This window comes from Ipomoea nil, unplaced genomic scaffold (assembly GCF_001879475.1).
Source record: "Ipomoea nil cultivar Tokyo-kokei standard unplaced genomic scaffold, Asagao_1.1 scaffold2144, whole genome shotgun sequence".
Taxonomy (NCBI): domain Eukaryota; kingdom Viridiplantae; phylum Streptophyta; class Magnoliopsida; order Solanales; family Convolvulaceae; genus Ipomoea; species Ipomoea nil.
Genome location: NW_017618572.1, coordinates 5,205,559 through 5,277,647, shown reverse-complemented (window position 1 = coordinate 5,277,647; position 72,089 = coordinate 5,205,559). Strand labels below are relative to the sequence as shown.

General features: G+C 36.2%; 1 protein-coding gene across 3 annotated transcripts; it reads left to right on the top strand.

The window, feature by feature from the left end:
* The first annotated feature begins 18,187 nt into the window (after positions 1–18,187).
* Positions 18,188–31,025, top strand: LOC109148568 (serine carboxypeptidase-like 11). Of its 3 annotated transcripts, XM_019296300.1 has the most exons (14): positions 18,188–18,420; positions 18,819–18,964; positions 19,345–19,421; positions 19,515–19,637; positions 19,742–19,844; positions 20,575–20,612; positions 20,925–21,026; positions 24,887–24,922; positions 27,125–27,244; positions 27,653–27,721; positions 28,905–29,023; positions 30,328–30,441; positions 30,535–30,580; positions 30,665–31,025. In XM_019296300.1, exons 1-14 carry the CDS (start codon positions 18,245–18,247, stop codon positions 30,746–30,748), a joined length of 1,353 nt encoding a protein of 450 aa, XP_019151845.1. In that variant the 5' UTR covers positions 18,188–18,244; the 3' UTR covers positions 30,749–31,025. The 3 variants fall into 3 exon arrangements, with proteins under 3 accessions (XP_019151845.1, XP_019151846.1, XP_019151848.1); XM_019296301.1 differs by lacking the exon at positions 24,887–24,922 and having other exon boundaries at positions 30,665–30,841; XM_019296303.1 differs by lacking the exons at positions 30,328–30,441; positions 30,535–30,580.
* The last annotated feature ends 41,064 nt before the right edge of the window (positions 31,026–72,089 follow it).

Here is a 72,089-nt window from a genome sequence, read left to right as displayed (position 1 = left end):
CAATTTGGTTACGATCAAATTGTCTATACGGGCAGTTGGATGGGTTGAGAACCATACCAACTGTTAACCAGGCCGGTTGCGATCGGTCAGGTATATACATCTTATATAGGGTTGCGTTCCACTGTTTGGTTGCGATCAAACGTTGTACATGAGCTGCGGTTCATTTTCCTGGCTGTGGTCAGTGATTCACTTCTTGGGCTACAGCCCACGGGGCTCGTGTGCGGATGGTCCACCGACTGAACGCGCCTGCGGTGTGTACGGCCACCAGCCTGAGGAAGACCATAGCCCGCCGAATGAGTGATCAGGCGGTGTGTAGAGCTATGGTTGGCTACAATCCACCGAGTGAAGGGCCAGCGGTGTGTAGGGTCGTAGTCTCCGAGGATCTTCGCCCACCGACTGAGTCCCTCAGCGGTGTGTAAGGCTTGATCTACTACGATCCACCGACTGTGATCGTCAACGGTGTGTAGGGTCGTAGTCCCCAAAAGAGGATCACAGTCCACCGATTAAGCGCGTCAGCGGTGTGTAGGGCTATGATCCGCCGTCGAACTATCGGCGGTCTATACGGTTGGTTGTGATCAACCCCTTCATGCTGCGGAATGAGGTAGGGTGCTGCGGGACCGTGTTAGTGCTATATGCACTAACCCTCATGTTCGGGGCATGCGATTGGTCCCGTGGCGCCACCAAAGTGTGCTTGTGTGACTTGAATGATGATGTGAAAGAGTTGAAAGTGAACTGCGACCTTAATTATATGCTCTTATTGATACTATCTCTATATGACTGATTACCCCTGTTTAATGTTCTTAACCCTATCTGTTGAGTCTATCCCTGATTTTAAAGCTAGAGTCTCCTAAGTATATATCTTCCTGCTTCAAAATGATTTTTGTATATATATATATATATATATATATATATATATATATATATATATCTACCTATATTATATTTCAACGCGTTGGAGTGGGTTACCAGCATCATTCCCTGAACAGATATATTTGGCTTTCAGGCACAGATGAGTAGACCCCGGAGCGCGCTTGAGATCCGAAGTGTAGATTAGTTAGTTTTCCTTTCTGCCTGCGTGCCATGATTATGTATTGACATTGCTTTGAGGATATTTAGTTAGGTTAGCTTGTGCATCTGAGTTCTCCAGTTCAGATGTGGCATAGCACCCCGCACTCTTATGTTTAGTTTTGGGATTTAATGAGAATTTACCTTTATTATATAAGTTTTAAAAGTTTCAAAATTTTCGGGGTGTTACAATATATATATATATATATATATATATATATATATATATATATATATATATATATATATATATATATATATATATATATATATATATATATATATATATATATATAACAGCCGATGGTTCTCAACCCATCCAACTGCCTGTATAGCCGACCCATCGCAACCGGCAGGGTTAACATCCGATGGTTCTCAACCCATCCAACTGCCTATATAGCCAATTGATCGCAACCAATTGGGGTATCATGCACAAATAACACATAGCCAAACACATGCAACCTACATTAACACATGAGGAGGGGGGAATCATTGTGGACCACTTATCCTAATATAACTTATGCGTGGTCAACCACATTAAACTACTCGAGACACGCCTAAGGGGTCATGCACCTTCCTCCTAGGCCAACGGGGTACCAATTCGACTAGCATGCAATATACAAGACCCTTTTATCCTAAGAACGGAACCCGATACATCAAACTAGACTCACATACGACAAACGCGGTACAATGGGACACAACGGGACACGGGGAAACATTAAATGGGGAACAACACCACAGTCCACATCGGAATTTCGGCGGGGAGAGGGCCACCCGCCAGCGGCGAGCCACGAGGCAGCGGGGGCCCGGCGGGCAGTCGCCTGCCCGCCAGCGGCCCGCTGCCAGGCGATGTTTGGGCAGCGGGTAGGTGGCGGGTACCGCTGCCCCCCACCTACCCCCCACTGACTCCTATGTAATAACTCGGTCCCGGGATCGCTCGTGGAACCGAAATCATATCCAGACACATTTAAACACAATAATGACACCACGCAATCATATAATGGATTAAAACCAAGAATCACATTAAATACATCCTAACACGACTCCTAAACATGTCAAGACTCAACACCCGAACATGCAAAATCCCACCCAAACATACCAAGAATAACACAATACGAAATCCACGTTTTAACCCTAGGGCTCTAGTCATAATTAAAACACAAGATCATTTATATAATTTATCTTAGAATCAAAAACATCAAGATTATCACATAAGCATCAAGATCAACACATAAACATCAAGATCATCTCATAAACATCAAGATTATCTCATAATCATCATATCAATCTCAGGAAAAGCCTTATCAAGACGCAAGCACAGAATCACATATCAAAGGAGCCAATGAAGGAGATTATAGCAAGGAAAATAGATTTTGTTGAGACATGGGTTACCTCTTAGCCTTAATTAGAATCCTTGGCTACTAAGGTTCTTTCTATAAGATCTCCCTATCGTGATTTATCCTACATTTGGTGGTAGGGGAATTCTTGTGTGGTGGAATTTATTGTGGTGTGATTTCAAGGTGCCTCCTAGGTCCTTATATGTATTTAAGAGTCCTAACTAAGGTCTGAAAGGTATGGATTCGCTTATTCTATTCCTTATAGGACTAGGGATTTGGTTTAGGGATAAGGGTCCATGATCCATGGTGGACCCTTCTCAATTAATTAAGGGAATTCAATTCTCTTTTAATGGGAAGCAATTAAATAATTAGTCTGTGTTAGAGGCCGTAACACGGGGTGTTACAAAATGGGTAAAACTAGAATTTAACTAAAAGTCTGGCATCTAAATTAAATTACTGGAACGTAAGGGGGAAAAATATCACCCCAAATAGTCTACAACATCAAACGTCATAAGTTTAGATTCGTAACATCATCATTAGTAAAACTTAGAGTTTAGACAACTCAAACTAAGCGACTAATCTAACTCGATCTTCTCTCACTGTTGGGCCCACCTGAAAGGGATTTTGCAAGTAACACACAGACAAACAGGAAAAACCCGTTAGCACGAAGTTAAGTATAACCACACTCAACTCTGTAAAGCATTCTAGCATGTACATGGAAAACATTTGATATCATTGTATCAATAAACTAATCTCAAAGTATATCTAGATTATCACATACTTTCTAGATGCTTGCACCCAATAATATCAGTTGGCATGCTTATATATGTGTAAGACTGATCACGTATATTCAACAACATGTAGACTTTTCAAATAGCCTATCAAGCAATACATGCTTACAGATCGGATCATATTTACAGATTAGGTAGGTAACAAGTGTTCACATGCAATTACACTCTTATCACATAGCTTATTAAGTAGATCTTCTACTCCATCACGGTAATCAAACTCAAGGATTATCTCCAGTTAGTTTTCTCATTAAACAATCTTTTACGATATTCTATTCGCATACAATCATGTATAACATTATGATCATGCTTCTCACGCAACCTAATGCAACAATATAGTCATACTCTTATGCAATATAGTGCAACAATATACTCATGTTCTTATGCAATCTCGTGCAACAATATACTCATATTCTTATGCAATCTAGTGCAACAGTATAACATACACTCATATATAAAATAGAGTACTTTCTATGGAGGTTTCTTTATTACTTTCTCGAGTCTCTCTTGACTCTCTTTCTTTCTATCGAGTCTATATTGACTCTCTTTCTTGAGTCTCTATTGACTCTCTTTCTTTCTCTTATACTCGTAAACGGCTTAGGGTTTCACAAAAGTGTGACTTACCCCATCGGGAATGGCATAATTCCGACCCAATATCTCCTACCGTCTACGGAACCAATCTTGTGGTTCAAACTCTTTGGAATCAGGTATCGAACTATTAGTGTGCACACCCCTAACCAGGATTCCAAGCCCGGCAGGAAGTTTCCAACCTCATAACGTGGGAATACACCGCGTTACATATACTGGGACTGCAATGTCCATAATTATCTCCCGAGAGGAACATAGTCCAAACGGTATCCTCCAAAACCTCACCGATATAAATATTACATAAATATATCTCTCATGCATCAATATCATGCATGCAACAATTATAGTACTTCTCAATGCATCAAAGAATGATATACCACATGCTCATGGTTTTTTTAAGTATTCTTGGACTCACGTTGGTCCCTTATGCATTTTCGAAATATGACTCATGTGAAATGTCAAATGATCTATAACATGCTTCCAAATCATGTATAAACTAACATGAAGTATTCAAGGATATATCATCATGCTTGGTTTGCAAAAATAGCAATTTCTATACATTTCACTCAACAAGTATGCTTCTATTCTCATGGATCAAATAATACAATTTAATCATGCTTTCATAATAAATCCTATTCACAAAGGATCATGCTTCTTTACTCAATAAGAATATTATTTGATCACAGAATCAACAATTTCTCAAACACAGAGAATTAGGCAATATATGCACTGTGTAACATTTCTTCATAAAATCCTTCTTAACATACTTGTTTTTAATCCAAATTCAACCAAATCAAAGCCAAAACGTGCGTCAAGACGATCCCAAAGAGCCGAGCCACAAGGGCCTGTAACACTCGGTCAGAAATGACACGTAGCTAAGCCACAAGGGCCCGGCCACTGCACAAAACCTTCACAGTTCCGCCCCATGAGTCCCGTTAAAGTGTCGGGACTAGGCAACGGCCCTCTCCAAGGGCCGTAGTCCCGTGGTGGAACGGCTCTAGCCGGCGGCCCTTCTAATGGGTCGCGGCTAGGGCCGCCACTCTGATCTGGTGCACACTGTGTTGTGCATCAGATAGACTTCTACCTGCAAAAACTTGTCCAAACACTTCCAAAACAATTCCAACAATTCACAAACACATCCTAGATCACTTCCAAACATAAACACATTAAAAACTTATAATTTCTACTCATTTCTACTCAATACTCGGCTTCATAGAGCCAAAACTAGAGAGGAATCCATGGGGTTATACCTCTTGTAGACCTCTTCTTCTTGCTTGGTTTTCACCTCCACTCCACTCAAGGATCTCTACTTCTTTCACCACCTAAACATCTCAAACAACCACACAAGGCCTAAGTCTAAAACCTTAAGAAGAGATGTTATGCAGAGAAAATGAGAGAAGGAGGAAATGAATGGAGAAGAAGCTTACTACTATGGTGTTGGCAGCCAAGGAAGAGATCAGGAGGAAATGAGGCCAACACCATTCTATTTATAAGGGTTCAAAACCCTAGGTTTATACACAATGATTGGTTGAGGGCAAGGAGGTAATTCTACTAGCTAAAAAGATGAATCAGGATAATATTTTGGATGCTTTGTGGTCCATCTTGCAACATGAACCATGGGCTAAAAGTGATATTTCTTTATTACTTTGGGGTGGAAAGTGAATTTTCCCAAAAGTTAAATGGATGAACACTTGTTCAAAATTCCCTTTTTAATTCCCCCGGTCTCACTCGGGTAAAATTCTCGATTTAAATCTTGGTACACAAAGTACTCGAAACTTTAAAATTTTCGAATGAAATTCATTTCTTTGGTGTCGAATTAACTTTAAAATGGAACAAAAATTATTTTGTTCAAACACTGATTGCTCGCAAAAATTTTTAATGGAGTGAAAAACTACTTTGGGGTTTCTTAACACTGGATTTATAAAATGAAATTTTGGGTTGTTACAGCGTGCCATCGACGAAGCCGAGCAGTCCTTGGCCTCGTAGGAAGGGTATTACCTGTGTACGCCAATACAAATAGTTGCGATGCGTGAGTTTGAGTGACACAAAATGGTGTGCACTCGTCAAGGTGTTGTAACCGGTGTTTGGGGAGGAGATGGTGGTGGCGGTGAGGTTGAGCTCGGAACTATTCGACATTGTCGACGGGAAGGGAGAGAGAGAAGGGATGGGAGGATTGTGACTGGCTAACTGATACCAGATGAGAGTGGAAACGATGATTCATTCAGTAACAGAATCAGGAATACAATAATACTATCAGGAGAGAGAGCTAACTAATAGGCTAAAGACTAGGACATTATTCTATGTTACATAATATACACAAGATAATATAATAATAATACCATAGTCTAATATGATCAATGATTCAAATATAACCGCACAACCGCACGGGAAGCTATGCCCGCACATGAACCCTTCCCTCTATATATATATATATATATATATATATATATATATATATACATAGAAGAGCGCTCATATGTGGTCATGTCCTTAGGTGTGGTCGTGTGGTCGTATCTGTGTCGTTGAATGAGTTTAATCTAACGGCAGTGGTAATTCTGAGAATTTTGGCGCATTTTGGCAAGTGGGGGTGTTATGGTAATTACAGTAGCCCTTTATAGCAGCCGGGTTCCAGAATACACCAACAGTGTTGACAACATACACCAATAGTGTAATAAAACACACCACAGTGAAACACACCAATGGTGTATTCCCGTGTTATGGTAATTACTGTGGCCATTTATAGCGGCCGGGTTCCAGAATACACCAATAGTGTTGACAACATGCACCAATAGTGTAATAAAAACACACAACAATGTGATTTTCTCTATTCCGGTGTTTTATGACGAGTTTACCCTTGTAGTTCGCTGAGTAGGAGAATGTACGCGAAAATTTTGGAAAAATCTTGATTAATATGATTCATTAGATGTAACACCCCCCAAAAAGCAAGACCTAAAAACAAGTCTTAACACATGCAGATTAACAACAAAACACTAGCACAGCGTAAGATAGAAAGATAACTGGATAAAAGGAATCCAAAACGGGGTGTTATGCCACGTATACCACACTTGGCATACGCTACGGCGACAATCTGCAGTGTATCACTATCCCAAAAATAACAAACTAGAACAATCTAAAGACATTGGCACACAGGCCTCAACAACACTGTCTAAAGATACCGGTGCTAAGCTATCGGCTCTAGACATCGCGCTCGACTACGCATCACCTGAAAGATACAAAGATAAACATTGGGGCGACGCCCGGTCAGCGAGAGATGCTGGTAACCCACCAATACCGTTAAGTATCATAAATAGGTAGATATATAATATGAAAACCATTTTCTAAACGGAATACATATATATAAGTCAAAAGCCAAGATCAAAAGACAACACAAGACTCACCACTCACAAGGATAACACCGGGAACACGTCCCAACCACAAAGGTTAACCACACACAAGGATAAAGACTCACCCAACGGCAACACATGCCAAAACACCACAAGCCTCCGTGACTACACACGTCACGAGAGAAGATCACACAACAACGGCTTCACAAGCCCTCGTGACATCACCCATCACGAGTTGATATGCCTTCCTTATGCCCTGTTCCAACCTTATGGCTACCCCCAACCTTGTACCTTCAAAGCCAACCATTACCTCCAGAAAACCCCTGTACAGCCAAGTCCAACCTTATTCTGCCGGGACCGTCGTCCCCCACCTATAACCACCAACGAAAACCCACCAATTCACGGCAACACATGCCCGGATAACACAATGTTATCCCCCACACACGTGGACTCAGCCACAACTCCATAATCACGTCACGGCCACCACGAGGACCGCTGCAATACCTTGGTGACTAGCGTCCCATACCACTAATCGTGCAATCCAGGTAGAGCCACACACGCAACACCACTCACACGAAAGTCAAGCAACGAATTACAACGAAGGTATGAAACATACTCAATCAAGAGACGGGTCACCACCCAACGACAACAACGACGCTAGCATTAAGAAAATAACTAGCAAGCTTAATAACGGGGAAACTCAAGATAGTTCCGAGGAACACACAAGACACCACACGGTTCAACGAAACACAATGTTGAACACTTAGCACGATACACAACACCAAAGATCCTACATGGATACCTACCATAAAGCTCTAGACCTACGAAACATCAAGAAGACGCTCAAATAGTTCCACAAAAGAACATCGGGAGGCCAAAAGATCAAAGACCGAGACAAACAAATCACGGGGAACAAATCCCATCTCAACACCATCGTGTTCCCCGCGGGTGGACCCACGAGTAGTGCCCCACCCGTGGTCCTGCCCGCGGGTACAACACCCACAAGGCAACACGTTCCCGCGGGTAGGCCGGCGGGAGGTGCCCCGCCCGCCATTCCGCCCGCGGGTACGCCCCTGTACCACAACAAATCCCTTCGGGGATTTTCTCCTCCAAACACAAATTTAAGTCCAAAACACACCAAATCTCACCAAACACAACAAAGTGACTTGAACCAAGGAAAATGCCAAGCAATGGCACAAAGGAATCCTAAACACAAGCTCTAGATATGCAATATCACAAGATAAATGCATAAACTCTCACATTTCATAGCAAAACATAAATAGAAGCCAAGAAATCATATATAGGTAAGCAAAAATAGGTTTTGTAGAGCATGGGTTACCTCTTGAAGACCAAAAGACTCTTCCTACACCACAACAAGCTCTCCACCAAGCTCACTAGCCAAACCCACTTCAAGATCAAACCAAAAGATCATAAAGATCCAACCTTTAAGAAAAGACAACTAAGATGGAACCAAAAAGACTAGAAAAGCTTAGATCTTACCCTTCTAGATGCCAAAATAGAGGAAAGATTGAATCTTGGGAGCAAAACTTGGAATCTTGACAAAGGCTTCTTTTGGCTTGAAGAACAAGCTACTCTTCTATTCTAGAGAGAAGGTAGAGATATTTTCTAGGAAATGTAAGGGATGAAAAATGAAGAAGTCTTCTAGGTTTAGGTTACAAAACTAGCTCTTGGTGAAAAGACAAGGCTACCCTTACTAACTCTTAGAAAGTGTAAGGAACAAGGGAACTCCTCTCAAAGCACAAGGTACAACACCACTTAAAGATTGACTAGTCAAATACTAGTCCTTGAGTATCAAAAATCAGGATTTTAGGAATCAATTCCTCAAAAGAAATAGAATTAATTACTCAATTAATTAATGATTTGGAGTGTGGATTTTTGGGATGTCACATCCTCTCCCCCTTCAAAGAAGTTTCGTCCCCGAAACTTGGGTACAACGAATTAAGAACGAAAGGTAACAAGGAAACAAAATTGTGACAAGATGTCCAAGAATATCCCTTTTGGTCAAAAACTCCAAAAGTTCTCACAAGGTTCCAAGGCGAAGAAAAAGACATTACGAATTCAAGGTTTGGCAAGAGGTCAACAAACGGATAGATTGGGCATCAAGAACTCTACCCTCAACACAACAACCAACTTCTAGACAACAACTAAGAACTCAACTACTAACTCAAACACCAACTAACAGACTAGCTAAACAACAAGGCAACAAACAAAACAAGCAAGCACACAAAAACCAAACACCAAGCTACAACAGCTAAGAAACAACAAGGAAGAAGCGAACGGGGTTACCACAACACCACTAGAACTCTTCACTCTCCGACTCTTCAGCCTCTTCAGACTCTTCCTCTTCGGCTTCAACTCTGTGACTAGAACTAGCTTCAAACCGATCCAGCCTCTGATGCACTGCGGCAAACTGCGACCTCACAAACGCAAAAACTTCGGTGATCAAACTGTTCTGCTGACGAAGCAAAGAAACAACGTCTTGCCCTCTCTTGGTGCGAACTTCTTTCCTTCTCTGGCTTTCCTCACTGTCTGATTCACTTACTTCAGCTTCAGCGGTCTCCGGTGCTCCTTCTTCTTCTTCCTGATCTATTTCCTCCTCAACTTCTTCGTCACCACCCAAACTCTGGACTGCAAGGCTCAACTTCCTGGCATGGATCTCAAGCTCATCAGCTAACTCTGCTCTATCAATAGGTGCTTTCCTAGCAACCTCTTCAAGCGTGATGTACTCACCACTATCCAACTGAAAAAGATTACAACTCCGGAGATTGGCGGTATCCAACACCATCTTTCCCACAGCCTTCGAGGGACAACCATCCACACTAACACCTTTCTTAACCAAAATCCAACTTAGCACCATGCCATACGGCAAACTCTTCCGGTTGTGATCCTGGCAAAACACCATGTGTTGCATCATCAAAGCAGGCAGATTGAACTTAACCATATTCTTCAAACAGAAAGCAAAGGTACACTCCAACTTACCCAACAAACTGCTCTTGTTGTTATTAGGCAACAAACAATCTGACACCAACATAACCAAGATCCTTTGTTCCGCAGACAACCACTTCCTTTCCGGCCTCGAAGCTTGAGTGAAACCACTCGTACGGCCGAACAGATAGCTCAAATAGTCACGGTACCCCATGGTATCCGTACTAAACCAAGAATGGCCACTGTACTGAGCCACTCCGGTAGCAGACAAACTCAACAACTGGGCTAACCTCTTCTCGGACAACACAACCTTCACACCTCTCACCTTAGAGGTGATCTCAAGCCTTTCACCTTCCTTCGTCACAACCATGTGATGGTAAAACTCCTTCACCAAACTTGGGTAAGTCTCGGCCCTTGTGGCGAGAAAACCATCTAGCAAACCTTGAAACTTAAGCAAATCCAACAAGGAACTTGAAAAAGATTCCGGGTCAAAAGCTTTACCTTCAAGCACAAGGTAGTGGGCATCCACCCATTCCGCTTTTCTTGCCAAACTTGACCTTCTAGGCATGGTGAAAGATGATCCAAAGCTCAACAAACAAAGCCCACAACTCCTTCTTCTTCTACCACACTCTCACGGCTCTCTCTCTCTCGCTGCTCTCTCTCTCTCTCTCTCTCTCTCTCTCTCTCGCTGCACTCTCTCTCGCTCGCTGCTCTCTCTCTCTCTCGGCTGCCCTCGGCGACGCGGCACACAGCAGGTCGGCGGCGGCGGCGGGACGGCGAACTCCGACGATGGCGAGGCGGTGGTGCGACGGGCAGGTGGTGCTGGACGACAGGATGGGGTGGGGTGTCGGGTAGCTCACGGGTAGGGAGAAAGAAAAAGATGAAGAGAATTTTGGCGAAAGAAATTAGGGATTTGGGTGAGATTGGGGAAAAAGATGATTAAATTTGGGGATTTTGAACAAAGTGGAATTTAAGGTTTAGAAAGAATTAAAATTGGTTAGGTTTCAAGAAAGATAATTGGCTCAAGTGGTTTAGAGGTTGGGTAGAAAAGAAATAGGTTAAGGTTTGAAACTCAAAGGTTATAAAGAAACATTAGGCTCAACTTGTAAGCTACACAAGGAAAGATTTTGGTAGGGATTGGCTATTTTTTCCAAATCAAAGAATACTTGGAAAATTTAGGGAAAAGCACAAGGAATTGTTGTAAGAACAACCAAGTACAAAGGTGGAAGAATTGGGCTAAGCACAAGATAACTCAAGGATAGATGGCTACCACAAACAAGATGCCAACTAAAGAAAACACTTAGCAAGAAAAGAGAAACTAGCAAGGAAAGCATGCCAAGGATTGCCAAACAAAGACAACTACGAAACACATGATAACACCCAAGGCAACAAAGAACACAAAGACAACTACGAAACACAAGATAGCACCCAAGGCAACAAAGAACACAACGCTCTCGGGGACACAAGGATAGGCTCAAAAACAAGGGTCACCTGCTAACTCCTCCTCCACCAGACCCTCCGACTCCGCCTGCGAACGCGCCATCACAAAAACTTTCCCCGGCGGCCTAGCTCCAACAGCTCCGCGACTCGAACTCCCTCCTGGTGCTCCTCCGACTCCCGGGGGTGGCGGCAACACTCTCTGGCCGGCAAGCTGAGGACACTCCGCAACTCTATGACCAACAACCCCACAGCGAAAACACTTAAACGCCTGACCATAACAAACTTGGCCCGGATGCACCTTCCCACACTTGCGATAACTAACCGACTTAGCTTGAACCGGAGGCTCCATCCTAACTGGTCCTTGAGAAGAAGATGACACAACTCTAGCCGGAAAACTCGGTCGGGGCTTCTTGAAAGCAAAAGAACCACCACTCTCAACTCTCTTCCTAGCCAATTCAAGCGAACTCTTCTGAAGCTGCTGAACACGAAACAGATCCGCGGCACACAGATACGCATCCTTGAGAGAACTAGGCCTACTCACCGTCAACGTTTTTCGTGCCTCATAATTCAGACCGGCAACGAAACGCTCAACCTTGGCAAGCTCTGTAGGCACCAACATCCTCGCGAAGCGCGCCAGCTCTAAAAACTTCTTGTGGTACTCCACCACAGATAGAGGTCCTTGCTGCAGATGAAGGAACTCATCAAACATGGCGGCTCGCACATGCGCTGGGTAGAACCTTTCGCGCATTCTACCCTTGAGCGCGGGTCCAATCAAACCCAGGCTCTTCAAGAAGGGTCGGACTCTCGTGAACCCACCACAGATCAGCTTCTTGGCAGAAGTAGAACGTTGCCAGTTCTACTCTCCTCTCTTCGGGACAACCCACCACGGTAAAAATCTTATCAAACACCCGTAACCACTCTTCAAGGACTACAGGGTCTTCTTCACCAGCAAAGGAAGGCGGCCGATGTCCGGACACTAAACGACCCACATCGCGGTGCCCAACCGGAGGCGGAGGCGGTGCAGCTTGATTGTTGTTCAACAGAGCTTCACTGAGAGACTGCATCGTCTGCGTCAACTGATGGAGATTCTGGGCGAGATGCTCGTTGGTCGGGGTCTCTGGGGAGCGGGCGCGAGGACGAGGAGGCATGGCACTTCTGCTACAACAACAAGGTTACCACAAAAAGCAAGCAAGCAAGACAGGAAACAACACACATCTCACCGCGCAACCTAGAGTCCTAAGTTTAATACTTAGCTTCTTAAGGTCGCTTAGAGGTCTCAAAACACACTTAAACACTTAGAAAGTCTAGACTCAACTCTTCCTAGGCTCTAAACCGAGGCTCAAAACCTAGGCTCTGATACCAACTGTAACACCCCCAAAAAGCAAGACCTAAAAACAAGTCTTAACACATGCATATTAACAACAAAACACTAGCACAGCGGAAGATAGAAAGATAACTGGATAAAAGGAATCCAAAACGGGCTGTTATGCGACGTATACCACACTTGGCATACGCTACGGCGACAATCTGCAAGTGTATCACTATCCCAAAAACAACAAACTAGAACAATCTAAAGACATTGGCACACAGGCCTCAACAACACTGTCTAAAGATACAGGTGCTAAGCTATCGGCTCTAAACATCGCGCTCGACTACGCATCACCTGAAAGATACAAAGATAAACATCGGGGCGACGCCCGGTCAGCGAGAGATGCTGGTAACCCACCAATACCGTTAAGTATCATAAATAGGTAGATATATAATATGAAAACCATTTTCGAAACAGAATACATATATATAAGTCAAAATCCAAGATCAAAAGACAACACAAGACTCACCATTCACAAGGATAACACCGGGAACACGTCCCAACCACAAAGGTTAACCACACACAAGGATAAAGACTCACCCAACGGCAACACATGCCAAAACACCACAAGACTCCGTGACTACACACGTCACGAGAGAAGATCACACAACAACGGCTTCACAAGCCCTCGTGACATCACCCATCACGAGTTGATATGCCTTCCTTATGCCCTGTTCCAACCTTATGGCTACCCCCAACCTTGTACCTTCAAAGCCAACCATTACCTCCAGAAAACCCCTATACAGCCAAGTCCAACCTTATTCCGCCGGGACCGTCGTCCCCCACCTATAACCACCAACGAATACCCACCAATTCACGGCAACACATGCCCGGATAACACAATGTTATCCCCCAAACACGTGGACTCAGCCACAACTCCATAATCACGTCACGGCCACCACGAGGACCGCTGCAATACCTTGATGACTAGCGTCCCATACCACTAATCGTGCAATCCAGGTAGAGTCACACACGCACCACCACTTACACGAAAGTCAAGCAACGGATTACAACGAAGGTATGAAACATACTCAATCAAGAGACGGGTCACCACCCAACGACAACAACGACGCTAGCATTAAGATAATAACTAGCAACCTCAACAACGGGGAAACTCAAGATAGTTCCGAGGAACACACAAGACACCACACGGTTCAACGAAACACAATGTTGAACACTTAGCACGATACACAACACCAAAGATCCTACATGGATACCTACCATAAAGCTCTAGACCTACGAAACATCAAGAAGACGCTCAAATAGTTCCACAAAAGAACATCGGGAGGCCAAAAGATCAAAGACCGAGACAAACAAATCACGGGGAACAAATCCCATCCCAACACCATCGTGTTCCCCGCGGGTGGACCCACGAGTAGTGCCCCACCCGTGGTCCCGCCCGCGGGTACAACACCCACAAGGCAACACGTTCCCGCGGGTAGGCCGGCGGGAGGTGCCCCGCCCGCCGTTCCGCCCGCGGGTACGCCCCTGTACCACAACAAATCCCTTCGAGGATTTTCTCCTCCAAACACAAATTTAAGTCCAAAACACACCAAATCTCACCAAACACAACAAAGTGACTTGAACCAAGGAAAATGCCAAGCAATGGCACAAAGGAATCCTAAACACAAGCTCTAGATATGCAATATCACAAGATAAATGCATAAACTCTCACATTTCATAGCAAAACACAAATAGAAGCCAAGAAATCATATATAGGTAAGAAAAAATAGGTTTTGTAGAGCATGGGTTACCTCTTGAAGACCAAAAGACTCTTCCTACACCACAACAAGCTCTCCACCAAGCTCACTAGCCAAACCCACTTCAAGATCAAACCAAAAGATCATAAAGATCCAACCTTTAAGAAAAAGAACTAAGATGGAACCAAAAAGACTAGACAAGCTTAGATCTTACCCTTCTAGATGCCAAAATAGAGGAAAGATTGAATCTTGGGAGCGAAACTTGGAATCTTGACAAAGGCTTCTTTTGGCTTGAAGAACAAGCTACTCTTCTATTCTAGAGAGAAGGTAGAGATATTTTCTAGGAAATGTAAGGGATGAAAAATGAAGAAGTCTTCTAGGTTTAGGTTACAAAACTAGCTCTTGGTGAAAAGACAAGGCTACCCTTACTAACTCTTAGAAAGTGTAAGGAACAAGGGAATTCCTCTCAAAGCACAAGGTAAAACACCACTTAATGATTGACTAGTCAAATACTAGTCCTTGAGTATAAAAAATCAGGATTTTAGGAATCAATTCCTCAAAAGAAATAGAATTAATTACTCAATTAATTCATGGTTTGGAGTGTGGATTTTTGGGGTGTCACATTAGATCTATCTAATCTAATGGCCTATAATTGACCACATATGACCACACCTAACAACATGGCCACATATGATCACCTATATATATATATATATATATATATATATATATATATATATATATATATATATATATATATATATATATATATATATATATATATATATATATATATATATATATATATATATATATATATATATATATATAATCACACTCATATGCAAATGCTTCGCCCAGGAGCGAAATAGGAATGCATTTTGTCCGTCCACGTGTCCAGATCTAATGGATGAGAAACACTGATTTTTTTTTTTTAAAATCCGGTGGCATTTTCGTAAATAATTAAACATCGAAGTGCAAGTAAAATGTATTACAAGTGCATGTAAAATGTATTATAGGTGCAAGTAAAAATTTACACTGAGCATCAATACTAAGTGCACCTATAGTTCTAAGTAGTTGCACCTATAGTTCTAAGTAGTTGCATATATAGTTATAAGTAGTTGCATCTAGGTGCATGAATGTTTACGGGTGGTTTTCAGGGGTATTACTACCCGCTGAACTCAGATCAATGAATGTTAACAAGGCAAAGTTACATGCACTTATATGTGAAAGTAGGTGCACCTATAGTTATATGAAGTTGCACCTATAGTTATAAATAGTTGCACCTATAGTTATAAGCACATCCAGGTGCATGAATATTTGCGGGAAGTGAATGCTAACAAGGCAAAATTACATGCACTTATAGGTGAAAGTAGGTGCACTTGTAAGTGATTTTACTTGCACTTCGATGTTCAATTATTTACGAAAATGTCACAGCATTTTTTTAAGATATTAGATCTGGACACGTGTCGCGCACTGATTCGTTCGCATATTCCTTCCTGGGCACTGATTCGTTCGCATATTCCTTCCTGGACACTTATTTGCACCTGAGTGCATCCCTATATATATATATATATATATATATATATATATATATATATATATATATATATATATATATATATAAAATTCCCCACCATAATCTGGAATCCATAGCGCTCTTCTGTTCTCAAAACCCATTTGATTTCACCCAGAGATACAAAAGGTTGGGAGTTTCTGATTCATAGAAAAAGGTTTTAATATGGAAAATAATCATTGTATTCTGAAGCTTAAAAAAAAGGATAAAGCATGGAAGCTAAAACTGAATCCAACGTTTCAATTTTCAAGAACAACAAAAAAAAGTCAAAAAGCTTGCAAAAATTATACACAGTAGATTCGATCCACCCAGAAAATTTACACAAAACATAATAGCAGAAAAGATCCAAAAACATCAATTCATCCCACGTTTGGTTGGAGCAGCAATGAGATGATATATATTCGATCTTAATTTATCCATTTTCAACCAACAGAACCATAGTTTCTGTGCTGTCAGGATTAACTAAGGTGAAGGAACACTAATCCCCAATCTTTATCTTCTTAGCTTCTCGGAAAGACTTCCATTCGTAGACCAGATGGACTCTATTCTCCGAGGATGCTATAGCCATTTTCTGAGGCGTCCCATTTTCACACCTCAGTTTTATCATCTTTTCATGCAATATTCCGGTTTACCGAGCAAACTCCATTGGAAAAATAAATAAACAATTTTTTTGTTATATATATATATATATATATATATATATATATATATATATATATATATATATATATATATATATATATATATATATATATTTATTTATTTATTTATTTATTTATTTATTTATTTATTTATTTATTTATTATATTTTTTAATAATTGAATAGGAACCTGTTAGCAACCTGTAAAAAAAAATCAATCTAACAAATTTATCTGGTAGATGGACCTATTTGACACTTAATTTAGTTCGTGGTGGAAATTGAGCACTTCGCAGTAATAGATGGACCTATTTGACACATCTGTCTATTTTTTAATAATTGAATAGGCAACCTGTAAAAAAAGTCAATCGAACCAATTTAGCTGGTAGATGGACCTATTTGACACTTAATTTAGTTCGGGGTGGAAATTGAGCACTTCGCAGTAATAGATGGACCTATTTGACACTTCTGCCTATATTTTATAAATTATATTTTATTAATCTCTATCTCTACATATATTAAAGAAAAATGAAGTAGGAAAAAAGGTTATTGTGTTCTAATTTATTGGTAAAGTTTTATATTTAATATATAATTTGTGTATATATTCATTTAAACCTCAATTATAATTAATTTGACTCCACATGAAATTAGATATAAAATAAACATAGTTCTTTCATAAATAATCTTTTTCAAATAAATAAATTTTTTGTGAAGATTTTCGACAAATATTGCATATTATTTTATTTACAAATTTTATTTAAATATGTTACTTATATAATTAAAGTAGTTATTTCAAATTCAAATTCAAATTCAAATAAAAATGCAAGTAACATTAAACTTTAACATAATTAAACTTTTAAAAATATTAAATATTACATTGTATAGTTATATTTACATTTTTAATAAAACTAATTTTGAATTGAAGAACTCAAGTACGTTTTTCTCTTTCCACAACCATTACTTTTTTATTAATTTAAAGGATGTCAAAATTTTAATTAGTAAATTTGTTAAATTAATAATAGTCCGTGCATCGCACGCGACAATTACTAATATATATATAACACCGTCAATTTCAATGAAAATATTTTGTTCACATATTTCAAGAAGAAAAGTTCTTATTATTATCGATAAATAGTACGGAGTATTATCTTAAGAAAATAGTATTATCGATAAATAGTACTATAGATAAATAGTACTATCTTATGATTGATGATGAATATTATAATTAAGGGGTAGTTTAAGTACTTCAATATAATAAATCATAGAGTCACGTGTAAGCTCGTAACTCTTGCAGAAGAAGCAAACTCGTCCGTAACTCCGTATTAATAAAAATTAGATTTTAGGTGCGAAGCCGCTGTCACTATATGTTTTTGTTTGTATAAAAGAGCAGCAACCTAACAGCGAGCAAAAATGTGCCTTTTCTTCTTCTGACAATTAAATTAAATTTGACGAAAATGTTGTTGGCAAATCTTTTGCGACGAAGATGCTCCGGTTCTCTTCCCTTGCTTCTAGGAACCGTCGTTGTTTTATGGTTTTGCTCTTCACATCATGTTGCAGCAACAGGCTCTAAGGTGGAGTATCTCCCAGGGGTTCGACCTGAAGGGCCTCTTCCATTTGAACTTGAAACCGGGTACAACTCTCCTCTTATCATATTTAAATACTTTGAAGAGTAGGGTTTATTTTATAATAATTACAAATTTGAAAGTTTAGTAATAGTAAGATCCTAATTTTTTATTTTTCTGAGATGGAAGGCGTGGATGTGTTCATGCTTTCAATTATCTGTGAATACACTGTCAAGCATTTCTATTTTTCAATGGACATCGTAATTATAGAAAATTATAGAAATGCCATCATATTTTTTCTTATTTTTCATTAATTTTTAACCTTTGATCATCTTAGATGGACAGATCAGATTTGTCCATAGTTCTTGCTTGGGTTATTCTCATTTGATATCTCAATTTTATATATATATATATATATATATATATATATATATATATATAATGAATTTAATGTACTTTGGTGTAGATATATCGGTGTTGGAGAATTAGAAGATATACAACTTTTTTACTATTTTGTAAAGTCTGAATCAAATCCCAGTATTGATCCTATTGTGCTTTGGATCACCGGTGGTCCCGGGTGCTCTTCTTTTGTTGCAATGACGGAAGAAATTGGTGAGCTTTAAATTTGTATTTTTTTTATTATTAATTATTAGAGGTTTTTTAATGCACAACTTTGATGTGTTAGAAAAATATTTTAAAATTATTTTTATTAGTAATTATTTTTATTTTTCTTTAATTGTTTCAACAGATTTGTTATGATTTATTTTCTAATATGACATTTTGTGCTTAACAGAACATTTAATTTAGTCTTTAGATATGTAAAGTTTATCCACTAATATTAAATTAAATACTATAAAAATTGAGTTATAACCAACTTGATTCAAGTATAATTATATAAACAATGCCTATAAATTGTTTCAAGGAATAATTGACACTAATACAAATATTGTGTCAATGAAAAAATTTCTAAATTAAATTAACCATATGCACAGGGCCATTGTTATTTGATCTACCAAAGAATAACTGGACTTTGCCTACATTGTCACTAAATCCTTATTCATGGACAAAGGTACTTTACATTGTGCTTTTATAGAACATTATTAATAAATGTTAAGGTCAATTTCAATTGGCTAATATATGAAATGCATAAAATTATTTCTAGGTTGCAAGCTTTATCTATCTAGATTATCCCGTGGGAGCAGGATTTTCGTATGCTAAAAGTTCAAAAAATTATACTGCGAATGATGTAGAAGCAAGTTATCATGCAGCTGAATTCATTCGCAAGGTAAACACTTTTCAATTTTCATTGTGATAGGCACACATGCACATATATATATATACATATTGTGAAAATTGCATTAGTTAACTAATACTTGGATTATTCTATAGTGGTTAGAAGATCATTTTCAATATCAATCAAACTCATTCTATGTTGGTGGAGACTCATATTCTGGTATTACCGTTCCAATGGTTGTTCAAGCAATATCATATGGTAAGTCATTAAGAAATATTCTATTGAAATTTATGTGATTCATTAAAAAAAAAATGATAATTAAACTTGTATCAAATATGAATCTGTAGTATTGAATTTATAGACTTACAGTAGTTACTCAATGAATATCTGCTAGTAACTTTATTAACCTAGAATAATTAATTAATTAATTAATAAGTTGTAGTGATTTTATGAACATATAGTAACACATGCATTACTGACTTCATGAACCTAGAATAGTGACTTATTGAACAAGTAGTATTCACTTAATGAACATACGATAGTAACTTAATTAACTTGTTGTAGTGAATTTATAAATATGTAATAATGAACCAGAAACAGTGACTTTATGAGCCTATATATTAATTTAATTTTTTTAAAGAAAAAATATGATCTCATTTTAAATATCTCAATTTGAGTTTTTAATGATATTTTTTATACAACAATTTTATTTGTATATAAAAAAATTTAAGTTTGAAAACAAATTTAATGCGAAGTTTGGAATTATGTGATATATTTTGACTATGACTTGGGTTAATATTGTTATATGAAAATTGGTTCATGATATAATAAGTACCCGTGAAAAAAAAAAAAAAATTTTTGAGTTTCAATATGTTCCAAACACTATCCATCATCAAATGTTTAAATATGATGAATCTTTATTACTAATTTAAATTTTTAGTCAATATAACATATGTACTTCAATAATTGCTCACTTGTTAATTTACAGGGATTGATGCAAGATTTAAGTCACACGTTAATCTTAAGGTTGGTAAAGATTTTAAGTATGAACATATATATATATATATATAGAGACGCGTTTTTACAAAGAATTTAAACTTTAATTTAAATTGCAACTATCAACATTATAAATTAAAGTGCATCTATTAACTGTACTTATGTGTATGAAAGGTGCACTTTTTGGTGTCGTTTGTTAAACTCTTGATACTATTAATTGCACGTTAAAATTTGAATTATTTCTTCCCAGATTCATTGTTTTGAGTAATTCCATGTTCTATCATATTAGAATGTTTTAATTTCATTGTAATCGTACATGTATATATGTAATACGTGCATTAGGGCTACGTCATTGGCAATGGAGTCACAACTCAACATGACAACTACAGCGATATTTTTCGAACGGCTCGCGGATTTAGTCTTATTTCAGATGAACAGTATATGGTAATTGTTCTTGATTGTTCTTCTTTCATGTATTAGGTTTGTAGAAATTTTACAATACTTAAAGCATATCATGCCTAATATTATACTCCGTAAATAACAAGGGGCAATAAGTTTTTTGTCAATAAGACGATACTTATTTAGATATAACTAGTTTTTCACATGCATTACGCGAATGTGATAATATCCAATAATTATTTTTAAATAAGTACTTCAAAGTATATCAATGTAAGATTATACAGGAAATGTTCATGCATAGGCAATTGAATGTTGATTTTTTTTTTTTAATTTAAATCAGTAATTCAAAGTATATGAATTCAAGATAATATAGGAGAGATTGATTATAATTGTCAATAAAATAAATGTTTGCAACTTTGTAATAACGATAGTCTAAACACCTACCCTAAAAATGATAGTCTAAATAAATACTACTTTTTGTTTTAATTTATTTAAGTCTTCTTAATTCTCTTTTGGGTAGCATTGTCATTGTTTTCATCTTTAGTAGTACTAGTTGTCTTCTTTTTTATTGAAGTTTTCATGCATTGATAAAATTTTGAAAATGATGTGTAAACTTGTTCAATTTGAGCCAATGAAATGTCAATATTATCAATTCTTTGGACAATGGTCCTACCGTTTAGAGTCTAGGTGTAGTTGTATTTCTAGGTCGCACAAGTCTGACAATGATGTAAGAACAAATTTGTCCAATCAAAAAATAATAGTACAATATTTGTAAAGTAATGTACAGTTGTATCATTATATTATAAAAATACATAAAAAAAATATTAATACATAATGACCTAAATCATTCCATTATTGCAAAAGCATAATTAAAATATTGAGTCTTGTTCTAAATAATCAAAAGAAGATTAATTAAAGGAAAAAAAAAAACTTAATCAAAATTTGTTTATTCAAATAAATAAGGATCAAATAGGTCATTGAACTGCACGCAATAATGCAATTAGGCTACTGAACCTAAAAAAAAAAAAACTACAACGGGATATCTAAACTAACTAGTTTCATGCAATTAGTCCCATTTGTAAGTTTTTAAGATTTCTAGCAAGTCATCCCTACTTTAAAATATTTTTTAAAATTTATTATGTAAAATAATTATTTTATAATTATTAAAAAAAAAAAAGACCCAGCCACGGTTGGCCGGAGATGAAGGGGTCCACTTCGTCTCCAGCTGTTTTTTTTTTCTTTAAAATTTTATTTTTTTATTTAAAATTATTAAAATAAAAGTTAAAAAAATTATTTTTAAATTCGGTAACCGACACAACAGGTAAACAGTCATTTTTTGTGAAATTGCATTCATTTGTGTTGTTCAGGGACCTAATTGTAGTTTTTTGAGTTTGGTGGCCTAATTGCATTTTGGTATGTAGTTTGATGCCTATTTGACCCTTATTCCTTTTTTAAAAATGCAAGAAAATTGATTTTCAACTTTGAATGCTATGGATTTAGTCAGTCTAATTATTTGACCAATGTTTATGTTAAATTATTCATAGTATATGTTTATTTTCAAAAAAAAAAAAAATTCATAGTATATGTTTAATAATTATGCCAATTCTGATTAGGATGAGGTTTGAACCTAATACCTTTATTATAGAAATTAATGAATACGTTAAGAATAATAAATAGTTAACAACATATATATTCTGTTACTAAAGTTTATATAAACGGAATATGGGGTTATTTAAGAGAAGAAAATAATATAACAGATGGTAAAAAAATATTAAAATCAAAATAATATGTACCATTCATTTCAAAAAACAATTAGACTAACATTTTGTTGTTCTCGTTAAAGGCCTAACTTTATTGATTCTTATTAGATTTGTAAATTTTTACTAATTGATTTTTGTACTCTCTACCCAATTTTTTGTGTCTTGGTTAATGAAGGTTTACTAGAGTTATTTACAATTCAAAATTTTAAAATATATACATATGCATACTACATTCGGAGTACTATTAAAAAGTTATATTTAAAAATAATAAGAAAATAATATGTAATCAAAGTTATATTCAAATTTTTAAAATATTAAGTTTGTCAAATCAATGTTTTTTAGTTATTTATATGTTTTAGTATTTCCTTATTATTTTTTTCCTGTCAAAAATAATAAGGAAATACTAAAACAAATAAATAACGAAAAACGTTGATTTGACAATTAATAATAAGTAAGATGGGTAAAATAGAACAAAGTGACTAATAGACACGTTTTTTTTTTTTTTTGTTTTTTTTTTTGTTTTTGGTATTGTAAATTTTTCTAACTTTATAAAAAAAAATTATAATGTCAAGCACATTGTGCTCAATTGGCATCTCTGTAGCTCTTTTTGGGCTACAATTGATAGAGAAAACATATTGAATAGATACTATACTGTAATAAAGTCGATAATACTCATAAAAAATTTAAAGAATGTGAACTATTTTATAATCTAACAAAAATAAAATAATTGAATTAATTTTGTTAAATTATAAAATAATGTATCTCATCTTATAGTTATTTATTTTTTTGCCATTGGATATCATTACAATTCAACATGAAAACAACTTCTAAGGTGTTTGGTTGAATACTTTTGTGCCATACTATTAGATTTATTCCTATTACAATGTTTCTTTTGCATGCTTCTGGTACTCCACTATTGTAATCACAAATGTTGCTCATCTTCTTCTCCCCTACTTTTGAAAAATAATAGAATTAAAATATAGAAAGAGAAAATAGAAAAAATATACATACACACACAGTGTGTGTATATATACAAACTTCAGGCAATTATTCTAGTTGAGGACCAAGCTGACACGCTAGGATGGGTTAACAAGTTAATAAGTTATCAAAAGGTAACCTGTCAACTTTGCTTACATGACATGCATTTTTTATAGAATCTTATTTAAAAAAAATTTTTTTTTTAAATTATTTTTAAAACTAATTAAAAAAATTCCAACTTAATGAAGAAAACTGGACTTCTCCGTTAAGCTTCTTCGTCTAAGCTACCATGGATGACTGCGAGGTAGCCATGATGGGCTTCTCCGTCTAGGATGGAGATACCCGCCAAGATTCTTCATCCTTGGCAAAAGCGTCTTTGGCAGCCAAGCTGCCGTGGACGATTTCCATGGCAGCTTAGATGCCATGTTTTTTTTTTTTTTTTTTTTTTTTTAAACTTATTTTTTTATAAATAAATATTAGTATTTTAATTTTTATAAAATATAATTTTTAAAAAATGTTAATCTAAGTGGCATCTTACGTGGCAGGTGACTTAGGAGTAATATGTTATTATAGATCAAATATGTTAATTGCACAAAGTTAACAAGTTTAAGGGTCGTCAAGCACCTTATGCTCTGATAGTACATATGTGGCTCTCCTTGAGGGAAGGTCACAGGATAATACCTCGGTGGTGGGGTATTGACTCTTTGGACTGCAATAGATAGAAAGAATATATAACAGATACTACCTTGTAATAGAGTCAATAGTATTCAAAAAAAAAAAAAAAAAAAGTTTAAAGATCTAATTAGAGATTTTTTTAGTTCAAGGGTTTAATTGCACTTTGGTATATAGTTGAGGAATTTTTTTTTACCCTTATCCCTTTTTTTTTTTTTTTTTTTATTCCAATTTCTATTTATTACCAAATATTTGATCTACTTTTTCTTAAATCCATAGCTATTGCTTTTTTTTTTTTGAAAGTAAATCCATAGCTATTGCTAATTATTTTATTTCTAATATTATTCAATTCTCATATCCCAACTAAACATGACCTAAATTTATAAACTGGATATGTTTTTTTTTTTTTTTTTTTTTTAAATTAAGTACAAGTGACTCTGTTATAAACTAGATATGTTAATTGGGTTCTAATGACTTAATGACATTCACGTGCAGAGAACGAAAGATTGTACGGGAGATTGCATAAATAGGGTAAGCAATCATTTAAATTATATTTTTATCGTGTATAAAATATATTAAAGATACACACACAAAAATAATAAAAATAATAATAATAATAATAATAATAATAATAATAATAATAATAATAATAATAATAATAATAATAATAATAATAATAATATTAACTGGAGTATAAAGTACAACCATTGCTGCACAATATACTTATATAATTTGAAAAACAAAACCATCAAATCTTAAATGAATAAGCATAAACCTTATATTATTTTATTTGTTTAAAAAGTACAAGTTAAAGGTTTTGATTGAGATAACATATTCAACTAATTTTAAGATATATATATATATATATATATATATATATATATATATATATATATATATATATATATAAAGTATAATACTATAATAACAAAATAAATTATCATTCATATACTTTTTTTTTTAATGCTACTAGCTCTATTACAATGTAGTATCTGTTCATATACTTTCTCAATCTACTGAAACACAAAGAACAAATACGAACTCATAACCTTCCAAATGAAAGTCCAACCCGGGTACCATTAGACCACATAGTCTTGGTGTTGGATTTATTTTATAATTAAAACTAATATTTTATTTTGATTATATATATATATATATATATATATATATATATATATATATATATATATATATTATTTGTTTATTTATACTTAAGGTATTATAGTACAATTGTACAATATAAGATTATTAGTATATTTACCAAATAATAATTGCCTAATAATTATTATGGTAATTAAGCTAAACATGAGTCGTTAAATTTATTTTTATAATAATTACAATTAATTTTTTTTTTTGAGTACTACAGACTCTATTATATTGTAGTATCTGTTTTCATTACATACCATCTGAGCACAAGGTGCTTTGCAATTACAATTAAATTATTTATCCTTTTTTCCTATATTTATTTTAGTAATAATATAATTACATAAAGCATATTACATATTGATTTTTTTAAGATAATTGTAGACAAGCGAGTCATATATTATTTAATTAATTGAGTGATAGTTTTACACCAATCTTATAATCAAATAAATGTATATTTTTAAATATTGGAATTATTTATAATTTCATCTCTAATTTTATTATCTAAATATATAATAAAAATTTATATTTGTGCATAGCACTGGTAAATATGGCATTTATTTGCTCAAATTCAAGCAAGAAAACATCGGAAAACATAATCGATCAAGTATCCAACCCATTTCATCAAAGACCCACACTATTTAATATTCATTGTTATAATTTATATAATTGTATCTCGATCCAATTTTTAAAATATTTAACAAATCCATTTCGTGCAACGCTTGTGCGAAAATATTAGTTTTATTAAAAATCTTTGACTAATTGTATTTTTATATTAAAAATATATATGCCTTGGGTTTTATAAATTAATTTTTTTCCCGTTTTTATCAATTGTAGTATATTTCAATATAAACATATTTTTAATATTTGACAAATAATCATATGCTTATTTTTGCAAACCACACATATATTTGCAAATACATATATATGGATCATGAATATACGTATATAACAAAGACTCAAAATGTAAAGTGATGCATTTTAAATCAATTGCACAATTATTTATTAAAGTTGCACATATATTATCGACACTTTCTCTAAGAGTATAATATTTTTACCATCCGCATTAAATTTAAATTTTCATATATATATATATATGTGTGTGTGTGTGTGTGTGTGTGTGTGTGTGTGTGTGTGTGTGTGTGTGTGTGTGTGTGTGTGTGTGTGTGTTTCAAATGCGAACCGTGTTTCCCGTATGACCAGTGCGAATTCACCATTAGGTTGCAAAACACACATATATAGATATGGTTCAAATTCAAACAGTGTTTGCCGTGTGACCGGTATGGATTCACCATCAGGTATACATAAATGCACAACAGAGTATTCAGAAATACACCACACATAATATTGCATTTCCAAACACTCTGTGATGCATTCATACATATCTAATGATGAGTGACCACAAAGATGCACAAGAAGCACTGTTTACACGGGAACTTGACCATATATATATATATATATATATATATATATATATATATATATATATATATATGTGTGTGTGTGTGTGTGTGTGTGTGTGTGTGTGTGTGTGTGTGTGTGTGTGTGTGTGTTCTTTTGTCTTAATGGGGCATGTCCAATAATGTGCAGTTGCGTTTACTGAATACCGGGCCACATTTTTATTGGCCTAATGTTATTGGAGAAGAAAATGATGCTAAAAGGTTTCGTGGATACAATATACATGCCTTTGATCGTCATTTAATATTTAAGGTAAGATCTTATTTATTTAAACTATTAATTTGTAACCCAATTTCTTTTGTATGAGATTGCCTCATCTGTAATAAATTTCAAAATATTTAATATGTTTTATAATTTTTAACAATAATAATATAGAACAAATCACATATATTTGGAGGAAAAAATTGATTTGTTTTTTTTTTTTTTTTTTTTTTTTTTTTTTTTTTAAATCCATAAACATCCAAAATCACTTTTCGTTCTAAATTAATTAAATCTCCACATATCTAATACTCGAAAAATATTGAGCTGCATTTTTTTTTTTTTTTTTGTAATTTCATAATTACTTTTAAAATTCAACCTCAACTTTTTTGTTCTTTCATCTTAATTTTTCCAAAGAATAAATTAATGTTCCTAATTGGGATATTAAATGCAACATATTAGGCTGCAGTAATTGCATCTCATTGGATGAATCATGATGATAACGTTCTAGAGGCCCTGCATGTTCGGAAGGTAATAATTTCCTTTTTCTTTTTCTTTAAATTTTCTTAATAAATGGAAAGTGTAATGACGGAAGGTTTCTCTCCACAAAATAATAATAATAATATTAATAATAAATAATAATAATAATAAATAAATAAATAAATAAAAGATTTTAAAATGTTGTTGATAAGGACTGATTTAATACCACTTACATAATGTTTAAAAAAAAATACCACTTGCACAATAATTTTAAAATTGCCAAGGACCTTGTGGACTGTGGTCCAATGGCACTAAGTTGCTCCTTTATATGAGAGATTGTAAGTTTGAGCCTCAGTGGAGGTGATATTGGCTTTTTGTGTTTCATTGTATACAAATATATTACAGATTTCTTCCTTTCAAACGGGTCACCCAATTTAAAAAATATATATTTTTAAAAAATAATTAAAATAAATAAAAAAAAAAAACCTCGTCTCCGGCCATGGAGACGAAGGTCGTCTCCAGCCGGAGACAAGGAAACCTTCTTCGTCTCTGGCCGGAGACGAAGAAGGCATCATCGTCTCCATGAGTCTCCATGGCTAGAGAGGAAGAGTCACATCTCCATGGCCAGAGACGAAGAGACTCTTCGTCTCCGGCCATGGAGACGAAGGTATCTTCCGTCTCCAGCCAGAGACGAAGAAGGGATCTTTGCCGGCGGGAGACGGAAGATACCTTCATCTCCATGGCCGGAGACGAAGTGTTTTTTTTTTTTTTTTATTCAAATTTTAGTTTATTTTAATTATTTTTTTTAAAAAAATTATTTTTTAAAAATATTTTAAATTGGGTCACTTGTTAGAAAGGGGAAAAATTTGTAAATTGGACAAATTGTTTGAAATTGGTTGGTTTAGGGACTTAATTGTAGCTTTTTTGAGTTTCGTGACCTAATTGCATTATTGTGTGATGTTCAATGACCTATTAATTTGACCCTTATTCCAAAAAAAAATATATTTTGTATGGAATGTTTTTAAGAAGTTAATTCGGACGTATAACCATATGAGACATATATATTTTTTATATTTTAATTTTAGAGTTAATTCCATTTTTTATCCTAAATTTATAGGTGTTAGTCCATTTTAATCTTCTTTTTTTTTTTTTTTCAAAACACATCCTTTGATCCTAGTATTATTGTAAAACAGACTATATATCCTTCAATTTTGGATTGTTTTGACATATATAGGGATGCGGTGAAAAATGGGCTAAATGCAGGATACCTTTGCGATATGAAAGAACTGTGAAAGACACTAGAGCATATCATGCAAATCTTAGCACAAAAGGTTACAGATCTCTTATATACAGGTTTGTAAAATATACAGTAATACAAGTGTAGTGAATATGATATAATGTTGTGAAGTGTGTTATTAATTCTTTCTAAATGAAAATATTTATTTACTAATTGTTTGAATAAAAATTGAGTTCATATCATATGAGGTCCTGCGAGTATAGTGATTTTGTCACATTTAGTCCTAAACTTTTAAATTGATCACTCATGGTCCTTCGACATTTAAATTGTTGCCATCCCAAGTTAACCACACAATGTCCTTCAACTTTCAAAATTTAACTAGCCGTGGCCCTTCTGAAAAGACCCTGAGTGGGTAAAATTTGATAATTGAAGGACCATGATGTTTAACTTGGACCACCGATGATAATAATTTGAAAGTCAAAGGACCACAAATAGTGAATTTAAAAGTGTAGGACTAAATATGGTAAAATCATTATATTCAAAGGACCCTAGATGGCTAGATGCTATTAACTCAATGATAATAATTTTATTTCACAAAAAAAAAAGAATGATAATAATTTTATAATGCCTTAGAGGCAGTTTAATTGCCTACTACTGTCAATCGAATGTGGTGTAATTGTATTTTTGTAAATAATTATTAGTTTGTTTACAAAATTGACCTCACTCGTTTCTATTTATAGTAGAATGCATGATACCTTTTTATATTATAGAATTTACTGTTGTTTAAATATGATGATGTAATTGGGCCGGCACCTTAAATATAATGTGGCTAGCACTTTACCTTTAATTGGATTGGTCCGGTACGAATGTTGATTAGTCTGAGTATAGTACGGGTTTAAAAGTGCCTCTTACAGTTAGAGTATGCTCAGGATACCTCGGCAAATTATTGTGTGGACCATGGTCCTCATAGTTGTGTGGACCATGAATACCAGGTACATTTTTAATATATTAAAAATACATTATTTGTATATTGAAGGTACATTATTTGATAGTATATATAAAATAATGTACTTTCAGTATTCAAATAATGTATTTTCAAAAAATATACTTTACATACACAAATAATATAATTTTAGTATATTAAAAATGTATTTTTTATTTATGAACCACACAGTTGTGTGGACCATATAGTCCATGTAATAATAATTGGGACACCTCATGTATTGACAAAACAAAAAAATTATGTAATTAATTAAGATATTATGGTTCAATTATTGTACTTACCATATAAAAATCTTAAGATCTCACAAGCACAACCAACATTTGCAAGGTATCTTCAAGATATCTACTACTAAGTATATGTTTTAATGATTATCTTTTTACTAATCTAAATAAATAATCATAGCTATTTCTATTTCAGTGGAAATGCTGATTTGTATGTGAATTCATTTTATGCTGAAACATGGACAAAATCATTGAATTATTCTGTCATTAATGATTGGCGACCTTGGAGGATGAACAATCGAATTGTTGGGTATGTTATAAAAGTCCCCAACAGCAGATTTATGATATATGAATTATAATTAAGAAAAGCTAATTAAAATGAAATCATTCAATTGTTATGTAGCTATACAAGGACCTTCTCCAACAACATGACATATGCCAAAATCTTGGTGATAATTTACTCCTAGTATATTGTTTATTAGCTCAAAATATATATCTATATATGTATAACTCTTAGTTGATATTTGTAACAGGGATCGGACCACATTGCTCCAACAATCACACCTGCGGAATGCTTCATCATGTTTAAGAGATGGATATCACATGAACAACTTTAATATTGTATGGCAAATGGTAAAATATACGTTAGAAGTATGTTTCCTTCGAAAACATATGGCTGTACTTGAGTTTTATTTGGATGGTTTATGATGAACGTCAACAAATACAAAATATTGTTATAATATTATTGTAATGAATAAATTACTGTGGAGAAGCACCTTGTGCTCAGATGGCATGTAGTGACTCTCTTATATGGGAGGTCATAAGATCGAGTCTCAGTGGAGGTGGTGTTGACTCTAAAAGTAGTGGTAGCTTTAAAAAAAAAAATTAATGCTACTGACTCTAGTACAATGTAGTATCTATTCATATACTTTCTCAACCTATTGAAACACAAAGAACCAATAACGCCTCCACTGAGGTTCGAACTCACAACTTTTCACAAAGAACCAATAACGCCTCCACTGAAGTTCGAACTCACAACTTTCCAAATGGCCGAAAGTCCAACCTGGATATCGTTATCATTATCACTATTATTTGGGTTTGGAACATGTGAAAAGAAAAAAAATTAATCTCCTTAGAAAAAATTGATTCTTTTTAGATGATATTATAATCTTTTTTAGACATCACTCAAAGTATAAATACCTCAAGAGGATTACTCAAGGTTGGAAATTTTAGCTAAAAGTCCAACCTGGATATCGTTATCATTATCACTATTATTTGGGTTTGGAACATGTGAAAAGAAAAAAAATTAATCTCCTTAGAAAAAATTGATTCTTTTTAGATGATATTATAATCTTTTTTAGACATCACTCAAAGTATAAATACCTCAAGAGGATTACTCAAGGTTGGAAATTTTAGCTAAAATGACAATTTTGAGAGCTTATTTTGTGGCACAAATATATGTGGGGTTTACATCTGATTTGGGTCAGGTCAAACTGGATTAAAGTTCTTCGTAGTGAGACAAAAGAATTGATATATTAGCACCGAAAGGCCGGTGGTGTTAATTAATATTAAGACTTTGGTGCTCATGCAGCACCTTTCACGAAAGGTGCAATTTTAGCACCTTTTGAACACTTGACTGTTTGGGTTTTCGGAAATCGTGGTTGTTCGTGGTGCAGTGACATTTCGAATTAATTCCGAAAGGTCCGTAAAGTTAATTTACCTTTCGAACGTACCGAGTTCTCAGACACTCAGGTATTTTGAAACAGGTTATTAATTGTCGGTACAAATTAATTGCACTTAATTTTGTAATCACAGATATTATTTTAATATTAAGTATAACCGTTTTAAATGATATATTCCGATTATTAATTTGAAATTATGAGCCACTTTAATGGTAGGATTTATAATCCCGTATATAAACCTTGTGTTTGGGCAGATTTTTGCAGTTAAGAAAATCAAAATTTTTTCTCCTAAAACGTGGTCTTCTTCCTCCAAATTCTCTACCCTTTCATTCCTAAAAATTACTTGTGTTCAACCCCGTTGTTCTAGTTCACCGAAGGTCTACACTTTGAGTTCTCAAACTACAGTATCGTTGATCCATTTTAACCTGGGAGACTGACGGTAGAACGCTCCTAACACCCTCGGGAGGTAGCGAATCGGTTTTAAGGAAATAGTGTTTCGTTTGACTTGGATCCCTATCTTTCTTCTCCTCTTCTTAGGTACGTGGGATTATATTTATAAATTTAAATCCTTTTGTTTATATATATATATATATATATATATATATATATATATATATATATATATATATATATATATAGAATTAAGTTTCAGTGCGGGTGCATGTTTCCCGTGCGGTTGTGCGGTGAGTAATGTGCGTGAGTTTTGTACTTAAGGTGCGTGAGGCTTGTGCTTAAGGTGCGTGAGTTTTGTACTTAAGGTGTGTGGGTGTATACTTAATGTGAGTAGTTGTTGAAACTTAAGGTGCATAAATTGTGTGTTTAAGGTGCGTGAGTTTTGTACTTAAGGTGTGTGAATCTTGTGCTTAAGGTGCGTGAGTCTTGTGCTTAAGGTGTGTGAGTTTGTGCTTAATGTGAGTAGTTGTTGAAACTTAAAATGCGTGTCAGCGTGTGTTTTTGTGCTTAAGGTGCGTGAGTTTTGTGCTTAAGGTGCGTGAGGGTTGTGCATAAGATGCGTGAGTTTTGTGCTTAAGGTGCGTGAGTTTGTGTTCTGAAGGTATTTTGTTTGTGTGCTTAATGTGCGTGTGTTGTGCACTTAAAGTGCGTCAGTTTAATGATTAATGTGAATCCAACAACACAACCGCACGGGAAGCCCCCTCCCGCACCCGATCCCTTCACACACACACACACACACACACACACACACACACACACACACACACACACACACACATATATATATATATATATATATAATCGCACTCAGGTGCGAATGCTTCGCCCAGGAGCGAAATAGGAATGGATTCTGTCCGTCCACGTGTCCAGATCTAATGGATAAAAAACATTGATTTTTTTTTTAAAAAAAGTGTGGTGGCATTTTCGTAAATAATTGATCATCGAAGTGCAAGTAAAATGTATTACAAGTGCATGTAAAATGTATTATAGGTGCAAGTAAAAATTTACACCGAATATCAATACTAAGTGCACCTATAGTTATAAGTAGTTGCACCTATAGTTCTAAGTAGTTGCACACATAGTTATAAGTAGTTGCACCTAGGTGCATGAATGTTTGCGGGTGGTTTTCAGGGGTATTACTACCCGCTAAACTCAAATCAATGAATGTTAACAAGGCAAAATCACATGCACTTATAGGTGAAAGTAGGTGCACCTATAGTTATAAGTAGTTGCATCTATAGTTATAAATAGTTGCACTTATAGCTATAAGCACACCCAAGTGCATGAATGTTTGCGGGAAGTGAATGCTAACAAGACAAAATTACATGCACTTATAGGTGAAACTGTGAAAGTAGGTGCACTTGTAAATGGTTTTACTTGCACTTCGATGTTCAATTATTTACAAAAAAGCCACCGCATTTTTTTAAGCTATTAAATCTGGACACGTGTCGCGCGCTGATTCGTTCGCATATTCCTTCCTGGGCACTTATTCGCACCTGAGTGCATCCCTATATATATATATATATATATATATATATATATATATATATAGGGTTGAGTTCACATGAGGACCACAATATATAGAGGACTCTGCGGACTGATTATGGGCACATAACAAATTAGTATCATGCGCACAATTTAATACACAATGACACACAAGAATACATGTAAACATCAGGTGTTTTTTATCCAAGCTCTCTTAATTAACAAACCTATGCACACAACATACAAACTGTGGCACACGACTACACCAGACCAGACACACGACATACAGACTAATGGCACACGACTAGACAAGTCAGTACAATCCTCTATAATGTAGTGGTTTCATTTGAACTCAACTCTCTCTCTCTCTCTCTCTATATATATATATATATATATATATATATATATATATATATATATATATATATATAGGCTTCGAATTCGATGCATCCCTATGATACATGAGTTCATGAGCTCTCATGATATCCATTGATTAATTTTCCTTGAATGGCTAAAATTATAAGAGATTTATAAATTAATTAAGGATATATAGAAAACAAAAGGATTAAATCGTAATTGTATTTATGTGTTTAATTATGGATATAATATTAATGGAATCTTAAGAATTAAATTAGGGATATTATGAATGGTAATTGAAACCATTGATTGTTAAAGCTATTTTGCAGTCACCTGTTAAAATTAGAAACACGTGGAGAAGACTGGTAGTGTTGATGAACGGGTGGGAGTAGAGGGCGAACCAAACAGCACACTTCAATAATGGCTTGTAGCATCACAGGTAGGTGCATATGCGTGTCTAGGCATGTGCGTATGCCGTTTTCCCCCCTCTCGTACTGTTGCTGTTGTGTAATCTTGGAGTGAATAAATGACGGTTAACGACTAAGTGGATCATTATATGGTAAACAAGAGCTGTTAATAAATACTAAAATGGTGCATATGCATCTCCGTGTACTGCTATGTGCGTAGCAGGTGACCAGTCGGTGCATATCGTTGTGGCTGAATAAAGGCATGTGTCGTCGGGTGCATTAGTGAATACAAGTTACTACATAGTACTTGTTGGGTTTTATTTATTTGATTTAGGTTAGTTTTGTGCTGGCACCCATGTTTGCACGACATGACAATTGTTTTGTATTTGAAATTATGCTTTGTGCGTAGTTGTGAATATGTGAATGCATTACACTGTAAGCAAGAGTTATTATCAAATAATAATATGGCGCGTATGCAACTCTGTGCACCGTTAGTGCGTAGTATGCGACTAGTCTGTGCATAACACTGAGGCTTATGCATGCATTTATCAGTTTGTGCATTAGGGGATCGAAGTGAGTGCATAGTGCAGGCGTTATTCTTCTGTTTTGGGTTAGTTTTCCCCTGGCACACATGTTCGCACGACCGTTAAAAAACCAGAGGGGGGAAAAAACCACAAATTGAAAGTGAAATATGGGAAACATATGTAACACGCAATGTTGACATGAAAATTCGTAAGCCAAACAAACATCCAGGAACACACCAACGATGCCACTAAAAACATTATCATTTGGCAAGCATTAAACAGCTTCATCGGTTTAACCAGATGCTTCGGAGAAACGCGAATCTTCAAAGGGGAGAACAATGCGTCATCAACTTCATTAGGCTCAACATCTAAGCCATCCAACACCGGGGCTGGCTGTGCGGGCTGAGGCGGACGTTCGGCAGCATCGGTCCATGGCAAACGTGCCACCACATCGACAGCAACAACCGGATCAACCGCAAAATCACCTGGGAATGGCAAAAGTAAATCACATAAACCAAAACAAAAAAAAATACCATTACATAAAAAATACAATTGCACGACAGCATAGAACTGATAGAAAAGGACATACGCACCAACCAAAGACCTATAGCGCACCCACTTAAATGCAAAAAAACAGGAAAAAACAATCGTGATGCACAAGCCCAAACCCCAAACCCAAACACAGAAACTGGACCATGTCCTCCAATGCTCCAGCTAACACGTCAGTCTTGGGTGCATAAATTTCACCAATAGTCTACAATGATTGGATACAAAACAGTTAAAACACACAAGAAGGAAAAAAGGAAAAACTGAATATAAGCACACATGAATTAGGGACGCACAAGCCCCCTGCCAAAAACAAATGAAAAACCCCCCCCTTACAATCTCCCCCACGCAGAAAATGGAATCAAAATGAGGCAGCCAAATAATTCCAAATATAATTTGCACATATCAGAAAAATGCACGTAATATAAAATACAACCCCCTATAAACAGCAGAATGCACACGCTGGATGCTTTATACGCACATACATTTGTTGTTTAGAAATTTTGCATCTCATGAATGTTAAGAAGATTGAGAGTAGCCAACTCATGATCAGTTAGAACCAGTAACATCGTCACTGTAAGCTACCACTAGAAACTAGTACAAACTACCAGATTAGTTATAGATTAAACAGTCCATTGCATGATTATTTCCAAAAGTAATACTGCAAATAAAATATAAAAACATTAAAATAAACGATGTTAAGCAACACAGGAACATGCACACGCTGGAACAGTTATATGCACAAAGGTGTGGTTAAAATAATTTCAAGGTTATTTTCAAAGTAACAATGAAAATTAAATTCCAATTACATCAAAATAAACATTGTACAGGTATATGCACACGCTGGTAAAGTAATACGCACAAACTGGTGCTAAAAAAAATTACACAACTTTCAACGATTAGGATGACTGATATCATCCAAATCATGGTCAGATTGAGGATAAAAAAGACTACTACACATTTATTTCCAAATGAATACAGAAATTAAATTGTAATTAAACTCAAATCAACACTGTTTAGGAATGACAGCAAAACGCACACAGTGGTATCCTGTACGCACATACAATAGATTTGTAAATGTAAAGCAATCTATCGGAATAAAGATGCTCGATATTAAACAATTCATGACAAACAAAATATCAATAGAAAGAGACCACACTTTAAATCTAACTTGCCGCGAACCACCCCGAACCCCTAAGATATAATAAATAAATTAAAAAGCACGCAACGACGGAATTCCAGACGCGCACCAACCAAAATGAAAACCCCCGTTAAAAAAACTAGTGCCAATTAGCTTGTACATTACACTCTAACCTGCACAAAGGAACATACTGCTACGCACAAACCTATTCCACCGATTACGTAAGCCCAAAAAACCCAAAAAACAACAGAAATAAACACACAGACAACCAATACAAGTGGTGGAACACACATACGTACAAAACCGAAATAAAACCAACAGTAACAAACCCGACCACACCTTACCCCTAACATGCACAGAGTAACAACTACAACATAACAACCACCCCACCCAAAACCAGTAGCCCACCACCCCATCACGAAAAAATAAAAACACAAAACCATAATGCAGATTACAACTCCAGACACTATCACACTAAACTATTGGACCCATATGCATTTACCCCACCAAAAAATCCAAAACCCAGACCCCATTCTGGGTTGGAAAAAAAAAGGGAAGACACAAAGTGGTTGACATTATCTGAAAAAACCATACACAATACAACAAAAAAACAACATTAATCGAAATATAAATAACATGAAAAGTAAACATGTTACCACTGCAAACAACAAAAACGCGCACAAGCCAATTACCCACACATTTGAAGCCTCGTACCCCTAGCAAAAAAAAATTGAGCAAATACTAAAACAAAAATACACATTGCATGAAATAAAAACAAAAAACACCAACCATCTAGCTACAGTACACAAAAATAAAACCCCACACCCGCCTCCAAGCTCGAAGCATATATAATCCCCAAATACACCAACCACATAACCCCCACGCCAACGCCCCCCACCATGAACAAACAAACAAAAAAAAAAAAAAAAAAAAGAACCCGGCTAACATTTTCACAGTCATAAACGAAGCACCATCGAACCACTCCCCATTAATACCCCAACCGATTAGAAAAAAAAAAAAAAAAAAAACCGTAACCCTAACCCTAAACCCAGAATTCGACCAGCGACAATAACACACTCGCCGCCCACCAACCCTACTTGAATCTACGACCACCAGTCGTAAAACCGCGATGAAAAACCCAGAAAAATATAACGCCCAGAGGAACTACAAACAAAAAAAAAATACAAAAATCCAAAAACCCACAACCATACCCGCTGGTACAGAACGCCGGTTAAAACCCGACCATGGAAAACCAAAAACACGAACGGAAAAAGGACAAAAAAATAAAATAATGGATGAACATAATACCGGTATTTGAAGCAGAAGAGATTCCCCTAAGCCTCTTGGACAGCCTCCTGCTTGAACCAGCCATGAAAAAACCACAACTTTGAGTACGCCGGAGAGATTATGCGAAGTGGAGAGGAAGCGGGTGAAAAAAGGAAGAGAGCTGCTTGGGAAATGGAAGAGACCGAGACACAGTCAGCCAACGGAGATAACAAGACAAAGTTCCTATTTTATCTACTCTCTTTGCAAAATTACCTCCGTTAATATGGCTAGACATAATATATGCCAACTGAAAATTACAAAACAACCCCTAAAACAGACACACGTGTATTCCATCAACACACCATCTCACCGTTCAAAAAAAACCCATCAACGACCAAGAAGCATGCTCACGAACCCGGCTAACTAGGGGGTGCACCGGATTCAAAATATATATATATATATATATATATATATATATATATATATATATATATATATATATATATATATATATATATATATATATATGTATAGAGAGAGAGAGAGAGAGAGCTAATCAAGAATGTACCAAACATGTAACAAATCCCAAAAATCCGCAACACATAATGCATGGTTACATATTGTGGTTTTAATTCAAGTAAATGAACAACAATCAAAATAGATTTTTCGTTTCCATTTTTTTTTACATGTAACATGTTGCATGTTGCTTTTGAAATTCAAGTGAGTAGTGACGCGGGGATGTGATATCAATTTTCATGAACTTGAAATAAAGGTATAGGGTAGGAACAACCAATCACTCTTCAAGTACTTGATTAGTCGATTCATGCCCATCTCATAAATATTTGTAGATAATATACAACTGCAAAATTTTGAGTTCACAGCTCTCGACACTCGTTTCTTCCCTACCAATGTGGGACAAATAAAATGAGAGTTGAGATGCAAACTTTCCATATATTTTTTTATATACATAATTTTATTGTTATATAATAAATGTATTATTATTATAATTATTATAATAATATTATAATAATTACTATTCTTTCCAAAAGGTTGAACCCCAACCCTAAGGGCCCGACAGAACATCTGGGAGGATGTAAATCATGGTAACTCAACTGAACATGAACCACAAAGGCTAGACCTTTGCTCCCTGTGCACAAGGAGCCCCCCTCACTTTGAGAGGTTGCTCCCACACTGCCGCTGGTGAGACTCAGTCCCTGGTCATTCTTTCCAACTTTCACCTCCATGACGAGTTGAGCTGCCCTTGTGGACAATAATTATTATTAAAAGGATGACACGTGTGCATGCACTTCAACATTGTAATATCATAGTTTTCCTAAAATTCTTAATGCTCCATTGTTCAAATCCATTTTATCTTATGAGATTGATGTTACCATGCTTCTAGCACTTTTTTTTATCATGGGAGATTGATGCTCCTTGTACTTTTGTTTATCTACATTTCATCTTGAAAAACTGACGTTACAACTTACAACACTTCTAGCACCTTTGTTTATATTCATTTTATCTTAATCGGGAGACGGACGCTACAAGCTCCTCTACGTACTCTTCAGAGGTAGCGAATAAATTTTATGAAAATATGTGTGACGACACAACTTAAATTTTATTCTTTGAATTGACTGTTCCGTTTGCTTCTACTTAAATAAATTTCCTACATCAATGACAATCCTTATTCGTCAAAGTGGATAAGGTCATTGACTTTGAGAAGACTAATGAAACGGGGGGTTTTTTTTTTTTTCTAATGAAAATGATTAAATGGTTCACGAGCAGAAATTATTTGTAGAGTTGTTAATTACTGTTTTATGTAGATGGAATTGTACTTTTAAACATAAATTATATAATATCAATGGTCTTGTAGCTCAGTTGGTTAGAGTGTTGGTATTATGAGCCAAAGGTTGCGGGTTTAAGCCTCGCGAGGACCATAGAATTTTTTGCTCCCCAAACTTTACGTTCATCATACTTTCCACAACGCTTTATTTATAGGGCTTATCTCAATCTCAATTTAGCTATCATAACGTGTTAAGCCAATCCATGATGTTGTTAAAAAAAATGAAAACAAAATTTTATTAAAGAAAATTAAATTATTTTCACTCGAATCAAGTTGTGGACGAATTAAGTTTTACGTATTCAAATTACAAGTCGTTGATATAGGAGTTCAAATTGTGAATGAGTATTTTTAATTTCTTGGTTATTCGTCGTTGCTAATTTTCCCTTTTTCCAATGTATATGTATCCCTCATCATTTAGCTTATCTATCTATACTATTTATAATAATAAAAAAAATCCTCTATTTTAACTTTCCGCCCAAAATAGTCTTATACTATTAAAATTTGAGTAATATTGTCAAATAGTATTGATGGATATATTAGAGATGGACCTAGACCAAACTGACCCGAGGAGAAATGGAAGCAACCCGGAGGATTACCCAGCCTGGGGAAGGCCTCAACTAGGGGTGGCCTCGGCTAGAGGCGTCTTCGGCCCGGGGTGGCCTCGGCTAGAGGCGTCTTCGACCCGGGGTGGTCTCAGCTAGAGGCATCTTCGGCCCGAGGTGCCTCAGCTAGAGGCGTCCTCGGTCTAGGGTGCCCTCGGCTAGAGGCGACCATGACTCGGGGTGCCATTGACTAGAGGAGGCCTCGGCCCGGGGTGCCCTCGGCTAGAGGCTAGGTGACCTCAGCCTGGGGTGCCCTCAGCATTGTGCTATACACGCGTGGACTCGGTCAACAAGATCCAACCACCCACCCTATTCTCATGGGGGCGGTTAGGAGGAAGCTTAGTATAAGAACACACATTGTTGTCTTGTTATGACATCTCTTATCTATCTAATTCACTTGTCCAAAAATTACATCTACTTGTAATCTTCCTACCAACACTACATTAATACAAGAATTGTCTCCACGACATATATTTCTTGTCTTTTCCTACTTTATTATTTATTCTTTATTTATCGGATTTAGTAATTCGGGCTACCTCGGGTTAATTAAATCCATCATTGGTGCTTACATTAAGAGCTCGACATACAAGCTCGAGTGTGCTCTATATTCTACTAGCTATGAAAATAACGAGATCACCCTCTCGTGATTCAAACGGTTTCCACAACGCTCGTTGCACCCCGAGCGGGAATAGGCCTCAACGGGATCGCCAGCCGGCAACAAACCCTTTCCGTGAGGTCGACAAGGGACCTACGGGGCCGTCTCAACAATAACCGGAACGGTGGGTCGCCTCCTACCTCCCCCCTTCCAGCCCCAGGCCTCCAAGAGGGGATGATCACCATCTAACAAGGCGCCGCTGCATTGACCCGCCTCGTGGTAGGGCTTAGAAGAGGTTTCTATACCCACATTCGGCCCCGAGGCCTCCCAAAGAATGCCAACCTCCATCTCGCCCACCTTGAGGGAGCTCGATATGACAAGCACTTGGCTACCCCGAGCCCTGGGAGCTCAACTTGAGGGAGATGTCAACTTACCTCGACCATTAGGCAGCCGAGGAGGAGAATGTGGTACCTCGACCATCAGGCAGATAGGGAAGGGATTAGGTGCGGGTGGTGCTTCCCGTGCGGTTGTGCGGGTGGACTCACATTAAGCATTACACTAGCGCACTTTAAGTACACAATAGATGCACATTAAACACACAAACAAAATACATTCAGAACACAAACTCACGTACCTTAAGCACAAAACTCACACATCTTAAGCATAACCTTCACGCACCTTAAACACAAAACTCACGCACCTTAAGCACAAAAACACGCGCACCTTAAGTTTTAACAATAACTCACATTAAGTGCACACTCACGCACATTAAGTACAAAACTTATGCACCTTAAGTACAAGAATCACGCACCTAAAGCATAAAACTCACGCACATTAAACACAAAACTCATACACTTTAAAGTTTCAACAACAACTCACATTAAGTACACACTCACGCACATTAAGCACACAACTCATGCACCTTAGACACAAGACTCGTGCACCATAAGTACAAAATTTACGCACATTAAGCACTACACACTCACGCACATTAAGCACAAACCTCACGCACCTTAAGCACAAGACTCACGCATCATAAGCATAACCTCCATGCACCTTAAACACAAAACTCACGCACCTTAAGCACAAAAACACACCCATCTTAAGTTTTAACAATAACTCACATTAAGTGTACACTCACCCACATTAAGTACAAAACTTGTGCACCTTAAGCACAAGAATCACGCACCTTAAGCACAAAACTCACGCACATTAAGCACAAAACTCATGCACTTTAAAGTTTCAACAACAGCTCACATTAAGTACACACTCACGCACATTAAGCACACAACTCATGCACCTTAGGCACAAGACTCGTGCACCTTAAGTACAAAACTTACGCACATTAAGCACAAACCTCACGCACCTTAAGCACAAGACTCACGAACATAAAGTACAAAACTCACGCACATTAATCACTCACACAATCGCACGGGAAGCATTCACCAGCACTTGAACTTAAACACGCACACACACGCGCGCGCGCGCACACACACACACACACACACCACCATTAGGTATGAATAAAAGCACCACACAGTGTTCGAAAATGCACCATTTTGGGTAGGGAGTTATATGGTGTATTTTTTTTTAGGTGTGTTGTGTATTTTTTGCATTTCATTGTTGTGTATTTTCATACACTATTGGTGTCTTTTGTTAACACATAAGGTCACCTGCAAAGAAGGGGTGCGAGACGCTAAGCCTTCCTCTTGTGAGACGAATCGGTTTCCAGATACCTTCTTTGACTCTCTCCGGAATATCCCACGAAAGCCTTTCCATGGCAAGGATAAAAAGATATGGCGCAAGAGGATACCCTTGATGCAATCCTCTCTTAGGTTGAATGTATGGTAATTTCTCACCATTCCAAATAATAGACATGGTGTAGGAAACCGTGACGAGGGCTAACCAAACAAAAACTCTCCGGGAAACCAAACTCTTGCAACGTGATCTTCAAAAATTCCAATCCAAGCTATCATAGTCTTTTCGAAGGTCAAGTTAGCCACTACCGTGCCTATCTTCCCTTTCTTATGATTCATGGAATGAATAACTTCTTGGGTGAGGATGACATTGTCCATAGTAGATCTACCTGGCAGGAAACTGTTCTGGTGGGGGCCTATGAGCTTCTACATCCAAGGCCGAAGCCTGTTAACAAGCACCTTTGAAATAATTTTGAAGGCCACATTGCGGAGAGTAATAGGCCAAAAATCCCCTGCATTCTCCTATCTGTCAACTTTCAGAATAAGGGTGATGTGCGCAAACAACATACTCTCGGGAATCATCCTACTTTTCAAGGCATAATTTACCATATTGGTAATGGAGGCTTCCACAATACTCCAATAGTGCTGATAAAAAGCGACCTGAATCCCGTTGGGGCACTGTAACACCCCGTGTTATGGCCTCTAACCCAGACTAATTGTCTAATTGTTTACCAAAAATGATAATTAGAAAAGGGACCTGATTGGGGTAGGATCCCCTTAATTAATTAAGGAGGGTCCACCATGGATCATGGACCCTTATCCTTAAACCAATCCCTTAGTCCTATAAGGAATAGAATAAGTAATAAAATCCTTACCATTCAGACCTTAGTTAGGACTCCTAACTATATATATCAGGAGTTAGGAGGCACCTAGAAATCCCACCACGATTGATTCCACCACACAAGATTCCCCAGGAATTCCCCTGTCACCAAACGTAGGAGAAACCACGAGGAGGGGATCTTAGAGAAAGAACCTTAGTAGCCAAGAATTTTAATTAAGGCTAAGAGGTAACCCATGTCTCAACAAAACCTATTTTCCTTGCTATATGTTCTTCATTGGCTTTCTTGATATATGATTCAGTGTTCGAGTCTTGATAAAGCTTTTCAAGATTTATATGGTGTTCGTGAGATAATCTGGATGATTATGTGTTGATCTTGATGCTTATGTGATAATCTTGATGTTCTTGATACCATGATAAGTTATATGAATGATCTTGTATTTTGGTTATGACTAGAGCCCTAGGGTAATAAACGTGGATTTCGTATTATGTGGTTTTGGTATGTTTGAGTGAGATTTTGAACGTTCGGGTGTTGAGTCTTGGCATGTTTAGGAGTCGTGTTAGGATGTATTTGGTGTGGTTCTTGGTTTAAATCCGTTACTTGAATACGTGGTGTCGTCGTTTGTACTTGAATGTGTCTGGACATGGTTTCAGGTTCCACAATGAATCCCAGGACCAAAATATTACATAGGAGTCAGTGGGGGGGTAGGTAGGGGCAGGGGTGCCCGCCACCTACCCGCTGCCCCGTGCCCTCTTCCCAGCGGACAGGCGCCTGAGCACCCGCTGGTTTACAGGCCGCCGCTGGCGGGTGGACCTCCACCCGCCGGGCACCCGCTGGAATGTTGGTGCAAACCATGGTGTTTTTCCCCGTTTGATGTTTCCCGTTGTGTCCCGTTGTACCCCGTTTGTCGTGTGTGAGTCTAGTTTGATGTATCGGGTGCTGTTCTTAGGATAAAAGAGTCTTGTGTATTGCATGCTAGTTGAATTGGTATCCCATTGACCTAGGAGGAAGGTGTATGATCCCTTAGGAGTGTCATGAGTGGTTTAATGTGGTGTGTTACGTATGAGTTATATTAGGATAAGTGTTCCCCGATGATCCCCCCTCGTTATGTGTTAATATGGGTTGCATGTTGTTTGGCTTCTATGTTAATTGTGCATGATACCCCAATTGGTTGCGATCAATTGGCTATAATGACTATCTGATGGGTTGAGAACCATCAGGTATTAAACTGACCGGTTGCGATCGGTCGGCTATACAGGCAATTGGATGGGTTGAGAACCATCGGCTGTTATATATATATATATATATATATATACATACATAGGGCTGCGGTCCATAATCTGGTTGGGATCAGATATACATGATAATAGGACTACGGTCCACCGTTTGGTTGCGATCAAACGTTATGATATAAATGAGCTGCGATTAATTGATTGGTTGCGATCAATCTCCTTGTGCTGCAGTACAAGTAAAGTGATGCCGGGCCATGTCAGAGCTATATGCATTATGGGCACGTGAAGGGTCCTGCGGCACCACCATATGTGCATACGTGTCTTATTGTTGATTGTGACTGAAATAGTAATTGGACACTGATAGGATTGATATTGGATAGTCTTGTGACCTTAGGATGTGTGTTGGAATCTTTATGTGCATGATTAATTATATTCAATGTGTCTGCTATTGCTTGATTGAGTCTACTATCGGTTTTAAATTAGAGTTTCATAGGTATATATGTATTCCGACTTCAAAATGATTTTCCCTTATATCTACCTATATTGTACTTAACGCGTTGGAGTGGGTTACCAGCATTATTCGCTGAACAGATATATTTGGCTTTTAGGCACAGATGAGTAGCTCCGGAGCGCGCTAGTCGGACCCGTGGACATAGCTAGATTAGTTCTATTATCGGCCTGCGTGCCTTGAGATTGTACTAGATATTGATCTGGGAATTTCTTATTATTGGATAGTTTAGCCTGTGCATCTGAGTTCTCCAGCTCAGATGTGGCATAGCACCCCGACATTTATGTTTAGTTTATGCTCTGTTTGGGATTTGATAATAGAATTACCTTTATTTCATAAGCGTTAAAAGTTTTAAAATTTATGGGTTACAGGCCCGGACTATCGAATCTTTTCATGCTAAAAATGGATATGTGCACTTATTCAATAAGAGTCGGGTTCATGAGCCTGTTGGCTTGCAAAGTGTAAAGGGTTGGCCCCTTCCCGGGCCAGAAGTGTTAACCGAAAGATCCCTGTCAAAAAGACATTTAAAAAAGTTATTAATATGCTCTTTGATGCTATCATTATTGGAACACCACTCACCATTAATTTTGAGAAGCCGAATTCGTCCTACCACTCACCATTAATTTTGAGAAGCCGAATTCGTCCTTGGTTTCTGCGAATAGCCGAATAGTCGTTGACTTGTGATAGAAAGAGGTATTCCGGTCTCCATCTTTGATCCAATCCGCTCTTGATTTTTGGTACCACAGGATCTTCTCTTGGTTGAGAGTCTCATTAAGATCCCTAATCAACCTTTTTTCTAGATTCTGAAGACCTCGAGAACTATAAAAGGGAGATTCTTGAATCCAGCGGATGCGAGCCTGGATTCTTCTTTTGCGCTTGAAAATATTTCCAAATATCTTGTAATTCCACTCTTGGTTTTTTTTTTTTTTTTTTTTTTTTTTTTTTTTTTTTTTTTTTTTTTTTTTTTGTGACGCGGTCAATAGCCATAACAACATTATCGTCCTGACCCTCCCACGCCTCCCGCCAAATGTCATCGTAATCCTCCCAAGTCAACATAGCAGCCTCAAATCTGAAGGGCCTATTATTATGAGGTGGGGCCTCTCCAGCATGAAACTTACACATAATTGGGTGGTGATCAGAGTGGGCTCTTCCCAGGACGAAGGCTTTAGCTTTCGGGAAGTTGAGTTGGGCCTCCACGTTCCACATGACTCTATCCAGCCTTCTCTGAGGGTAGTCAGGCTACCCACTTAGCGCACCCAAGTGAACCTATGCCCTCCAGAAGCCATGTCAATGCGTTTAAATGCATTGATAGCCTCTGTAAACTTGTTGATGACACTACAATTGACATTATCGCTCCCCCAATGCTCATCCTCTATTGCAATGTCATTGAAATCCCTGAGGATAATCCACTGTTCTTTCGCTTTGTCCGTGTAATCCAAGCAAGAACGCCAAAAATGATCCTTGGTCACCAGACTAGGTCTGACATAACAGAAGGAAATTCTAACAAACTCGTTGTTATCTAGGCTAACTCTCCCATGGATCGTCTGGGAATTATACTCCAAAATATCAAAGGTAATATGGTCAAGTTTTCAGAGAAGGCGGAGACTACCCACAAAGCCGATAGGGTCCGCCATAAAGTGATTAGTAAACCCCATATTATGTGCCATCTTGACCATTTTATTCTTGTCCTTGGTTTTTGCTTCAAGGAGATAAAAACAATTGGATTTTTAAGACGACAATAAAAGTTTCACATGTCTCACAACCTACTTGTTCCCAATCCCCCTACCATTCCAACAGAGCACAATCATTGGACAGGCGACGGGGGATGAGGGGATTGAGCACCGTTCCCCCAGGCGTGACATCATTCTGCAGCACATGTATGTTAGGCGTGACATCATTCACAAGCTCCATGACCGAAACCTGTGTCTGAAACCCAAACACAAAGCCTGGCGGACCTGGAGTCTGTTCTTGGTTCAAATTTTCTGTCTGGACCTGGGACTTACCCGAGCCCTTGTTGGAAGACTACTCTTCGACAACCGCATTACCCTTTTTTCTTCTTTGTTTTCTCCCCAGTTTGGACGTGCCAGCCTTGTGGCTTCCCCCTTCCATGAAAACTGGCGTGTCATGAAGGGTCTCCAATCCATGCAAAGAAGGAGAAAAATTAATGTTAGAAGTGTTACCCGTAGCAACTTGCTTACCTTTGGCCTGAGTAGACTTGCTTTTCACTTGAGACGTCCCCTTCTGCCTTAGCACCTCTATTCTTTCTGTCGTTATCACCCAGGGTCGCGAACTTGTTGGCATTGGCAGCATGGGAATTCTGATGTTGTTTTCCTTGATTTTGTTTATTTTTTATGGGTTGGTTCTTTTTTTTTTTTTAGCTATTAGCATCCAAGACCCAAAAGGGGCTTTCTCTTTAGCCACTTTTGTAAATCTGTCTTCTAGGTGTTTTCCTCTGGTGGAACTTCCTGGGTTTCCTCGCAGTCTTTTTGGGCTTCCACTATGGTAGACTTGGTAGAATGAGGACAAGTCATATCTCTATGGCTAAATTCACCACATGAGAAGCATACTAAATGAAACCCCTCATACTCCACATACTGTACTTCCCCACACACCCTGATTCTTGCAACAAGCGCTTTTGTCACGTCGAGTTCGACGGAAGCTCTGGCGAATTTGCCTCTCTCCAACCTAGTAGTGGTCCGATCTAGCTTCAATGGACTGCCAACTTGTTCGAGAATCTTCTTGATAGAGTTTTACCCGAAGAGTTCAACTGGGAGATCTGGAAGACGCACCCAGATCGCCATTTTCGTGATCTTGGCAGTTCCCGGCTTGAACTTCGGTTGCCACCTTTGAGCAACCAAGTAATTATCGAAAAGCTTCCACGGGCCGTCCATCAGCACGTGCATACAATCTTTAGCCACCGTGAATCTCACCACATAGAATCCATAGCCCAGATCAACCAAATCCATCCTCCCCTGCAATTCCCACATACGTGAGAGGCGGTATTGGAACGTTGGGAGCGACAAGGCTTTCCTAAAATATTTGATGATGAGAGCGTTCTTCCATGGTTGCATTTGCAGTCTACGTTCTTCCCTGGTTGAGTGTAGCTTTGTGCGTAGCACTTGTTGTAAAGGGCAGAGTAACAAGGGGAGCTTGTGAAAACCCTGTGAGAGAGTAGCCTTGTGCGTAGTTCTCGTGGTGTAGGAGTACAACTTGGTGCGAAGTACTCGGGAAGGCGGAGTAACAAGAGGAGCTTGTGAAAAACCTTGGTGGAGTGTAGCTTTGTGCGAAGCACTCGGGAAGTGTCGGTGGACACTGATTCACTATTGTATCTGGGTGATCGAAGAATAGTGAATTTCCTCCTTGGAGTGAAAGGAGACGAGTGGAGTAGGAGAACGCATGTAAAGAATTCATCTTTGAGCACTACACAATCAAGTATAACACTTTACGGTTAACTTATTCCGCTGCACACTCTAAGTTGTTTAACTTGTGTATGCTTGTTACTTAGAGTTGAAATTACCAAAGTGTTATTTGCCTTGTGTGTAAAAGAAAAGTTTGAAAAGTTTGAACTCAAAGGCACAAAGATGTGCACTCAAAGGAGAAACTAAGTACTGAAACAAAACAGATGCACTCGTAGAAGAGAAATATGTACTTGAAGAAGGAAAATGTGCACTCGAAGAAGAAAAATGTGCACTCGAATACAAAAGAAAATCTGAAAAACTTACTAAAAATTACAAATATGCCACCACGCGTTTTTTAATTAGTATTCAATTTGAGTTGTTGATTAGGATTGCATCTACGGTCAAAATTTGTGCACATTTTTTACCTGTAGAAGTTTTTTTATTTGATCCAAAATCTGTGTGTGTGTGTGTGTGTGTGTGTATGTGTGTGTGTTTGTGTGTGTTAGGAACACTTTGTAGGATTTTTTATGATACCAAACTTTGGAGTTTAGGCCCCTAATTCTTTTTGTTTCTTAAACATAGATAGTCTTCTCAATATTCGAATCTCAACTGAATGGTTACCTGAGTGACTAAAATGTTATATCTGAATGGACACTCGAGGAGTCAGTCTCAATACCAAATCAAAGAGTAACCCATGTGATTAACACTCTATTAGAAAAAGAACAACGAGCCGAGATCAACCCGAGGGGTGAGAAGTTAAAAATGAGAATTTTCTTTTTAATAATAGTATAAAGTATTGATTATTAATAACCGATTCTTTTCAAAATTTTTTTGGCAAAATCATCCTTATATTCATTAGATTAATAGTAAAATAACGTCATGTAATTTTAATCTAAATTATTAATAACCGATTCTTTTCTTTTCATTTCTTTTTTTTTTTAAATATTCCTTATATTCATTTTAATTAGATTAATAGTAAAACAACGTGTAGAAATAATTTTAGAACATTATGACTTCTCAAATTACGGATTCATTTTGATTTTTCCTTTTTTACTACTAACTTTATTATTATTAACTGTTTGGACGGGATGTTAAAATGGAGGATTTTGTTTTTAATTATAGTATTGATTGATTAGATTAATAGTAAAATAACGGACTGCAATTTTAATCTAAATTATTAATAATCGATATATTTCTATTTTTTTTTTTTTGTAAAATCTTCCTTATATTCATATTTATTAGATTAATAGTAAAAAAAAAAAAAAAGCACCTAGAAATAATTTTAGAACATTATGCCTTCTCGAATTACAGATTCTTTTCCATTTTTCCTTTTTTACTACAAACCTTTTCCAATCTTGCTTTGTATCTCTCAATTGAACCATCCGCTTTCCTCTTAATTCAAAACACCCATTTACATCCAATTACATTTCGCTCAGGTTTAGATGGAACTGGAAACCATGTTTGATTTTGCAACAAAGCATTAAATTCCCCATCCATGGCTTTGCGCCATTCCAATTGTTTGACAGCCTGCTGTGCTATCTCGGTCACAATAGGCGCTGCCGATAGTGCTGGGGCGGTCCGAATCGGTGCAGCTTGCTGTCCCCGTTCGGACTAAACTGGATTGGTCACCACGGAGTGAAGAATAGATGCAACCTACGATTTAGGATGAGAATTTGAAATTTTCTGCTCAGAAATTTTAGTAGCAAAAGGAAAAACTGCTTCATCAAATCAGACATGCCTGCATATGAACACCTTATTAGTCTGTAAGTCCATACATCTATACCCCCTAAAGACTCAGGATAACCAAGAAAAATACACGGAGAGGATCTATAGGACATTTTGTGATGATTATATGGACCTAAGTGAGGATAACAAAGGCAACTAAAGACACGAAGAAAGGAATATGAAAGAGGAGATTTATGCAATAAAGAATGAAGGACTAGAATTATTTAAAATAGCAGAAGGCATTCTATTAATTAAATAAACCGTAGTCTCAAATGCAAAATCCCAAAACCTAGATGTAACAGAGGCACGAGCCATGAGAGTGAGCCCAGTTTCGACAATACGTCTATGTTTTCGCTCTACACGACCATTTTGTTCGTGTATAGGCACATGATTGTCTATGATAAATTCCTAATTTTGTGATAGATGAATGCAACTTTTTGTACTCAGCACCTAAATAAGATTGAATAGATTTAATCTTACGATTGAAAAGTCTCTCAACAATGACACGGAACTTTTCAAAAATATCATAGAGATCAGATTTATGTTTCATGGAAAAATACAAAATAAAACGGAAGAAATCATCGATAAAGAGAACAAAGTATTTATAACCATCAGAGGATACGAGAGGAGTTAGACCCCAAATAGCAGTATAGATTAAATCAAGAATGTTCGAACTAGAAGTGTCAACACGGAGCTGGCCAAAACCCGATCCCAGGCTATGCCCGGATTTTATATTTTCTTAAATATATAAATTTTTATAAATTGAAATATTTTGTTTGAAATGAGATTTGAATTCTTAACCTTATTGTTGTTAATTTAATTTAATTTAAGCTAATTCTACCTCTTGATATATCAATAATAGTTTATACACACACACACACAATTACACAATACAGTAGTACACACTTCTCCAAAATTAATATTTCTGTTAAAAATAAAATTTTAATTATTAATCTCAAAATTAAAAATTAACACGATTTTCTACTAAATTTATATTTATAAACGACTTTAATATCATTTAAACTTGTAGTCTTGTACTATTAAAAATTTATATAAGATTTAATATTATTTGATAACTTATAAATATTATAAAATGTATTACAGTTTATAAAGTTCATTTGATTTTTAATCACTAAATTATGTTATATTGATAAATTAAAAATATATAAAGAACTTTTAAATTGAGTTTGCTCTTAATTTAAGTTCTTTCCAATTAAGCTAATTCAATCTCTTGATACATCAATAATAGTTAATATATATATATATATATATATATATATATATATATATATATATATATGCATACACAATTATATATACACACACAATTTCACACTACACACTTACACAGTACACACACGCTTTTCCAAAATTAATATTTTTGTTAAAAACAAGATTTTAATTACTATTCTCAAAATTAAAAGTTAACACATTTTTCTACTAAATTAAAATTTATAAACGACTTTAATATCATTTTAACTTGTAGTCTTCTACTAGTATCAAATTTATATGAGACTTAATATTATTTGATAACTTATAAATATTATAAAATGTATTATAGTTTATAAAGGACATTTGATTTTTTACTCACTAAAATTTGTTAGATTGATAAATTAAATATTTATAAATGACTTCTAAATTGGGTTTGCTCTGAATATTGAGAAACATTAAGATGCCTACGTATCCTCAATAATTTAGAGGAATCAAAACCCACGTAATTCTTTATTTTTATAATCATTTAGAAAAATAATTGGACTTGCTCTTAATATTGTAAAAAATTAAGATGCCTATGTATCCTAAATAATTTAGAGGAATCAAAGCCCTCGTAGTTCTTGGTACGTACCTCATTGGATTAGCTCATTTTCATTCTTGATTGGAAGTACCGGCGGAGGTTGCACGAGAACTAACATTAGGCGTGGCTTCACATGATGTAACCATGGCCAACCATTCATCTATGTCATCTTCTCCCATTAGTACAAGTTGATCTTGAGTGCACTCTTCGACAGCATCCCAATCCTTCTTCATGACACAAATTTTTATGGAATCCGATGCCAAACATGATCTTTTATCATCTAATACTCTCTTGACTGCACTAAAAGTAGACTCGGAAGCCACTATTGAATCAGGAGATGCAAAAAACTATAGATCTAGTATTAGAAGAAGCATTATCTAAAGAAATTGAAAAAACTTTATCTCTTAATTCATGATGTTTGTTTCTTCCCCCTTTCCGTTGGAGGAATATGAGGAAGATTGGGTGTCACCTATTGATTCTTGAGTAGAAACAAATTGATGTTGATCAATTTCTTGTGAATCTCCTCCTACATTAGAAAAATCAATTGGCCTCTTACCGAGATTGTCACTATAAGCCATATGAGATTAGGAGTATAAGAATTAAAAATATAGGACTAATATTTTTTTTTGAATAAAAATAAAATATAGGACTAATGTATATATTTTTTTTGAATAGAAAAAAATATAGGACTAATATAAGATTATAAGAATTAAAAAAAAAATAGGATATTATAAGAAATTAAAAATATATAAATTGAAATTGAAAATTTGAAGTATTAAAATTTGAGAGGTTGAAAGAAATTAAAGAATGAAAAATAAATAATAAGAGTAATAAAATTTGTAAAGAGTAAGTGAATTAAGAATATATGGAGAATTGTTGTGAGTAGAAGTAAGAGAGTGTAGGATTGAGAATTTTTGTGTGATAAAAATAAATTCAGTAAGGGTATTTATAGAGTTGAATAGTTGATAAAGAAAATTAAAAAAAAAACATTTATTCTTCAAGTGCAAGGGCAAAAAATTTGGCCTTTGAACTAGCCATGAGGCATGAGGTGAAAATAGTAGGTTCTCCCGGAGGCCAGGCCTAGCCTAGCCTTCGGCAGAGGCTACATGAAGTGATGTAACGTGCAACAGCCAAAAATTTGGTCGTTGCATGTTGTAGGGCTAAGGCTTAGCTCTTATGTAATTTTGGCTAGCTGCCACAAATATATTGTTTATTTATTTATTTATTTTTTTACATTAGGCATTTAGCCATGGCAGCTAGGGCTGGGCACTTCGGGTTTCAGTTCCGTTTTTTTTTTTTCGGTTTTTTTCGGTTTTAAAAATATTAAATCATTCGGTTTAAAAGTAGAGTTCGGTTCGTTTACGATTTGGTTCGGTTTTGGTAGAAGTCCACTATTTGGACGTTTCCTTTTTTGCCTGACTGATTGTTCAGTTGGCACACTTGGAGTGCCACTTGAAGTATTTTGTTGATGACAAGATGAAGAATCATCCATCTATAGTTAATATTTGAAAAATAAGAATTATAAAAACACCAGATGTTGGGATTTATGACTTAGAGTTGAGATCTGAGGACTTGAGGGGTTGAAATTATTAATTATTATAATATTTATATATAATACTAGCATTTTGTACGAGTGATGTGCGAAAATTTATGTCCACATTAAAAAATTGATAAATACAAATAATTACAAATTATAGTTCAAATTATATTTTGCAATTCCATAGAGTAGTAAATTTTAATCATCGTATTTAAAAACTAAAGATATGAACAAAATTTATATTTTTGTTTATTAATAATGTAAAAAATTTTGATATAATTTATACTTTGTTTTTACAATAAATAAATAAAATATCTATAATACTAATCTAGTACCTGGTCACATACATTGGTGTGTGTGCGTGCATATATATATATATATATATATATATATATATATATATATATATATATATATATATATATATACACACACACACACACACGCACACACACACACACACATATGATTTACTATTCATAGAAATTTAATTAAAATATAATCAACAATTAAAGTAATTATATAATGATTTTAATAAAATGATAATTAAAGAATAGAGAAAAGATATCATAGATAATAAGATATAGGTGTATGATAATAATGATAGAATTATGAAAGTTTTAGAATTAAATAGTAGCGGTGTTATAACGGTATAAGGGTATTTTAGTCTAACAAGAATGTAGTAGGGACAATTTTGTCCATTACAATTGAAGTGTACAACATTTAATAAAAAATGTATGCCTTTATTTACATACAAATGTAAGTGTTGACACAAATGTGCCTATAGCTTAGTGAATAAAGCTCTTGATTTTTAACTTAGTGGTTAAGGGTTCAAATCTTACTTTAGACATTTAATACATTATATACATTAGGAATAAGGTTCAAATTGACCACTGAACGTAACCTGAAAATGCAATTAGGCCACTGAACGAAAAAAAAGTGCAATTAGGCCATTGAACACTCAAAAAATGTGCAATTAGGCCACTGAACTCTCCAAACGTATGCAATTTTACCGGATAGCAGGTTACCATCAATTTTAGCAGGTTACCTGCTTACGTGGCAGCTTAGTTGGCATTTTTAATAATTTTTAATAATTAATTTTAATAATAAATTTTATAAAAAATTGGAAAAAATTAAATAAAAAATAAAATAAAGTCGTTTTTATTTTTTAAAAAAATTTTTAATAAAAAGTTATTATTAAAATTTATTAAGAATTAATTAAAATTTATTTAAAATGTCAACTCAGCTGCCACGTAAGTAGATAACCTGCTAAAATTGAGGATAACCTGCTATCAGGTGAAATTGCACATTTTTGGAGTGTTCAGTGGCCTAACTGCACTTTTTGTTTGGTTCAGTGGCCTAATTGCATTTTCAGGTTACGTTCAGTGGCCAATTTGAACCTTATTCCTATACATTATATACATTTATTATATATAAAAAAAAAAAAAAAAAACGGATTGGGTTACCTAAATTGAGTATCGATCGGACCGAACCGGTTCTGTGCTAGGTCCTAAATTATTTTTTTTAAAGAACCAGAACCAGCCCTTAACAAGTCGGTTCTGGTTCGAGTTAAGCCTGGCCCAGGCCCAGTAAAGTCCAGAGTTACTTTTTTTCCAGGCCGATTCAGGGTTGGTTTGACCTTGAATCGGCCCGTGGCCACCCTAACACGCGACAATGGAAAACGAGCAGATTTACCCATTTGACACGCATTACATAAATTAAAATTACAACGAATAGCACTGCTAGACCCACTAACTGAACAAAAAGGAAGAACACGACTAAGGACACGATGGTGTGGATGGCCTAAACGATCATGCCAGACAGACGGAGACGCACGAGCTAAAAGAAAAGCAGAAGGAGACATACTTGGAACTGGTAGTGTGTATAACCCACCAGAACTATTGCCCCGAAGAAGAATCTCCTTGGTGTTGATATCCTTCACAACAAAAAAGGATGGGTGAAACTCAAAGAAGACCTTATTATCATATGCAAAGTTTTGAACTGATAATAAAGAGGTAGATAAAGTGGGAACATGAAGAATATTAGATAAATAAAACGACCTAGGAGGGGAATGAAAAGATGCATGACCAATATGACTAATAGGCAAACATGTACCATCACCGACACGAAGGGTGTCATTACCATTGTACTTGTTCGAGATAAAGAGAGACGTTATATCTGGAGTTGCATGATTTATTGCACCCGCGTCTGGGAACCAAGTATGAGAGTCCTGTGAGGAATTTGGAGGGAGTCCCTGATGAACCATGTTAGCATGTGGATCTCTTTCATACCGTTGGTAACACTTATGTGCCGTGTGCCCGAAGTTTCCACAAAGTTGACCCTTCAGTTGGTGATTGTCGTTCCTACCACCACGACCACCGCCATTCCTGTGACGGCCGCCACCACCGCCACGAGACTACCCGGATTGCCCACCGGAGTGCTTGGAGCGACGTCCGCCACTACGCGACTGGCCACCTCTGTTGCGCTGCTGCTGCCTGATTTTTTGGATGGAAAAAGCTGTATGCGACGGTCCTCCGCTGCCGGCGACGAACTCCTCGGCACAGAGGAGGTGTAAGAGTTCATGAAGGGCCACCGATGTTCCTCGTACATTGAGAGAAGATGCAAGACCACGAAATTCAGGCCGCAAATCCCGGAATACGTAAAAGGTTTTGTTCTTCAAGCGGAAGGTGCCGGCCGGTGAGAGTTAGATCCTCAATGAGAACCTGTGCCCGGCCGATATAATCAGTGATGGAAGCATCACCTTGTTGCAGCGTCTGAAGTTGCTCGAGAAGGTTCAACGAGCGAGACTGAGACGAAGAAAGAAGTGTGGAGGTAACGACAGTCCACACTGCACAGCTGGTGTGATGTCCGATAGCCAAGGACATAACTTCATCAGACAACGATGACATGAACATAGAGAGAAGCACTTGATACTGACGAACCCATGGATGATAGGCAAGATTCGGCAGAGGTGGCACTCCTACTTCGCCGGACGAGATCGTGGCCGGCGGGCAGGGATTGTTTCCGTCGATGAAACCCATTAGGTCATGTCCGTTGAGAAAAGGAACAACTTGAGCCCTCCAAAATAAGAAGTTCCGATGAGTCAATTTGACACTAATGAAGTGATGAGCCTTGGAGAGGGTGGTTACTGTTGAAGTAACCGATGAGAGAGGGGCATCAGAAACAGTCCGTTAAGAGGAATTGATAAATCCGTCGGCCATTGGATAGAAACACTAGCTAGCTGATACTAGATGAGAACTGTAATGAATTGTATTAATGTGATGGATTACAAGAGTACAGGACCTAAGTATATATACAAGAAGAAACTTAGGTAGACTAGGATTGGGAATTATAAGTAGACTCAAATACATAGATAGATGAGAACTGTAATGAATTGTATATTAACTGTGATGAATTACAAGAGTACAAGACGTAGGTATATATACAAGAAGAAACTTAGGGAGACTAGGATTGAGAATCATAAGAAGACTCAAATACATAGATAGAGTCTTAATGCAAACAACTTGCTAGCCTGCTTATTTAAAATGGATGTGTAATAATGCATTTTTCTATAAAGTACGAAACAAAATGTAACTTATGTAATTTATATACCACAAAATTTTCAATATATGCAACTACATCTATATTGATAAGAACCAAATATGAAACTATTTCATTTCATTTACATGATTGTAAATCATCAATACAAAAACAATTTAAATAGCGTACAATTGGAATATATTCATTGTATTGATACCAATTTAAACATTCCTCCCAGATACAAGATTTTGAAATTGAAAAATAAAATGATAATGTTTTGTAATTACATAAAGTCCATTTTTGCTGTCAAGAATTAAAACTATGCATCTACTTTGCTTTAAATGCATCAGATATTAAAATAAAATTTTCCAAAAATTAAATGCTTTTTTCGGCTACATCATTTTTTCCATGCACATTGAAACTCCAAACTTTTAATATTTGTATATTTAATAGGGTGTTCTATTTGCACCACCCTTTACTCAAAATGGGATATAAAGTACCTTGAAAATGTAATAAGTTAAAAAATTTCAATGATTATATAGGTGGTGTAAATAGCCAAAGTGGTGTTCAAATTATTATTTGCACCACCTTTGTCAAACCTCATTAAAACATTAATTAACTAAAATATTAAAAATAGGAAAAAAAAAACATAAAAATAAAAAATAAAAATACCAAGAACCTGTCTTCTCCTATGAGAAGGCACTTAGGCACCCATCTAGGGAGCGTTATGCTCTGCAACAGTGTGCACCATGCATGGTGCACACGGTTGCAAAAACGACGTCGTTTTAACGTCTATCTTTAAAAAAAAAATAAATCGGAATTGCATAACTACACATCCATAACTTCATAACTATACATCCAGAATTGCATAACTATACGTCCATAACTTCATAACTATAAATCCAGAATTGCATAACTACACATCAATGACTTCATAACTATACATCCAGAATTGCATAACTACACATCCATAACTTCATAACTATAAATCCAGAATTGCATAACTACACATCCATAATTTCATAACTATAAATCCAGAATTGCATAACTACACATCCATAACTTCATTACTATACATTCAGAATTGCAGACATAACTACACATCCATAACTTCATAACTATACATTTAGAATGTGAAATTATAACTTCATAACTATACGTTCAGAATTGCATGCATAATTACACATCCATAACTTCATAACTATAAATCCAGAATTGCATAACTACACATCCATAATTTCATAACTATAAATACAAAATGTGAAATTATAAAATTATGAACATATGTTTACATAACTAACGGTGAGATGGAAGCCCATCAAGTGGGTTGCCTTGATCTGAAGACAATGATCAAGTGTTTCTTTGTTTGTGCTAAGTCTTAAGTCTGTTATACGAGAGCCAGGTTCCTAACAAGTCATACTAAAGTTATTGAAATGCTTTTAGAATTGAACAATCTTGAAATAAGAGGCTAAGAAGTGAAAAATGATGTTGTGAAAGTGGTTTTGATATAAGGAGAAGAAAATGTGAATTTCCTACTTTACCCCTCAAATTTTAAATATTTTTTAATTTTTTTTCGTCAGTTTAACGGTCGGGGACCAAATGCCCCACTTCCTTCATAACTGAGGGACTAAAAATGGATACGGTCATAACTCTGGGACTGAGTCGGAACTTGGGTATAACTCATGGACCAAAGATACAATTTTCCCTTTATTGTTCCAAAACTCTTAAGTGTTATTTATTTTGGTTATTTGACTATTAAATTTTTACTCAATTTAGTCGTTTGTTAGAAAAATGTCTATTAGTCCTTGATAGTCTCAGTTGAGATAAATAAGTCTAGAGAGAGAGAGGTGAATATTTTTCTTAATATATGTGATAAGAAAACAATTACATGAATAGTGTGACAAGCAACCCCAATCATATTTGTAAATAAAGTTTATTACAGTTTTGGTCCCATAAGTATTGTGTCACTATCAATGTTGATCCACTACTTTCAAGGCTTTCACTCAGATCAGAACTCCATAAGGAAACTTTTTCTGATCAAGAGTGAAGTCGTCTATGTTTATCCTATGATTCTCTAGACACGTTGCTCTAGTACGTAGTTGGGTAAGCAGCCAGCAGTGGAAGGCAACCAAAAGTATAAGAATAACATCATCCTCCACAATAGCCTTATCGAGAAAACAAAACAAATGGCGCTGCAGGAAGTGCAGTCAGCTATCAAAAATCTCAATCAAAGTTTAAATGAATTATAGCATCAGAGAGAAAGTGCATTATATTGCCATTGTATTAAGCATAGGTTTCTTTATCGCGACTGTTTTTTTGGTTGTATCTGTGAGAAAACTAAGATCTAAGTACTAATAACGAGACATGATGTAGAGAAAATGGAGATGCAGAAGAATATAATTGACCTGAACAACCATGACAAGTTCTTTGATTTGGAAGGCCCCTGCCCACTGCAAAAGCATACATGACCTCCACAGCATAATTAATAAATGGCGGGGAAAGTAAGATGAACATAGGATTCATCAACAAAAGTTGAAACCTATGGGGCACAAGTCTTGACCTTTCCAGTATGCAAATAATTCAAGACAGTATATATGTCAAAAAAGTTTCATAACGTACCATACTACAAGCCACCAATTCAGTCATTAACATTTTTGGTTTTCCAGCTTTCTTCCCAGAATCTTCATTGCCCTTTCTTTCTTGAGCTTCTCATTGAAAAACCAACTCTGGCAGCTAAAATACAGCGATTATTGCCAACATGAACCCCCTCAAACACAATCTTTGCATCACTGTAGTCATATTCAGCATCTGTGAAGAGATTTTCCAGGCCACTGCTTAGCTCATTCAAACTTAGAAACTCAACACTCCTTGGATCATGTGGCTGCCAGGCGCAAGGATATGTTGATTATAATCTAAGATTAACGATGACGACTTAAAAAAAAAAAAAAAAAAAAAAAAAAGAAGAAGGAATTGAAGATCGCGAGGAAGAAGATGAAGATCGAGTAGTTAGAACATTGGTTGAGGAAATAAAATGTGTTCATCTTACTTACCCCGCCATTTATTGGTTGAACATTGGTTAAATGCCTAGTAGGATAATAATAATAATAATAAAATGTAAAATAAAAAATACACATGGCATCTCAATCAGTAAAAACGTGATGTTTGCATGCTAAAAATGCTAATTGCACTTTTTTCTCCGGTTCATGAATGAATTTGGAGCTTATTCGAGTTCGATGGCTTAATTGCTATCCCCAAAATACTCCAATAGCCTATTTGTACATCTTCCCAAGAAATATTAGTGGTTAACGAAAGGACAATTTTACCCCTGCTATAAAGAGCAAAATATTTGTTCCGGCAAAAAATGGACGAAAAGTCAACCGGAAGACAATTTACGCTAAAAAAAAATGATAGTCGTGGACCATTTATACAAGTCTTGAAAGTAGTGGATCAACATTGTTAGTGGTACAATACTTGTAGGACCAACACTGCAAAAAACTCTTTGTAAATAAAAGCTATCACAAATCATAAGGGAAACAACGAACAACTCCAACTCAAGTTGAAATCAAGGTAACAATAACACCTTTCATTCTGCACACAAATTAAAATTAAATATATATTTTTTAAATTAAATCAAATTATATTATACTTAAAAGAAACAAAAAGTATAGTGGATTCAGGATTGCACATCCATAATAATAATTTGTCTTACAAAATTTTCGAAAAGGAAAAGAAGAAAAATTGGAGAGAAACTAAAAAAACAATAAAAAAATATTTTTTTAAAAGAAAGCAAAAAGGGTTCCAATAGAAAGAAAAGAGAACATTGACTTTTTTTGAATGCATCATCACCTTGACTTAATAGATCATCATAATTTTATTGTTTTCATTTTAAATCTGATATAGTGATATAGCATCAATTCTTTTAGATTTTTCTAATTTTTAGTCAAGGAAAAAACCTTTTAAATTTTAAAATTTGATTTTTTTTTTCAAATTATCATAGCCCTCAGACAGTCAGACTAACGGCTCATTTTTAAATATGTATTTTTATTTTTTTTGAGAAACAAAGATCATAATATATTAATTTGAACTTGAGTCATTACGATGAGAACTGATTGTATTATATTTTCTGAACTTGATTACAATGAGATCAGATGATGTGAATATATAGAATAGAGAGTCACAGTGTGACAATGATAACAAGTAGAGAGTCACAGTGTGACAAGGATAAGAAGTTCTAAACAGACTCATATACATAGAGTCCTGATACTCCCCCTCAAGCACAGTGTATACTAGTAACCTGTAGCTTATCCCTTAAGGAAGAAAATCTAGGTCCAGGCAGAGCTTTGGTGAAGATATCAGCAAGTTGATCCTTTGTGGAGATGAAGTTGACTTGGATATCGCCCGAAGCTACTCGATCACGAACAAAATGATAATCAATCTCCACATGCTTGGTGCGCGCATGAAAGATTGGATTGGCACTCATATATGTAGCTCCTAGATTATCACACCATAATTTTGGAATGGAAATACCCGGAATCTGTATCTCACGCAATAATGACATAATCCATAGAACCTCAGCACAAACAACTGCAAGAGCTTTGTATTCAGCCTCAGTGGATGACCTGGCAACAGTTCTCTGTTTCTTGCAAACCCATGATATAAGATTACTCCCCAAGAAAACAGCAAAACCACTCGTGGATTTTCGATCGTCAGGACAACTAGCCCAATCAGAATCAGAGAAAGCATGAATGTCTCTAGATGAGCACCGTCGTATGCGTAAACCATGATCAACTGTTCCCTTAACATACCTGAGTACCCGTTTGAGCTGCTCCCAGTGTGATATGGTGGGGGCATGCATATGCTGGCATAACTGATTAACTGCAAAGGATAGGTCAGGTCGTGTGACAGTGAGATATTGCAGTGCTCCAGCTAGACTCCTGTACTGTGTGGGATCATCATATAGATCTGAATTGAAGGGGACAATTTTCGAGACAGAGATAGGTGTAGAAAGGGGTTTGCATTCAGACATTCCAGCCCGTTTTAAAATATCATTCATATACCGTTGTTGAGATAAAATAATCCCATTGTCACTCTTAACTGTTTCAATACCCAGAAAAAAATTTGGTTCACCAAGATCTCTGATTTTGAATGTAGCAGACAGTTTGAACAAGAGCTGAGACATAATACCTTGATCACTTCCCATTACAAGAATGTCATCCACGTACACCAATAGATAAACCAAAGCAGAGTCTTTAGAGTAATAGAACAGAGAGACATCTGTCTTGGATGCTTGAAAGCCAACCGATAGTAAGAACATATGTAGTCGATTAAACCAAGCTCTAGGAGCTTGTTTTAACCCATACAGAGATCTTTTTAACAAACAAACATGATTCGGGAAGTTAGCATCAATATAACCAGGGGGTTGCTTCATATAAACTGTTTCAGCCAGATTACCATTCAGAAAAGCATTATGAACATCTAGCTGTTTGATAGACCACCCAGATGATGAAGCTAGAGATAGAAGGAGTCTTACAGTCGTAGGCTTTACCACTGGACTAAAAGTGTCGAAGAAGTCCTGACCTGGAACCTGATTAAAACCTTTCGCAACCAGTCTAGCTTTATGCCTTTCAATAGCACCATCAGCCTTTCTCTTCGTACGAAACACCCATTTACAGCCAATAATATTCATACCTGCAGTGGGTGGAACTAGAGACCATGTGTGGTTATGCAGGAGAGCATTGAATTCTTGGTCCATGGCTTCACGCCACTCAGGATATTTGACAGCTTGAGAGTAACATGTGGGTTCCGTGGGATGCACTTGAGCTGCTAGAGCAAAAAGAGGAGCATCTGCGTTGCTGCGAGTGGCCATAGAGTGAGTACGGACATTGGGCCTGATGGACCGCCCACGTGGACGGCCTCGCCGGCGAGCAACAGGCTCCACAGGATCACCCGACGAGGCAGCCTGTCCAGGAACCACGGCTGGTTCGAATGAAGTAGGTAGCGGCGGTTCTGGCAGTTCATCATTGGACACGGCAGGAATAGGTGTGCTGTGACTGAGAACAGATTCCACCCAAGGTCCAGAAAACGGAGTAGATAGATCCTGCAAAGAAGTTTTAGTAGCAAAGGGGAAAACTTCTTCATCAAATCTGACATGCCTGCATGTGTAAATCTTATTAGTATGTAAGTCCATGCATCTGTACCCCCTAAAGGACTCAGGATAACCTAGGAAGACACATGGAGAAGACCTGTATGACATCTTATGACGATTATATGGTCGAAGATGAGGGTAGCATAAACACCCAAAGACACGAAGAAAAAGATAGGAAGGAGGGGATTTATGTAACAGGAGATGATGACTGGAGTTATTTAATACAGAAGATGGCATTCTGTTAATTAAATAGACAGCAGTCTCAAAGGCAAAATCCCAAAATTTCAAAGGAACAGAAGCATGAGCTAGAAGAGCCAGACCAGTTTCAACAATGTGACGATGTTTTCGTTCAACACGACCATTCTGTTCATGTGTATAGGCACATGATTGTCTATGTTGAATTCCTAATTGAACAAACAAAGAATGCAACTTTTTGTACTCAGCACCTAAATCAGACTGAATGGCCTTTATTTTGCAATTAAAGGACCGTTCAACAAGAGTACGAAATTTATCAAAGATGACATAAATCAAAGATGAACAAACAAAGAATGCAACTTTTTGTACTCAGCACCTAAATCAGACTGAATGGCCTTTATTTTGCAATTAAAGGACCGTTCAACAAGAGTACGAAATTTATCAAAGATGACATAAAGATCAGACTTTAATTTCATAGGAAAGAACCATGTATAACGGGAATAGTCATCCACAAAGATCACAAAATAACGGAAGCCAGAAGTAGATAAAGTGGGCGCAGGACCCCAAATGTCTGTGTAAATAAGATCTAGGACTTGAGAACTAGAGGAAGCAACACGGGGGAGGGGAAAACGGGCAGATTTGCCTAATTGACACGCATTGCATAAAGAATTATGACAACGAATATTATCACGAGACCCACTAACCAAACAAGAACGAAGTATATGGCTAAGAACACGGTTATGAGGATGACCTAGACGATTGTGCCAAGTGGAAGCCGAGGCACGAGCGGAAATAAACGCTGACGGAGACGAACTAGGTAATGAAAGTGTGTATAGTCCCCCCGAACTATTGCCCCGAAGAAGTATTTCCTTGGTATTGATATCTTTTACAACAAAAAAGGAGGGGTGAAACTCAAAAAAGACTTTATTATCGGATGCAAACTTCTGAATAGATAATAAAGAATTAGACAAACGCGGAACGTGAAGTATATCAGACAATGTAAATGATCTAGAAGGGGTATTAAAAGAGGCATGACCAACATGACTAATAGATAAACCCATACCGTCACCGACACGTAAAGTGTCATTACCAGTGTACTTCTCCGATGTAGAAAGGGCAGCGATGTTCGGAGTTGCATGATTTGTGGCTCCAGTGTCCGGAACCCAAGTATGAGAATTTGACGAGGTTTTAGCAACTAAACCATTCTGAAACACCAAATTAGCCTGAGAACCCGGAGCCCCTGAATATCGCCGAAAACAGTTGACTCCCGTGTGACCGAAACTTTTGCAAATTTGACACGGATCATTATAGCGCCAAAAACAATTGGCTCCCGTGTGACCAAAACGTTTACAAATTTGACACGGATCATCATAGCGCCAAAAACAATTGGCTCCCGTGTGACCAAAACGTTTACAAATTTGACACGGATCATCATAGCGCCAAAAACAATTGACTCCTGTGTGGCCGAAACCTTTACAGATTTGACACGGATCATCGAAGCCACGTTGCTGACCTCCACGGTAATTAAGGTTGCCATCGCAGCGCTGCATCTTCTTAATTTTATGAATCACAAAACCCTAGCTAACTGATACCAGATGAGAACTGATTGTATTATATTTTCTGAACTTGATTACAATGAGATCAGATGATGTGAATATATAGAATAGAGAGTCACAGTGTGACAATGATAAGAGGTAGAGAGTCACAGTGTGACAAGGATAAGAAGTTCTAAACAGAATCATATACATAGAGTCCTAATAATTACAATAAAACGCACTCATAAAACGAGGAATAAAATCAAGAAACACATTTAAATATGCAATTCCAACCTCTCAGTCTCTCTGCACTGCTCTCTCTCTCTCTCTCCCTCTCTCACAAAACCATTATTTCGGCTAACCTAAAGAATGTGGTTGCCTTGTGTTGGAAGCCGGCGATGCAAGATTAAAGATCGAAGGAACAGAGAGCGTTCATTGGAAACGAAGATATTTTCTCATTATTTTTGAGGAGAAAAATACAATCAGAATATATAGAAGAAAGGTGGCGCTAAAGATAGTTACAACAGATTAGGACAATGGTAAGACCATAACACCCTTGAGCAATTGCGCTGTCTTCTTCCTTCATCTATTAAGTCTGCTTCTCGTCCATTAAATCTGCTTCTGCTTTATTCTCTATTACCTTGTTCACCGTCTGATCACTTCGGGTTTTGATCATTTCAGAGCTTTCGAGATAAGATTTCCTAGAGATCGACCAGGCCCTCTTCTTCGCCAGGATTATCGAGATTGTCTGTGGTCAGAGCTACGAGGAAGAAAATATTGGTTAATGCTTTAAATCTTTAATGTGTTTTTGTTTTGCAAACTCGAATCCAAGTTTTTCTTCTTAGGGAATTACGATAGTTTGATTATAAATAAATAAATAAAGATGTTGTTCTTTCAACGGAGTTGAGTTTGAATTTTGAAAATCCATCTCTTTTGTATTGAAACTTGTCCCTGTTTAAATTGCTTCACACTTGAAATATCATTATTGTTGTAGGAAATTAAAAGATTTATGCCGGTTTATAATGGATTACTGTCATTATTAAATGTATACAAAAAATATTAAGTTCAAATGTCTTACTCTTATGCCAATCCTCATGATGATCTTACAGAAGAATTACAATGAATTTTTTGGGATTTTCTTTACCGCTGAAGAAAAAGGCTTATAGGTTTACCTAGAAATTTTTTTAGCCTTTTACTTCAGATTTAGTGACATAACTAGTAACTTTATAGTTTATCACCTAGTAACTTCAAAACTCCCTTATGGTTTAAAATAAGATATTTGGTCTCTGGGTTGCACTTTCAAACTAATCTATGTCAAGCCATGATGATTTGTGAAACTGAAGAGTTATATTTGCCTCTTTCAGAATACAAATTAGAAAATTTTGGGGAGCTTATGAACAAATGTTTGAGGTTCTGCAACAAAATACAGCTTTGGAAATAAAAAAAAAGGTATTTTTCTTTTGATCATTGCATCTTGAGGAACTGATAAATTGTTTGAGCTCTTTGCATTGGGATTCCCTCTCTAAAAATTCCACTTGCTAAGTGTTATCTTAAATTACTGTTCTTAATTGCAGTTTGAATGTTGGATGCTGTGTGCCAGCATTCACACATCAATTGTCATTGGGTAAGCATACCTATATTTGTGTTTGATAAGGTTATTTTTCGAGTGGGATGGAATACGATATGGGGAAGTGTAAACGAAGGTTGTGACACCCCTGAGTGTCGAACTCAAGGATGTCATATCGGAGTGATTAGGATGCAAGACAATTAGTTGTCACAACGCGTTGATAAGGTGATTAGGCGCAAGTGAAAGGAAACATATACAATGGTAGGGAGAGGCTTGAACAACGAATGAGAATGAAAAGACTACAAACAAGTAGAGAAGGGGAATTGGATAGCTATGACTTGTGTTCATGCATCTAATGGCCTAAGGTAGACAAACTATGAGGCATTAGCAAGAAAGACTATCTATGGAATAACTAATGGAACCAACACTAGGTTGCGTAGAACCTAATATCTCCTTTCCTACGTCGTTAGAGGCATCTAAACAAACACATAATAGGCGGTCTATCTTCTCCTCTCGGACCTAGCCCTCTCGGATCGTAGGGTGGAGGTTGGGACAAGTATGACTAATGGAAGCTCAATATCTTGTTACTCCCACACTCCCTAACTCCTCTCATCATTGTGGCCACAAATGAAGAGAGAATCAACAAAGGACTCATCCACAACATAGACATTCAAATCAAGCAAATCGTAACATAGATTCATCAATTGAACAATTCAAATCATAGATGCATAGTACACAAGCCAATCATCCAATTCCTAAGACAAATCTAGCTAAGCATCATGTAAGTAACTCACAATTGAGAAATTGAAATAAGAACAAGATGAACAATCAATATAGAATAGAAAAGTGCTGAATTAAAATGGAAAATAGAGAGTATACCAAATTGAATCTTCCTTCTAGCAATCCTTGAGCTTCAACAATGGAAATCCGAAATCTAATCTAACCTATAAGCTAATCTAACCTAGAAAGCTTCTACTAAGGCAGGGGAAGAGCTCTAGAAATGAATTGGTGATCCCCTAAATGAATTCCCGTAAATGGCTTTTATTTCGCAAATTAGACCTGGCCTACATACGAGGCACGTACGTGCGTACGTGACCAGGTACGCCGTCCAACTCCCCCCCCCCCCCCCCCCCCCCCCCCCGCCCAACACACGTTGCTCCTCGCGTGGAACTTTCTAGAATTTTACACCTTCGACTTGGGTCCACGTACGAGGCATGTACGTGTGTACGCTGCTCATTTTCCCAACAACGCGCGTTGGGCCTTCGTCGTTGGCCTCCGGTTACCTTACTCCCTTGCGCTAACCTCCAGGTTGTCCTGGTTTGATTCATCTTATGCCACTTTGCCTCGTTTTCGTCCAAATTAACCTGCAAAACCATAAAATAAAAAGTGTGGTGGCAATTTATAGCACAATGCACAATATTAGCTTAAATGGCCTAATAGTGGTACACAAAGGATCATAATTGGCTCAAAACACACCCTACGGAGACCCTAAAACTAGGTGTTTTTGACACTTATCAGTGTGTTTATAACTTTCATAGGTATATGTTTATATGTGACATAAGTGTGTGCATATATATGGATTAGTTGAGAAATTGATTGAATTATTTTCACTTACCTGCCAATTAATTGTCTTCCCAAATTGCATTTAGAGAAAATACTGCCAATCCCTTTACTTATGGGAGTAACTGCACCCTCCATGTATTTTTGAATGCCAATCCTATCCCTTCAGCCAGCTGTGATGCATATGCCAGTAAATAAAATTTTTAGTTTTATTCTTTTCTATTTTGTCAAGTACTCCATTCTTCCATTCTTTTCTATTTTGTCTCTGAATAAATTTTTTTGTTCCTCGGGTATATTTGTTAATGTTAAATTTTTTTTGTTTGGGCCAACGGTTTTTTTTTTTTCTTTTTGGCAAACTTATAAATAATATAAATGTCTATAGGGCCCAACCAAGATCAAACCGGTGACCTCTTGATCTGCAGTCAAATGCTCTATCACTGAGCTATGGACCCATGTTTAATGTTGTTAAGTTTAACTAGTATTTGTCCCGTGCGATGCACGGGAAATATGTTATAAAAATATACCCTATATGAGGTTTATTCATATATAAAAATTTTGTTATTTAATAATTATGTGTGAATTGCTATGATAAAATTATGAACATAAATATATTTACAATTAAAATAAGAATTGATATTTAAGGTGGGTGATTACTACAAATCTTAAACTATATTAAAAATTTAGTATTTAATATTACAAATTTTTAAGAACTTAGTAAAGTACACTAGTAATTGAATTACAATTTTCAGAGTCACCACAGATCAAAATTTTTAGACCTTTGAGATTTCTAACTCTAGATGTAGATACCTACAATTGAAATTTAAAGACCAAACAATATTAATAAATATAAATGACTATTAATCATCATCACCATTTTCTAAATAATAATATAGAAGATCCAAAAAATTAAAAAAATACAATAACACTTGTATGTAAACTACAATAGTAATTGAATTACAATTTTCAGAGTCACCACGGATCAAAATTTTGTACATATTTTGTTTGCTACTTGCTTTGGAAGTGGGCACCAATATCGTGTATATCATATTTGCTCACCTTGCAATTACTTCTAGTTGCAAGTATACTTGTTTGGTGAAGCTTTTGTGCAGGAAAATTTTCAAAAGCATACTAAATGAGCTCACCAACGAATAAGGATGTTTAACCTTATGGATGTCCACCCGGTAAATAAGTATCATTGAACCAATTTCCACCTTGCACTTGTGGACAACATCCACATTACAACCCTTATCTATACCATCATCCACCATACTTTCCATTTCACTACCATTCACCATATTTACCATTTCCATTTCACCATTCACCACTCCCACCATACCAATTCGAAAAAACCCAAGCTACATGTCCATATAAACCTCAATAGTTAAGATATGACTTCTGGGTGTATCTCAGGATTTGAGATTTAAGAATTCTCCATACCCAAAAGTCGTTGAATGTTGGCACCACTAAGGATGCTTAATTTTAATATGAGTTTTTTTTTTTTTTTTTTTTTTTTTTTTTTTTTGGTGTAACCCAGGGTTTGAGATCTAAGGGTGGTTAATGTTGTTAAGTTTGATATATGAGGTTTTTGTTTTGGTGTAACCCAGAGTTTGAGATTTAAGGCTGCTCTATACCCAAAGCTGCTGAATTGTAGGCACCTCTAAGGATAGGACAACTAGCCTAAAGATTAGATTTAAGATTGCTCTATACCCAAGCCAAGGATCTTTGGTTAAGGATGGTTGAGTCCCTTCCACTCAACTACACCCTCTACGTTAAGTTTAATATGATGTTTATAATAGAAATTCATTAGCTTAAAGTTCAAATTAGGGAGACAATTTGGACGTTTATTCAAATTTTGTCAAGAAAGTAAAAATATATCTTTTGAGCAATAAAAAGTTGTTGAACTAATGGAAATACTATAAAAAGCTCACTGCACTTTACAACTATAGTCTAAGGTTTCATATTGTATGAGATTCTTAGCTTCCTGTCACTCAAAATTTTGATGGTTTTAGATAATTCTTAATGTTATCTTGCTTTTGTTAAGTTTTGTTCTCACTCAACAGCAGGAAAACAAGATGGTCTTACGTGTATCTATGAAATCATGAGTATTACAACACCTCAAGCTCCTTACGGTGATAATTTTCAAAGGTAATCGTTTAATTTTCACAAGAAACAATTAATGGAAAAAAGAAAAAGAAAAAGAAATCATCAATGCAACGAATAGTGAGATAGCACAATACTCTTCCACCATATGAGAAAGTTTATTCTTTAACCGGAATATTAATTGAGAATAACTGATATTGGAAGATTTGTTATGATTATTTCACTTTCAGCTTGTTGAAAGATTGTTTAGATCACTACATATCGCCTGTGTTAAGTGTGGAAAGGTAAAATCAATGTACTGTATATTTCACACTCTTGCTTTATAGAAGAACTATTGCCTATATATATACAAAGATATTGAAATACTACTACAGAATTCAAAACAAAGAAAAGATTAGGCTAGGAGGAGAGCTCTAACTACTTCCTCACTTCTCTAACACCCCTTATTCTTCTAACACTCCCCCTCAAGTTGGAGCATAAATGTCAATCATGTCCAACTTGTTACAAATAAACTCAACCCTAGCATTACTATGACCTTTTGTGAACAAATTTGCTAACTGATCAGCGCTTCGAACATGAACGGTAGAAGTAGCCCTTGTTGAACCTTGTCCCGTACGAAGTGACAATCTACTTCAATATGCTCATGAAACACAAGATTTTTTGAAATATGTATAGCCGCTTTATTGTCACAACACAAAGGAACCGGTTTATTCACCTCTATACTGTTGGAAAAATAGCATTAAAATGATATTTTGAGTGATTATTTTGTGGTACAAATATATGTGGGATCCACTTCCGATTTGGGTCGGGTCAAGGTGGATTCGGGTTCTTCGTAGTGAGACGAAGAATTTGATATAATGTACGCTCAAAATGGGTAATAGGTGAATGAGAAATTGATTCTCAAAGTGAACCTATTTGAGAGAAGTCAAAATTTAAGATCAATGCTAATCAAGAATTAGCATTAGATTCGTGCTACTTATGTTTCGTTGTATCACTTTCGTGTTGTGCCAATCAGGCATGCTAGTATTTAAATTATTAAAACACTATGCATGTGCTGGCAGCACATCACGTGCAACTTAAATTTGATAAGCTTTGAAAGCTTAATTATGGAAATTGGGGTGATGCATTATGCATGTGGACGAAAGTTATGCAATTAAAACATTGAAAGCTTAATTAGTGAATTAAGCTTTTGAGCTCCTTTCGTGTGAGCTACTTTCGTGCTGCACGAGTCAATGCTATGTGCATTGATTCGTGCCACACCGTTTTGGTACTTTGCGGACCATTCAGGTGTGGTTTTCGGTCCCAATTCGTTAACCTTTCGGGTTTGTACGGACTTCTCGGTCACTCAGATATTTGAAACGGGTCGTTATGGTCGGTACGAATTAATCGGATATTAAGTTCGTGACCGTTGATATTATTTCGATAATAAGTATGACCGTTTCAAACGTTATAATTCAATTTTTAAATTGAATTTATGTTGGTTAATGTGTCATAATAATGCTATTAAGTACCAACCTCCTATATAAGAGTGTAGTGGGAGTAGAGGCCTTTTAAAACTGCATAGTGAGAGGCAACAAGTGAGGGAAGAACACGAGAGTACACAACACACAAAAATAAGCACAATTTCTTCTCAAAAACTCTGCTCCTACTCATTTCTTGCTACTGTGTTTTGCCCGTGCTCTAGTTC

Coding starts and splice junctions, on each gene's coding strand:
- LOC109148568 (XM_019296300.1), top strand. CDS start 18,245: ATGTTGTTGGCAAATCTTTTGCGACGAAGATGCTCCGGTTCTCTTCCC. Junction 27,245..27,652: donor ATCGTCATTTAATATTTAAG/GTAAGATCTTAT, acceptor GCAACATATTAG/GCTGCAGTAATTGCATCTCA. Junction 30,581..30,664: donor TGACATATGCCAAAATCTTG/GTGATAATTTAC, acceptor TATTTGTAACAG/GGATCGGACCACATTGCTCC.